This window comes from Lichenostomus cassidix, chromosome 28 (assembly GCF_008360975.1).
Source record: "Lichenostomus cassidix isolate B80296 chromosome 28, HeHo_3.0, whole genome shotgun sequence".
NCBI classification, from domain to species: Eukaryota; Metazoa; Chordata; class Aves; order Passeriformes; family Meliphagidae; genus Lichenostomus; species Lichenostomus cassidix.
In genome coordinates this window covers 5880489-5938065 of record NC_139508.1, presented here as the reverse complement: position 1 = coordinate 5938065, position 57577 = coordinate 5880489, and the positions used below count along the sequence as shown (strand labels likewise).

Below are 57577 nucleotides of genomic sequence, written 5' to 3'. Positions count from 1 at the left end.
GCCCCATCCCTGGGGCAGGTTGAAGAGGGCTTGGAGCAACCTGGTTTAGCGGAAGTTGTCCCTGTCCATCGCAGGGAGATAGAATGAGATGGCTTTAATGTCCCTTCCCACCCAAACCATTCTGTGATACCATGATTTCCAGGTGAGGGTAATGCACCTCTAAAATATAATCAGAGGCATCATGGACCAGCATGACTATCATCCCAAACTGTATCATATTGGCACAGTAGGAGACAAAAATCAGAGTGATGGTAGCGATGTGGTGGATAATCTGTTCCTTGAAGTCCTGGCATGAGAAGAGATTGTCAGTCTTACCTTGCCCTGTCAGCATCTGTTCCTGCATGCTGCTGCCTCACTACGACATGTCAAACACCTCCACAAAGCACCAGTGCTCCCCACTATACTGCAGCTCTCTGAGGTCCTACACAATCTCAAGAAGACAGCCTCATCCTTTATGCCCAATTTATGGAAAGCCAGACAAATACCTGTGAGATATGGGTGCAAATACGCTGGAACATAGATTTTTATAAGTTTTCTGTAAACCAATCTGCCCTTACAAAATTGCTCTCTTAATATCCCATATTTATTTCCAGATCCCTCCTCTGTGTATTGAAGAGCCTTTTGTAATGACAGTAGATTGCCATTGGTCTGGGGCAGGTAGCATATAATGGAGAGCTCTTCCATTGCCCATGCCTCTTCAATTGCCCATGCTGCAAAAGTCACCCATACATTTACAGGACCCTCATCAGGTCAGGCCAGGTCCCTCCCATCAGGAGGACACAGCTCCCTGGTGCAGGCAGCACCTGAGAGCTGGGAAAGGCTGTGATGCCATGTTCACCCAGTGCCTGTCCCTTGACCAGCTGTGGGGACCCTCGTGTCAGCCTCCAGCACTTCCCCAGACTAGCAGGCAGGAAGGCCGTGCCATGCATGAGCAGGGCCCAGTGCAAGGTGCAATGGTGGCATATGAGAGCTGAAGGGGCTCACGTGCACAAGGGTCTTCACAGCAGCACTTGCGCCTTCTCCTTTGCACCCCCGGGGAGGTGACAGCAGGATGGGGGGCACAGCCTCATGATGGTGGCTGACTGAGCCATCTGGTTGTGGTTGTGCTGCTGTCACTCACCTTCCTCTTCACATCGAAGGGCAGGGTGGCCACCAGAGAGCAGTAGAACAAGAGATCCAGGAGGTAGAACCAGCCCAATACGGGTGGTAGAGGCTGCAAGACAAGTGACAGGCAGTGACAGCCCTGCCTAGCCCTGGGTTCAGGAGAGGGGAAGAGTCTTCCTGGGCAAAGCCCCTTCATTCAACCTGTATATGGGACAGAAGTGTTTGTCATGCCTAAATTTTCCTGTTCCCTCTGACTAAACCATTTGCTGATGCACTGACAGGGCCAGTCCAAAGCCAGGATGAGCCCCAGCCTGTCTGCAAAGGGACTGGGAGCAGCTGGGGTCTCCCCTCTTCAGGGACTCAGACACCTCATCTCTATCCGTGCTTTGAGATGTAAGATGTCCTGACCACCTTTTGTAGCCACAGACAGCCACTTCCAAACATACTTGAGTGACAGAGAAACTCACTGAGACAAAGTGACTGCTCTGAGCAGAGCTCTTCATGGGCTGCCACATGGAGCACATGTGAGGAGCAGATGTCACACTGTTTGCCACATGAGTGATGTGAGGGTGAGAGACCAGAAGGGTGTTGAAATAAGACAGGTAGATACAAGGAATTGTAAGTATAAAACTTTTTGTCATTAGGTTGTTCTGTCTCCATGCTTGAAGGTTTTCAAAACTAAACTGGAAAAAACCTTAGGTAACCTGGTCTGGTCTCGCAATTAAGTGCTGCAAGCAGGAGGTTGGACAAGAATCTTCCTGGTCTTCCTTCCAGTATGAATTATCCCATGATTCCATGTATTTGCTGTTCACCTGTTGTGGAAATTTCAACCAGCACATGGTGTGGTCCCAAAACCAGGGCTTCTGTGCATAGAGAAGGCAGCAGTAAGAACACAAAACCTTTTAACATGTAAAGACCATGGGAAGAAATACTCCAAGAACTCAGTGTGCCCATGCTAGATCCAATCTGGTTTTGAGCTTTGGAGAAAGTGGTTGGCAAAATGCATTTGTCATTAGTGAATGTACAGGATATCATACGGAGAGTCATTGGAAAAGTGGGCAGCAGCCACAGTCAGGACAGAGTCTGATCTAGTCTGAGATGCAAGAGCTGTGTGCAGGCTTACACAAGGACCTAAGACAAGAACAGCAGGGTAACGTCACTGACACCTAGCCAGATCCACCCAGGGAAGAGGGAACTGTTCTGCTGAATCAGGATTAGGGGTGATTCTGCTCTGTACCCCTGAATTTGTCCTTCTTTGGCTTTGCACCCATAGTCATGACTACACATGGTCTTTGGATGGGCTCTTTAGAGTGGCCTGGGACTGTCAGCCTCATTTGCAATGAACAAAGAGCCCTTGAAAGGTGTCACTTCACCTTTCAAGGATTCTTTTCACTTCCACCTGTGAGCATGACCCTGCTCACATACTTATGTCAGACAGAAGACCCACTCCAGAGAAGAATGACGTGAAATAAAATGTAAATCTCCAACTAAAACAGAAAACAAGGAATTAAGACCTCCTCCAGAGCTGAAATAGCTCCCCAGGCTGTGCCCAGGATGTCCACAGGGGAACCTATGCTTATTTAGACAGATTTGCAGAATTTCAGCTCTGTTGGCACATAGAAGTATGAGCTGCAAAGCAACAGGGTACCCACTGCCCAGGCAGGTTCTGCTGTGGTCCATGCTTTGCCCCAGTTCCTTAGGCATTCCATCAGTGTTAAAGACAATGCAGTAAGACTACCAAGATACTTCTCCCTGTCTCCTTTTGTCGTGTGGGTGTTTGTAGATCACCTATCAAATGCTTATACACCCCAGACAGTGGAAGGCACCTAATGTTTCTCAGTGATGGTGCAGGAATACTGGGAAATTTATTACTTTCTTCAGAAATGCTGCAGTAGGAAGCAATGAACAAGCTTTCAGGTGGAGAATAGTTTTTTAAAAAACATAATAACAATATTCAAGTACTGAATAATTTATTTTTCAGAGGGAGAATGAGTAGATCTCTCACCTGGTGGGGCTCTTTATGCACATACAGCATTAAACCTCAAGGTGAGAATCCGAGAACTTGATCCTCTTCATCAAGACACTTGGTGGCTCCTCTCTCCCTCCTCACTCCATGTATTACTGAGATATGCAGGAAGATTTAATATAAGAGAGCAAACAACTTGGGGAAGAGAAAAGCTATGAAGATTTTGGTGCTTTCTTGTGTTTTTAAGTTTTACCACCCTCTTTCATGGCTTGTACTACCTCCTAACTGCACTACATGGATTTATTTGCTGCCCAACCATCGATGCTGACAATAATTTAAAATTTTAATTTTGTATCAAGATCATCTTGAAAAGAAGTTCAATGCATTTTACAAGTGGCTTTGGTATTCAAAATCCCTCTGAGATTTAAACATTTCTCCATCAAGGCCAGTGGACTCTGTTGAGGCAAACTTAACTTTTCAAAGGTAAAAATGGGAAGAAAGGAAGGAGGGAGGGAGCTGGCAGTGCTGCAGGGGGACTCTGTTGTGAGCGTGTGCAGTAGTGGGATCCAGCCTCATGGGACAGAGGGACTTGCAGCCACAACAGCTCCCCTGGGAGTGTGTTTGGGTAAGGATGGGGCAGAGGATAGTGATGATGTGCAGACCTGTTGGAGGTCTCCATCACCAAAAGCTGACTTACCTACCTGGCCTCACAGAACTTCTTCATCAGCCTGGGGTTGTCCTGGGCCTGCCAGTGCCAGAACCAGATCTCCACCTTTCTGACTGGCAGGTCACTTTGCTTGGCCAGTGAAACCAGCTCCTCCTGGAAAACAGAGCAGGGAGGAAGGACGGAGCCTTTTGTGGAGGCTGTTGTTCCCTGTGAGGAACTAAGAGCTGTGCTCCCAGGGGCTGCTTTGCCTGTCCACCTTTCCCCAAAGAACACCTCTCTTTGGAAAAAAGTTGTATCAACTCTATTTGCATTTGTGAACTCACAGATTATTTTGACCATTTTAAAACTCCAATTCAGAAACATCTAAACATAGGTTCAGAAGGAAGCACAGGTTCTCCCTGGTTAAGTTTTGCCAGCTGTACACAATGGGATGCAATGTCTGGCCATAAAAGTCTAAATAATTTTTTTTCCACCTCTGATACAATTTTCACTGATAATTGTTGTGGGAGATACTGCTGAGTCTGGCCAGATGCCTCCTGTGTGAGGCAGTGATTGGTCAGTGAGACATGTGGACACTGCATGGTGATTGAATGGGAAGGAGTGTGATGGACAAGCACGCTGCTAATCTGTACCTAGCCCTCCTAAATGGAGAGTATAAGAAGGCTTGCTGTCTTGCAAATACAGAGGTTTTCTGCACACCATCTAGGGGATCATATGCCTTTGTTCCTCAATGCACAAATTATCGGCTACAGATGGAAAGCCTGAAGATAAAAGAAGTTTCAGATTGTTAAGATAAAGAAACAGACACATGGTTCACTCTATAATATCAGCAAACTGTTCAGCTGTTGAAGTGGCACAGTCACAGGCTCAAAGTCATCAATTCCAACATCCTCATTTTCTGCATGACAAGAGTTAAAGTTTATAAACTCTGATTAAAATGAATGTAAAGATGAGCTCATAAGCATTTTCTAATCAATCTGACAGAGCTTCATACAGATTAAAGTAAATTATTTTTTTAAATCCGTGCACCAGTGTGAGTCATGATCCAGGCCCAGAGACTGGTGGTGAATGGAGCTAAATCTAAGTGGAGACTGGTGACCAATTGTTTTCCCCAGGGCTAAATCCAAGTGGAGACTGGTGACCAATTTTTTTCCCCAGGGCTCAGTTTTGGGGCCAGTCCCATTTAATATCTTCATCAACGATCTGGATGAGTGGATCAAGGACACCCTCAGTCAGTTCACAGATCACACCAAGCTGGGTGGGATGTTGATCTGCTGGAGGGCAGGAATACTCAGGACAGGCCAGATCAATGGGCCAAGGCCAATGGTGTGAGGTTCAACAAGGCAAATGGCCAGGCCCTGCCCTTGGGCCACAAGAACCACGTGGAACACTCCAGGTTTTGTGGCTGGAAAGCTGCCAGCAGAGAAGGGCCTGGGAATGCTGGTCAACAGTAGCTGAACATGAGCCCAGGTGCACCCAGGTAGCCAAGAAGGCCAGTGTCACCTGGCCTGTACCAGCCATAGTGTGGCCAGCAGGGCCAGGGCAGTGACCGTTCCCCCGTGCTGGGCACTGGTGAGGTATTTCAAATCCTGGGTTGAATTTTAGGCCCCTCATGACAAGAAAGACATTGAGGAGCTGGAACATGTCCAGCCAAAGAGAAGGGGCCACAGAGCTGGGGAAGGTTTGGAGCACAAATCTCATAAGGAGCAGCTGAGGAAGCTGTGAGGGCTCAGCCTGGAGAAAAGGAGGTTCAGGGGGGACCTTCTTGCTCTCTACAACTCCCTGACAGAAGGTAGAACAAGATGAAATGGCCTCAAGTTGTGCCAGGGGAGGTTTAGATTGGAAAAACATCAAGCCCTTGAACAACTGCCTACGATAGGGGTGGAGTCCCCACCCTTAAAGGGATTTAAAAGATGTGTAGATGTGGTACATGGGGACATAGTTACTGGTGGCCTTGGCAGTGCTGGGAGAAAGGTTGGACTTGATCTCAGAGAGCTTTTGCAACTGAAATGATTCCGTGATTCTGAAGGACTCGCAGTTCTGCCAAAAATAAGCAGCTTTAATAGACTCTACCCAAAGGGATGGTGGCTGCCTTCTTGCCAGAGCCAGCAGCTCTCACAGCAGCTGTTGCGTTTGACATACAGCAGGTCAGGAGGTGCTGGGATTGCAGCTGTTGAACATGTTGGAAGCTGCTGCAATATCTGCTAATCTCTTTCCCTGGAAGGGTGGTTAACAGTAACTGCCTTGCTTTTGGATCTGGTTTGCCTGGCCTGGGATAGAGACAATGTGTTGCTTGCCTGGGCTCTTGGGACAGTGAGATTCAGGGGACACTCACCTTCTTTGGGTTTCTGCCCTGTAGAATGTAGAAGCATTCCAGCGTAGCATTGGTCTGAACTTTGGGCCTCCGCTTGTCACGCACCCCCAATGCCCTGCCCAAGGGCAGAGCCACGGTTCTACAAGAGCAAAGAGTTCTGGCAGGAGAGGACCTGTGTGCCCACACTCGCAGCCAGGGTCAGCCTACAGGAAGATGCTGCCAGCGCCGTGTTCTATGCTGGATATACTGCCCCAGGGCTCCAGCATTGCCAGAGTGCTCGCACACCCAGCCCAAGGCACACCCCAAGGCTCCCAGTACTGCTCCAGCACACAAGGCTTGGTGCCTTTGTCAGGTCAATACTCTTTTGTCAGAAATACAATGACACCAAAGCAAAGATGAGGCTGTGCAGTGGAGACAACAGTAACAATGTCTAAATAAACAATAATTAATATTGCTGAGGCAACAGGACACAAAGCATGCCTCTGTGTTGAAGTGCATGCTGGTCCTCTTTAAGTGCTCCTGAGCAGTCCAGAGGATGCCACAAAACCAGCCTCTAAGTGTCTGAGTGTCCCATGGGTTCCATGCCCAGGGTACCTGACCACTGGCTGCAGCAGGAGCCAAGGACAGAACATGTGGGGATTTGCTGGTTCCTGCAAGAAACCCTAGCAAAGCTCTAGTGGGAGGCATTGCTTTCTAAATCATGCTGTTTCCTGGAAGCCAGGCAAGTGCAACTTGCCTTCCCTTCTTTGAGGGAAAACCTGATGACCCTGGAATTAACTCTGGCTCTTCTTACAGACTTTATCTGCTACCTCCTCTCACATGGCTGTGTACTGCAGGCAGGAGCCAGCACTCAGGGCAGATGGGTCAGTGCTCCCCCAGCTCCTCCAGGAGAAACTTTCTATTCCAGCTTAGGGCAGGTTTGCTGAGCACAGCTTTGCAGCTTCATGTCCTCCCCTCTTCCCCCTTGCAGTCGTGCTCTGCCTGGTGGGAAGCATCCCAGCAGTTCTGCCCACACCGGCACATGACCCTGCTTTAGCTGACCAGCTTCCAATTTCCCATGCATGAGGGCTAGTCTGTACCTCCCCATGCATCAGTCCTTGTTCCTGGGAAAGGGGCTTAAAACTCTGTCTGAATCCATCTCATGGGATGAGCAATGTGGATCTGCCTTGTTTCCACACACAAGTTCTGGGGAGATGTCAGCCGGTCCTCAGGCTCTCCTGGGGTGACGTGCCTGCAGCCAGGACACTGGTGTGTATCACCACCCCTGATGGAACTGGTGTTCTCTGGTGTCAGAAGGAGAAAGCAGGGCAGAGCTGGGCAAAGAGTGGTGTGAGCAAAGTGGTCCCACAGCAGCTGTAGGAGCTCTAGGGTAGGGACCTCACATAGAGCCTAGAGGACCATCCTCTAGGATCAGGCTGAACCCTGGCTCGGATGGGGGCTCCCAGCACTGACATACCCAATAAATCCCTGTGTTGCAAGCTCCCTTATCTGTGCCTCCAGAGGGGACCCTCCATGCACAGCTCAGGTGGGACTGAGTGATGGACTTGTCTTTTCACACCTACAGGTAAAGGAGAGTTGGAAGGCAGGGCAAAGAGCTGCCACACAAATACCATATGCAATGAAAAGCAGAGAGATTCATTATTCTTGGGGACAATCCCACATACACTTTGTAGAGGTCAGGAGGCAGGTAAGGATTATTCTGGAGCAGCCCTGAAAGACACTGGTGGCAACCAGAACAGGAGAAACCAGAGGTGCTGCACTCACCTTTCAAAGATACATCGGACAAAGATCAATAGCAGGGCACCAGGGATGCAGAGCAGGAGGTGCTGAGGCTGCGGGTAGTGTATGTCTGCAGACTCCTTCAAGACTTCCCAGGTAGCTCCAGGTGACAGCCAGTATTCATGGTGCCAGAACCCCTCTGACACCCCCATTCTCATCAAGACAGTGGGCACACAAACAGAGGCTGCCTACAGCAAGCAGGTATCAGCAAGGCATAAAGCTCACTGCTAAATCAGGATTCCTAACTCAAGAGATCATCACTCACTGTCTCTACTTCTTGCTCAATCCCATCAGTATGTCAAACTAGTTGAAATAGCATCACTTGTTTTGACCTGCTTGTGGGCTTGGAGGTGGGGTAAGATGTCCTAGTACAACAAAGTAATTTAGTGGGTGTCAAGGAGGTGGCTGATTTCAATTTTATTTTGCTTCACAGATGACTCAAGTCCCTACCTGGTGACTCTACCAGCAGGGGCATCTCTCTTGCCCCCTCTTTGTATCAGGCTTTTCCTTCTCAGGCTGCAAAGCCCTCATCTCTTAATCAGCTCTGACAGCTGGCAGAGGGTCTGGATGGAGGCCCCAGGGAAGACTGTCCACAGCCTTTAACATCTTTTGGCATCTTCAGGGCCCCAGCAATCTCAGCTTTGGTTCCTTCATCTTCGCCAGCAACATCCCATACCCTGTTTGCATTTTAAACTGTTAGATACTGAGCACAAAGCTGATGCACTACTCCCCAGAGCGGCTCTGGAGTGCTCACACGCAGCCCAGGACTTCAGGACACTTTTTCTCATGCACCACCTTGCTCTGCTCCACTCAGCATCACCTGTGTTCTTACAGTCTCAGTGCTGTGAACTGCACAGCCAATCTGCAACACCATCACGAGGAACCTTCATTATCAGCTGATTTTGCCATCTGCCTTTCCCTCCCCCTTTTTGGGCACCTGCAACAATACACAGCTACAAACAATCCTCGTTGTCTCCTCAGGTGGGTTTCCTCAGGATGGTGAGGGACCTTTCTTGAATGTCTTTGCAAAGCTAAGCAGTGTGCAGGTTCTCTCCATTACATGTACTTACCAATTCTTTGGGCTAACTCCAGCAGAGTGAGACATAAACCTCCCCACAGACCACCCCATGGGGACTCTTTCCTATTATGTTCATATCTGTTTCCAAATATTCCATCACATATTATACTTTCTACTGCTCTGACCAGTCTACATGTCAGACTACAGAGGGCTGTAACTCTCACATTCTCAATGGGAACCTTCTTAAATTTTTCTGATAAGAAGATGATTTGAAACAAAAAATGGCATTCCATGGTTGGTAGTTGAACTCCTCTAAGAACAAATTTCCTCCTGCCAGTGGGTTTGAAGGTTTGCTATTACTCAGTTAGTCTATGTGCTAGGTAATAACTTCCCACCCATTGGCTTGAAGTGGATCCTCTTGGAATATGGCCTCAGTGAGATGTCAGGTATCGGACCCTCTCCTCCTCAGCTGGGGAGCCATACAGGGTAGCTCATTGCATTTCTTGGCTCTAACCTGACCTATCCCAGTGTTCCTGCTGTCTGCCACCATCATCTCTGAGTCCAGCAGTCTTGACAGTTTTTCAGAGACTGGTATTGCCTTTCAAGTTGTTTCTCAGGGTATTTCTTGGCCTGCTTTATCACATGCTCACATTTGTCTGCCAAAGTTATAGGTCTTTCCCTTGTTTTGACATGACTTCAGCTTTTTGAACAAGGCCTTGCCCTTACCTGCAGGCATTGTGTCGGCTGTATCTGTGAGAATGAGAAAAGCAATTTCGTTTCCAAGTGCAGCCATCCAAGAAAACGTTCCCTTGCGCATACATTTCTGAATGAAAAAATGTGATGTATGCAGATCTTTGAAATTTACTGTGTGCAGGAGGAAGGAAACAACTGTGCCAAACTATTATTAAAACAAGATCCAAAATGTCACCAGGTGTCCATGTCTGCTGGAGTCAGCAGATTCATGTCAGCCATAGTTTTGTGTGCCAGCCTTGACTCACCCACTTCACAGCAACCTGGAAGCATGCTCTTTCATATGGCTCACCTGGAGCTGGATGCCTCTTCTCCCACGGTTGCTCACTAACATTATGTGGGGCACATATCGTGTGATGCACACCTCGTCTGTGCACAAGGTGGATAAAAGTATGGGGGAAAGAGGGTCAGACCCTGCTGTGGTACCCAGTGCTCCATCTGGAGATGGAAGCCTCCATTAGAGAGTAAGTCCTATGGGGAGAAGCTGAGGGAGCTCGCGGTGGGGGGTCAGCCTGGAGAAAAGGAGGCTCATGGTGATCTTCTCTCTCTCTGCAACTCCCTGACAGGAGTGTGCAACCAGGTGGGGGCTGGGCTCTGCTCCCAGGTAACAAGTGACAGGAACAGAGGAAATGGACTCAAGCCATGCCAGGGTAGGTATGGGTTGGACATCAAGAAGGATTTCTTCATGGAAAAGGCTGTTAAACATTGAAATGGGCTGTCCAGGGAGGTGGTGGAGTAACCATCCTTGGAGTTATTTAAGAAATTACTGGACTCAGTGCTCTGCTCTGGTTGACAAAGTGGTGATCAATCACAGGTTGTACTTGATGATCTCAGAAGTCTTCCCCAACCTAATGGATTTGATGGTTCTGTAATCTGCTCTGCTGGGTTTCTCAGCAGAAAGTGCCAGACTTGCTGCAGGTTTTCTACAACAGCTGCTCTGTGGAGGGAGCCGTGATGCCCCATGCACAAAGAGAGGAGATAATGGATACATTAAATTCTTAAACACTATCACTCTACCAGAAGCTTACCAGCCCTGGAGCAGACATAAAGAGAGAAGGTGGAGCAGTGCAGGCAGGAAGCTGAATGCTTCTTTAAGCCATAGCAAGTTGATGGCAAGAGAGCAAATTCGGCAGCTGATTTCTCTCAATGACTCATCACTGTCATGCTCAGTTCTTCAGCTAAAGGCCTCAGTAGTTCTCACTCAATCCAACAGGTCTCCTGTATCCTTGACATATCCTTTCACAAGAACCAGATTTGCCCCCTAAGGAGCTTATCTCAGTCTTCAGGGACACACCAAACCCCTGAGGATCAAATCCAGCAGGTATTAACATACACTAGCTCCACTGCACAGGTGCAGACTCTGCTCCTTGGAGGAGAGGTGGTGTGATTTTACAACAGGGATCTTCCCTAGCCTCCCAAAACCTCACAAAAAAAGAAGAACAGAGATTAATTTCTCTCCTCTTGTCCTTGCAAGGCCAAAGCGCCTCTCCAGTGCTGCCATCTTGGACTTGCCACTGTCCTGGCAGTACCAAGTAACCTGGCCTGCCCCCAGGTCTAGCATAGGGGTGTCCCAAATGGTCCCTTGTTCCAGGGCCAAACAGAGTATTACTGAGCAGGAGACAAACCCAGCAGCTGCAGATCTTTACTGGCATGGCTCAGTGTGGCTGTGTGTCTTGTGTATGCAACATCTTCCCCCTGGTAATGGCACCCACGTGGGTCTCCCTCATCACATGTCCACCTGTAAGGTGCAGCCAGCCAGGTTTACCTCCTGGTTGTTAAAGAAGTAGAAAAGAGACCAGATGATCAAACCTTTAAAAGTAATTTATAAAGAACATTTACATTCAGTAGTATAAAATGGTATATAACCATCCCTCCTGAGCACACCACCTGCAGAGAGGTGAGATTGTACACTCAGATCACAGCGTACAGAACATGTGCTTCCAACTTCCAATTATCACAGAATTACACAATATTCTGCGTTGGAAGGGACCCACAAAGATCACAACTCTTAAGTGAATGGCCCATAAAGGGATCAAACCCACAACCTCGGCATTATTAACACCATGCTCTCACCAACTGAGCTAAGGTTCCAGAGACAGACTATCTCCAGCAAATAAAGATTTAAATGACAATGCAGGAGCAGATGCTCTCCTCCCACAGCATGTTATTGCCCTGGACTCACGCATGCTGGAACCACTTTTTCCCTTCTGAAATTATCCAATTCCAGTTTAGAAATACAATTATCCAAATGTATTTTGACTGAAACCGAAGATGAGCACACACAAGCTCAGATCAAAGCTTCTCAGTCACATCTCAGGTCACATGAGTGGACTGATGAAAACCCTCTAGTCTTTCTATGCTGTCAGTTGCTTCATAATGTAAACATGTGCACCACCTCCTCAAATAAGGCTTTTCCTTGGTCCATGTCCCATCCCTGCCCAGTTAGCTCTAGGTACTTAAACAGAAGTGTCTGCACGGCCTCAGCAGTCCAAGTCCCTGCACTCATTACAGTGAATTTGTTAATACTTCAGTTTCATAGATTAAGTGACCTATGAAACAGAAATTCATGTAACACTAATTTAAACGTTTTAAGAGATTGCACAATCAAAAAACCTAAGACTACACATGATACAAGATATGGCAACTAAACAAACTGAATCAGTACTGCATCATGACTTCATGGACCACTGCATTATACTTGCTATTCTTGATACACCTAGGCAAAGGCCCTAGTGTTAGAAGGCCTTGCTAAAGCATTATTCCATAAGGTTCAGCAGATCATCTCTGGATCCTTTTTCTTCTGAGGGCAGGGGAAATGTATTCCCTTCTTGCCACAAATTGACTGTAAACATTTCCCACTGTGCCAGTCACACTAAGTGAACACACGAGCATTTTAATCACTGTTGTCTTCTAGACTATAGAAGAGGGAGTTCCTTCACCTCCCTTCTCCTGACTACTTCCTTCCAAGACAGGTTTAGAGGATTACCTGACAGTTGAGAAACAGCTGTCTGGATTTTCCAGCTCTTCCAACTATGATTTGGATGGGTATTCCTGCAGCCTAGGCTTTGGAGTTTTCCCCTTAAGGGCAATAAGTAGGGACTGAGATCCATACCATTACAAAACTGGTCACTCACACAAAAAGTACTTCCTTTGAGAAAAACATGCCTTATGCCTCTTATACCTTCCCAAAGCTTTAATTTCACTATGATCCGTTTTAATTTTTTAAGTGTGCACAGGGGATCTGTTTTCTCAGAAGAGGTATCCCAATGATAAGAATTGCCACTTGTCAGCCGTAATAATTACTGGCAACAGGCCAGGGCCTCCAGAGGCTTATCCAGGCTAAACGGATTCCTATCAAACAACATCAGGTGGGTAAAACTTGACACTGCTGGAGTTTATCCACCATTTTATTTTTAAAGTATTTTTCAAGATTAATACACTTGACAACAATTATGGTACAGTGTAATACAAGTCAAACCACTTTGATCCCTTGCTATCTGTTTTGCGGCTACAATCTATAGTAAGCTTTTACTGAAGGAAGACAAAAAACTTCCTTCAAATATCACTGACTAGAAATGCTTCTGTTTATGAGAAGCAGATATTCAGCTATAATACTGCAATTGCATTCCATTTTATCTACACAGTGAGCAAAACTGTTTCTACAGATGGTGGCCTGGGTTCCGTGGAGGCCAGACCAGCAGCACGTGCACAGCAGCTATCTTTCCTTGGCGTGGCCGTTGGCAAGGTGGGCTCTGTTGTTCAGGGGCTCAGACCCATTCCTCTGGATGTAACCATTGCTTGTGACGTTGCTGAAATACGTTATACCATTTTTCTCCTTTTTCCTAATTTTATCTCTTTCTTCATCCTTGTCACTTTCTTCTGTGTCACTTCTCATGTCCTTTTCCATCTACAAAAACAGGTAAGTGAGAAGCCAGACAAACACAGCAGCTGCATAAGCAGCAGTGCTGGCTGAGCCACAGGCTGACCATGCACCTGCTGCCTCAGCCACTCACCCTCAGCACAGTCCTGCTCTGTCCCCTCAGCTTTCACACTACCCTTGGGAACAGATTCTCCCTGCCTCTTTGATTTCAGTCTCAGTAGTATCCCATCTGTGATCCTGATAAACATCAGGAATTACAGGCTGAGAAACAGAACAAAACCACAAATGCCCATGACTGAGGACAACTGTGCAAGCCTAGATCCACATTGCTGCCCTGGTCATCAGCATGTGGGAGAAGGATGAGGTAGGCAGTTAATCAAGCTCTTTTACACTTTCCAAAAGGGACAAGGAGCTAACTTCTGGCCACACATAGCCTAGGTGGCTGCAGGCTAACAACACTTCTTGGGACAGCCTGGAAACAGATGCTTTCAAACAAATCAAAGGCTCAACACAAAGCCACTCCACTCCAACTACACTCTGTTTTGGTCAGGCTTTTTCTCTTGCTGTTTATTGACTGAGACACCTGTAATTCACTTCTGTAAGTATTTAATTCATTGCCTTAAAAGGAAGGCAAAAAAGAAATAATGGGATGACAGTTTAGAAAAAGAAGCTCAGCACTTCCTGGCTTCTCAGGCTGTCTCTACTCTGCCATACAAGATGCCAAAACTGGGAACAAATTCACAGTGTCACAATCCTTGTTGGACAGAGGGGAAGCTGCAAACCTCTTCCTTGGTCTGAGCTTTAGAAATTGCACAGGGTTATATCAGGTGCTGCCCAGAGACTTAGTCTCTATTTACAGCTGTCCATTCTTCTTGAGATCTCTCAGATCATACTGAGAACTGTCTTTGAGCTCATGCTTTTCCAGAGATCACTACAACCAGATGCAGACATCTGCAGCGGATTTGTAAGAATGTAAACTTGCACTGAATTCAATCTGCCTCCAAGGGCAATATGGGTGAGAGATGCTATCTGCTGTGAACAACCTGCACCTTGGATCAGTCTGGAACTGACAGTTCAGGAAATACACAGGAGTCTGGAGCTGCAGCATAAGGACAAATTGTAGTCAATATTTCTAAGTTTATCCATTTATAGCCAGAGAATGTGACTGAGGCCTTAAATCTGGCAAGATTCCCAAAGGAACTATAAAACTGCTCCCTCTACAAGGGAATGAAACTTGTACTTCAGGATGTAGGCTGAGTTCTAATTACTGGGGATTAGGGTACATCATGTGAGAAGGTGGTAAAGATTATCCTGTAGCCATAGAAGAAAACCTTGGAGACCAAAAAGGCCCATAAGAAGAACATGAAATTATTGTAGCAAGAGTTTTATGGCTCTCAAAAAAGAGAGAATGTCCTGTATTCTTGCTGATACTGCTTTGGACTACTAAATATTGTCATTGAAACAGATCTGTTTAGGACAATTTTTTTTTTTCTTCTCACTGCTCAATACAGAAAATATTCAAACATATTTTTACCTCAAATCTGGCAGTACGATTTTTAGATAAAATAGGAAAAATTCTGGATATGCTTCAGGATTTTCCTCCCTGATGGTTCTTTTCTTTCCAATAAGACTATTTATTACCTCATCATTTTACACTACAGTAACTGCAGTGGTAATTCAGCCCCACAGAAAAACTAGAAAAACAATAAAAGGCTGTCTTCAGTTGCATCTTCATTTCCTGCCCTGTTTCCTTTAATTTGCAAGTAATTTGCTCTATGTTACCTTAAGGGAAGGCAGATAAAGAAAATAGGGACAAAATGGATAAACAGGAGCCTTTAATGCTTGCTATAGTTCCTGTAAGACAGAATTCCTCAGCTGGATACTAATAAAACAAATCATCCTGGGCTCTAAGGTCAGCTCCCACGAGGTGCTGACTGGTCACCTTTGGACAGTATCCTTGGCATGTGGTCAGAGATGGCTTTGATTTTGGGAAGAATTTCATGCTGAGCAGCAGTTTGGTCTCACAGCAAATACTACAGGCCAGAAAGAGTGGGATGTGGGATGCATTTCACTTCAGTTTATACAGCTGCAGCTCAGATATTCATGTCTGGTTGCTCTGTGCCTGTTGAGCAGCACTGCCACGTGCAGTATGGAAGGGATCGGTGCAGTATGGAAGGGATCATGATTTGGGCAGGCCTGTTGCCCTCCACTGCTGCAAGAAGAGCCCAGGCAGCTGGTTTAGACAGAAATACCAACTGTGTAGAAATCTATAGCACTGTAACACAATTGTAATTAAAAATCCTGTACAATAAGGGAAGCACTTTTGCACTGGTCTCACCAATCATGACCATTATCCCTTCCTTGATTTCTTAGTCATATTACAAATGCAAATCACACTGCACCAAGTGTTTACTCAGATGCCACTGGATTTGTTCACAGACATTTCTCCTAGAGTCCAATCCCCATTTTCATTGAATACAAGCATCAGAAGTGCACCCAATATTGTAGTGACTCGCAAAAATTTTTTGGGTCAACTTTCCCTAATATTACTGAGTTTCCTTCCACCTCACTGTTGGTAATGCACATATATAATTTCACTAGAACAATAAGGAATCCATGCCAAATGGACCCCTATGTTCTCAAGCAGTCTAGGTGGATCCTCCCACCCTGTGTGATGTAAAGGATACTACAAACTGATGCATACCGTGCCCTGGAGGATGAACTTGTAGACCATGTGAATAATTAGGCAGGACCAGAAGATATGGAGCAACTGCAGAATTATCAGGAGAACATTCACAAAGTAGTATCCAAAGAAGGGCTGGAATATCTCCATGGAGTAATAGTAGGTGTTATAAAGCACTCTGCAAAACAGAGGGAATTGCAGTGGAGAGAAAGCATTAGGTGTTAGTTGGGCCCCAATTAAGCCCTAGAAATTTGTAGAGAACATTTCAGATCAGCCACTTCCATCTTTACCTATCACATGTGAGTCAACTATCAGTTCCCCACCCAAAGTACATAGGATAGAGCCACCGGCCCAGGGTTCCTCCTCTGCAGCACCCTTCAGGGCTTCAAGACTGCTCTATAAATTCCAAGGCAGAGCACCCTTATTTACCCCAAGGCAGGAGCACCCAGCTAACTGTCCTGCCTCTCAGAAGGCAGTTTTTCCATGTCCCCTGACTGCAGCAGACTCACGTGTAGGGGTAAATGATCAGGCGGCTGATCAGGAACACAGCTGAGAAGATCATAAAGAGGCTGTCACAAGTTTTTTTCCACTTCATGTAATTGAATATTTTAGTCGGCTGGAAGGAGAAAGAACAGTAAAACAGCAGCCAAGACAGCATCTGCACACACTCCAGGGGGCTAATGAGACAGGTATAACACAACCTGCATGCAGCTCATCACAGTTCTGCCCAGCTCTCAGCTGGGCACCCCCAGCTGGGTCAGTAGAGCAACACAAGGGATTTGTGGAACACCCCAGTGCTTGGCCCGTATTGTGTTAGATCACAATATGTGACTGAAGAGCACTGCTTCTAATTAGGCTCTGCCTGGCTCACCTCTAGGAAGCAATCAGAGGCATCATGAATCACCATCACCAGTGTCCCAATGCGGATGTAGTTGGCACAGTATGAAAAACTGATCAGGAAGATGGTTGCAGCATGATGGACTATCTGTTCCTTGAAATCCTGATGACAAAGAGAAGAGCAAAGAATAAAATACATAATGCACCTCCTGCCCTGGTCCAAGCATGGTTTGCGCAGGTAGCAATGATATCTCTCTACCCAGTGACTAAAAAACCTCCAACTACAAAGTCTTACCTACATAGTTCTTTTGCCAAACACATTCTAGAAATGTAGGCAACCAAAAGACATAGGAATGAAGAGTTTATGGTGTAAAATGAGGATCTCACAGCAAAGAACATTCTCTCTCTTCACCAGCCACAGTCTGATGCTGCGCCCTATCTGTTGGGATAGCAGCACCAAAAACACATGCAGTTTTGCTAGCAGAGAACCACCTCTTCTTCCTGTCTCTGTGATCAGTGCAGCCTAGAAGAGTTGCAGAAGAGCAATTCTTATGTTTGGATTTTAAGTTGGGATTGAAAACTCTGCTGTACTTTGCACCTTTCTGTGTCAGGGTTGGTGTTCTCCACTTCTCAAAGGAGAGAAAGCCAGTGCCTGGGAATGAAAATTCCTGTGAATGAGCAAGGAGAGAGTCCCACAAAACCTTGACTAGCACTATACACAAGCTCTTAGAGATCACTCTCCTGAGTGTTCAGGTTGTGCCCTGTTTGTACTTGATTCTCCCCTGAGACTGCCACTCACCTTTCTCTTCACATCAAAGGGCAAGGTGAAGACCAGTGACCAGTAGAAGGAGAGCTCCAGCATGTAGTACCAGAACAGGGAGGGTTGAAGAGGCTGTGAGAGAGGAAGAGAGACAGGGAAATATCCATGAGATACATTAGTGCAAGAGCTTTGAGAGAAAACTCCTTTCAAGGTAAAAGATTTAGACAACTGTAGTAGGTTGACATGGACTGGATGCCAGGCAGTCACCAAAGCCACTCTCTCACTCCCCTGCAGAGCTGAACAGAGGGGAGAAAATATAACAAAGGGTTCATGAGTTGAGATAAGGACCGGGAGAGATTGCTCATCAAATACAGTCATGGGCAAAACAGACTCTAATTAGAGATATGAATTAAGTTCCTTGCAAACAAAATCAGAGCATAATCACGAGAAGCAAAATAAACCCTTAAAAGCACCTTTCCCCCTGCCTCTCCCTCCTTCCCAGCTCTACCTCCTACCCCGGCAGTGCAAGGAATGGGGGTTATGGTCAGTTCATCACCCATGGCTGCTCCTGCTGCTCAGGGAGAGGAATTGGTCCCCTGCTGCACCGTGGGGCCCCTCCCATGGACAACAGTTCTCCAGGAACTTCTCCAACATTTGAGTCCATCCCATGGAAAACGTGAGTCCTTCCCAAACTGCTGCAGCATGGGTCCCTCTTCCATGGGGTGCAGTCCTTCAAGGACAGGCTGCTCCAGCCTGGGAGCAGGGCCCCTGTCTCCACAAGGTCTTCCACAGGGTCACAGCCTTCTCTCAGGCATTCCCCTGCTCTGGCGCAGGGCTCCTCCATGGGTTGAGTGTTGATCTCTGCATCCCTGTGGATCTTCAGAGGCTGCAGGGGCACAATTGCCTCACCATGGTCTTCACCACTGGCTGCAGAGGAATCTCAGCTCTGGTGCCTGGAGCAGCTCCTGCCCCTCCTTCTCCACTGCCCTTGGTGTCTGCATGTTGTTCCTCTCACATGTTCTCACCCCACTCTTCTATGGCTGCAAATACAGCTGTGCAGTAACTTTTTCTTTTTTTTCCTTCTTCTTGAATCTGTTATCACAGAAGTGTTACCACTATTTCTAACTGGCCCAGCCTTGGCCAGCGGCATGTCCATCCTTGGAGTCGCCAGGGATTGGCTCTGCCGGACATGGACGAAGCTTCTGGCAGCTTCTCACAGAAGCTACTCTTGTAGCCTCCCGCTACCAAAACCAGCCCATGAAAACCCAATACAACAACCAAATCAACAAATTTGGCTCCTGCAGCTACAGGGGGAAATACTTCAACTGAACAACATGCTTGCTTACTAAATGTCATCTGTGCCAAGATGAAATCAAACAACAGGGGAAATTCCACTTTACCACACCATGTCAAACATTTAGGGAACCACTGTGAAAATTCTGAATATTTTTAGGATTTCTTCAGCATGGTTCAGATTCCTGAGCAGACAGTACAGAGCTATAAAAACTACATAAACCAATTCACTATGGTGGAAAAGGAGCAGCTGACTAAATCATTCCCTTTTTAGGCTTGAAGATGCTTCAGATACCCTGCACTCTATCACAGATTTTCCAGTTTAATCAAACTAATGGGGGGGGCATGGAAATTCAAGACCAGAAGGAAAAGTAATCCACATTCTTCTGGGTAAATTATCTGGGTTTTTACAGCTGGGAAACCAAAACCTTAGACCCACTCGGCAAGATCTTGTTATGGAACAGGCAATTTTTGCTATTGTGGCACTATATGGCCTCCTTAAACCTGAATCTATTTGATAATTACTATGACTAAAGGAGCTTTGCAACCATTTCCAAAAGAACATGGAGTATTGTGCTCCCAAATACCAACTGGTTATTTATGGCTTTCATAAATTTTAGTTTTCCTTTGTAGCACCAGTGATTGGCCACAAGAGGAAGCACAGCTGGATGCCCTGAGGCTTCCAGGGAGAATATGTACATCTCCCTAGCTGGTATGTGCTGGTCACACTCCAGGTTACCCAAACAGGAGCTCTGGATCAGAAGCTATCTATTTTTTCCCCCTAAGATCAGACTACTTGGGAGAACTGATGTTTCTTTTGTCATTGTCTGTAGCACAAGTCATAGTCTGTTTAGTAGAAACTGTAATTAATACATTTGTTGTTCCTGCTAATACACAAGTTTGTCCTTGACTTGCTCTTTGTCAGTGGGACATGACTGGCTCTGGTTTTGGTCTTTCCTATTTGTTGGAAATAATGGAATATTTTCTAAATGTTGGAAAATGGGTGTGTGTTTGGTTTACATGGAAAGGTTTTGGTAGCAGGAGTGACTTCTGTGAGATGCCAGAAGCTGCCCCCTGTCCAACAGAGGCAGTTCCAGACACCTCCAAGACAGACCTGCCACTGGCCCCATGAGCGACAGTGGCAGTGCCTTGAAGACAATATAATTAAGAATGGAATAAACTGCTGCACGAGAGTGGTGCGGAGAGAGGAGTGAGAATATGAGATACAACTCTGCAGACCCTCAGGTCAGTGCAGGAGGAGCTCCAGGTGCCAGAGCAGACATTCCCCAGAAGCCCATGGAGGTCCACAGGGAACAGAAACCCACCTGCAGTCCCTGGAGGACCCTGACCAGAGCAGGGGGATGTGCCCTTGGGAAGCTCTGACCCTGTGGAAAGGCTATGTTGGGGCAAGCTCCTGGCAGCACCTGTGGACCTGTTGTGGACCCACAATGGAGCAGTCTGTTCCTAAGGGACGGTACCCTGTGGAAAGGAGCCACAGCAGAGACGCTCATGGAGAGCTGTCTCCCATCGGACAGCCCTGCTAGTGTAGCAGGGGAAGAGCAGGAGGAAAGAGCAGCAGAGACAAGATGTGATGAACTGACCACAACCCCCATTCCACATTCCACTGCACCATTGCATGGGAGGAGGTGGAGAATGTGGTAGTACTTTAGCTCAGGAAGAAGGGAGGGGTGAAGGAAGGTGTTTTTAAGATTTGGGTTTATTTCTTAATATACTACTCTTACTTGATTAATAGTAAATTAAATTAATTTTTCCACAAGTCAAGCCTGTTTTGCCTGTGACGATCACTGGGGAATGCTCTCTCCCTGTACTCATTTTGACCCATGAGCCTTTTGCTATATTTTCTCCTGCCCTTCCATTTGAGGAGCAGGGAGAAAAATGGGCTTGGTGGGCACACTGTGACCAGCCAGGGTCAGTCTGTCACAGTGTGCCATTATGGACACTTGTTTTTGACAAGACACATCCTGCAAGTGTACAGAGCAAAGACAGAGGGACCTGGGTGATACTTTCAGTCTTGCATTCCTATTCAAGGCCCACTTGTTTGCATGGTTTAATTTTTACACAGAACTACAGATTTGTCCCTAAAATTCTGGCCTTTGACCAATATTGGATTGTTCAGAGAATTGGCTTGAAAGGCACTACCTCACTCTTCAGTCATTTGTCCTGTTACATTTCCTGTGGCTCATGCTGTTAGAATTGGGCATTGCTTTTCCCTTCATGGCTTTGCAACCTCCACATACAGTCAAGGGGTCATGCTCTAGCTTTGACTGTCAGACAAAACCCCCTGGAACATAAGTCTTCACTTTCTCTTAGGAGTGACAAAGTGCTCTCCCAACTCATCTTCTCTTGTGTTTACAAAGGTGTTCTCCCTAGATGAGGGTCTGGCTTTGAATTCTTAGGTCTTCTGAGTCTTAATTTAATTCTGTGTCCTCTTTTCGTCACAAATATAATCTGTTTTTCAAAAAATATGGAAACACAATACAAGAATTGTAACAGCAATTTTCCCTTTTGTGTGACTTACCTGTTGTGGATATCCTGTCCAGCACTCTCTATGGTCCCAAAGCCAAGGCTTCTGCAACAAAAATGCAACATGAATGAGAGAATATCAGAGGAGTTCTTTTCTTATCAATTATCTAATTCCTTTAGTTTGTTACTACTATAGACTTTGCTGTGTTTCATTACAGGCAGAGTTGGTCACACTGTCTGGAATCCAACTGCCAAGAGACTTCCACTTCAAGCACTTGCATCTGCTTGTGACATAACCAAATCGTGGCCATTTGCCTGAAATCTCACACACTCTTTAGCCATTCCAAATAAAATAACTCAGAGAAGACTACTCCCAACTTTTTGCAGTCTTATACAAGTTTGAGGTGGTGGTGGTGTCTTGAGCATTTAAAAACAATCTTACTACTATTTCATTAAGAATATCTGTGATTTAGGCAGTAACACTTAAATGTAGTAAAGGCTGAAAACTGGTCTATCAGGTATGTGGTTTTTCCTCTAACAGCAAAGGTTATGCTGCAGTTTGTTAAGTAATGAACGTCTGAAAAGATCCCACTCCGTTCAACAGAAAATTGGTAGTTTAGAACTTGGCAGTTTAGAAACTTTCATAGAAACATGGCAACTAAGGTCCCCAAGAGCTCTCCCTGCATGGAGCATGCTCTGGCCTGTGCTGTGCCCAGACTGGATCAGAGCTCACAGAGCACAGCACCTGTGAGGGTAACTTTCTCTAAGTCCTACAGGGCTCCAGGTATCAGAGCTGAGGCAAGAAGGCAGCATTTTCTTCTCACTGAGCACTGCTGGTGTGTGGGCAATACAGAGGGGAATCAGGAAGGTTTTAGGTGCAGTGGTAATTAGGAGCAGACAGTCCCTGCTGACTGGGAGTGGGGTTGGGAGTAGAATTTACAGCAAATACATGTGCAGAACCAGGAGAGATGTGTGATATAGAACCAGAAAGGACAAAACAAAAACTGTGAAACAACTACGGCATACTGTTTACCTAAGCTAGAAAGGAACTCCAGATCCCTGAATTTCATCATTCCTCTACTCTCAGCAAATACAGCTGATTTCTGGTGGCCTACTGGGAGACAACTTTCCTTTGCTACAGGCTGTTTCACTGACTCATGGGCAGATGTTTTTGCTATCAGTCTAAAACCACTAATACAGAATTTAAACATTTGCTGGTTTTCTAAAGAAAGAAGGGCGTTTCACAAAAACAAATGCCACTCGGGTTACAAAGTAAACATGAAAGTCAGGAAATCTCACATATATATATGCCCTGTGATGTTAGTTCTTTGTCCTTCTTTATAATGCAGTCATTTTAGTACAATTTAGGTACCAGAATAACATGGTATTTGCTACAGGATCTAGAGGTACTATCTGTAGGATGCATGTCTTTCTTTTTTGTGAAAATTGTAAGATGTGCGTTGAATAAAGACAAGAGTCACAAAAAGTGAAAATTATATTTCATCCATATAATGGACAGATAATGGACAGAAGAATATGATTTTGCCCCTTGTTGCCACAGGGCTTTTGTACAATGTTGAGCAGGTCATCCATACCAAATTTCAATAGCTGGTCTCAAGGAACAGCCTTCCATTTTGATGTACAGATCCACAAAACATTGCAGCTGAGATTCAGATACTTTCATTCCTCATTCCTTTCATTCTTCATCCTATAATCCTCATACTCTCGAGTACCTTAACTTGAAACCTGACTTGAAAGTCTGTGTAAATTTGAAAGTCCTTCACTTGTTACAGTAATGACAGGTTACAAGAGAGTTTGTGCCTGCTGTCTCGGGATGTACACATTTTCCATCACTTAACCCATCATACCATATCAGAAGACTTTTGCAAAGCTCACCTAGGGAGCCAGATGCAGCAAAAGAGTCAGGGGAACCTTTAAAACACAGGCAGAGGATGGCCACTGCCCCCAGTCCCAGCTCAGTGATCACAGCTCAGGGACTAGAGCACACCCATGGCTTCTGTTACTGCTTCTGCCTGGTGAAGGCAGTTCAATTTGTATCAAGAGAACTCATTATTTAGCAAACTGGAGAAAAGGTAGAAGCATGAGCCTGAACCAATCACACCCTGGGTAAGGAAAAACAAATTACCAGATAAAACTATTAAATTGCAGTCCATGCTCCAAAGGAAGCCTGAATTCTTTACCTTAAAGAGGGATTGGATACAACACACAAAGCCTTGCAGCTTCCAGCTTAGATAAGTGTTCTATCTGCTACCCTGCAGAAATGTACTTTTACACAATCCCAGCTGTCTTTGGCTTTGCCAGGAGAAGAGGAAACATCTTGGTTCTGAGCTGGAGTTCTTAAAATAAGCATGGTCCAATATGTCTGTGGTCTCCTAAGTGTGCTATGCAGGGAGTACACACTGATGTGGATGGAAAATCTCTAGAAGAAGGTCTGAAAAGACATGTTTGACAACAAACTCTGCCATTCTTGCAGGCATTGGCTGGGTGGAACAACATGTGACTGCTTATGTACTCACATCGTACAGGACAGCAAGTCCGGTGAAGAAAGAAATGATGTAAAATGTAAATCTCCAGCTACAAAAAACCAAAACAAAGTGTGTTAAAATCCCACTCATTAACCCCTGAGCTGCAAGTCTGTGTATCCTCACACACATTCAAAGAACAACACTATTAAAGCAAGGACACATGTTAATACGTTCAAGGTTTGCCCAGAATAGGAGCAGTTCTTTGCATGTTACCAGCACATTTCGCAGACTTCACAAAGAGCAATTCCTCTGCTGTAGAGATAGCAGAAAACATGAGAATCTTGCTGACTAAAATCACTCAGAAAATAATTCCAAACCTTCCCAGTGGTAGCAGATGCATTTGTAAAAGTTAAACAATGCCAATGTCTCTCCTAGGCCTTTGGAGATCAGGCATGCCAAATTTATTTTCATGTACAGTAACTAATTACTGTCATGTTTGGCTCAGTCAGGAGCCAGTAACGATTTACCAACATTAAATCCACACAAAAGTACATACAAACTGTTTGGCCAGTTCAGTGGGCAGAGGCAGGTCACCTGAATATACACACACATGGTAAGGAATGAGGGGAATTTCATCTCAAGACAATAAACAAGTTATTAATAAACAAACCACAGGAAATATTCAAAGGACTAAAACTGTCTAAACCAGTCCTTTAATTTTCAAAAATCTCCATAACAATTCAGACGTAACTGCATTTTGAGAGACTCCACACGTCAATGAAACCCCCAAGAATTCCAAGACAAAAAATAACTCTACAGAGCTGCTACATCACATCAGAGAGACATTCTGCCCACAGACTGCACATCGTGACAGCGGTGGGTGGAAGGACACCAGCCTTAGTGGGCTGACGAAGAAAAGGATTTACTGTTTCCTTTTTACTGTTACTATTTATTACAAGTCATCAGAGTGCAGGGAGAGCGGACAATTCATTTGGATGGAGGCTGAATAAGCATCGTTGCTTTACAGCTCATTATTCACTGTTTCTGTAAATATTTGTAACTATCTGGAGTATTATAAATAAATAATATACATCCTTTTCTTCTTTTTGAATTAGGGTTTTTAGACAGGGGTTTTGAAATAGAGGGGGAGTGTTAAATGGAGCTCAAGCTGATGAGCTCAAAGGTCATGCCTACCTTCCAGACACATACTTTTAGACAGATGAATAGTACTCCAGGTATTTAGTGATTTATTTTGTCTTTGTGGCTTTCCTGGGAGAACCCACTTCCTTACACAAATAGCAGAGCAGCCCCGCATAAATAAGGCATTCCAACCAAGCTGTGGAGAATCCTCCTTTCCTGTGGAAAGCTGAGCCAGAACTGATATTCAGATCTGTCTGACCTGAGATTTACTTTGAGCCTCCACATAACAGGGAGGATTTCTTGGAAACAGCTGTTTCCAAGGCAATTTTTGTTCTTTGCTCACAAGTTTCCACCCCTGTGGAAGGGTGCTGGTTTGTGACTTTCAGGATGCTGAAGACAAACAACAGCAGAATCCAAGCCAGCCTGCTGCCTGTGGCTTTGAAAGCAACGGTGTGCAAAATAGCTGCAGAAAAGGTGCAGCAGAGGGCATCTCCTTGCAGAGAGGCGAAGGGAAACCATGGGAAAGGCAACAGAAAGGATGGCTTTTTAGTAGGTACTGAAACAGCAGCAAATCAGTAAGATGCAAACAGTAGAAGAGTTTTTTGGGTACAAATGTGTGTTAGAGCAAAATCCCAGTCTGACAAAGTCAGAAAAAGTCAGAAACAAGGGCCCAATAAGGAATAAAGTACGGCAATAAAAGGAGACTTTGAGAGTGCAAATAAGGGGGAAAAGCAAGAAATGTTTCTGTAACAGAGAAGCAGCAGAGAGTTACAGAAGAGCCAAGAGGGTCAGGGAAGACCCAAGATGCTCTATGCATAGGGGTGGAAGGAGACAGGGAACTGGGATCTCTGTGGATGGAGGGCAGAGGGAGGCAGTGAGCTGTCTGTGGAGCTCAGCTCTGGAGAAAAACTACCATTCATGGCTTGTGCTCCTGCTCACCAAGCCTCGCTGAACTTTTTGGACAGGCTGGGCCGGTCCATGTTCCTCCGGCGCCGGAACCACTTCTCCACCTTCCTCACTGGCAGGTCACATTGCTTGGCTAAACTGAGCAGTTCACCCTGGAAAACAGGTGAGGCAGCAAGTTCAGATCCAAATTCAAAGGTCCGACAGGGCAATATCTCATCTGACCCACCACAGAGCCCAGCTGGAGCTCCTGGCAAGCCCAAGTTTATTTAGGCAAAGGCATCTTTCTGAAAGCTGTCCATTCCTAGCGCAGAGATCTCGGACAGTAGAAAATTTTTCCATTCCCCTCTAATCAATTGGTTATTAATGCTAATGTTGAAATGTGTCATTTTTTATGTGAACTTCCCCAGTTTCAAACTCGTCCTGTCTCCTCACATGAGTTTGTTGTCAAATCACTTCCTCACCCTGTCTTCAGGGACCAAATCCCTTAAATCTGTCACTCCAAGAAAGATCACTGCAGCTTAAATAATATTTTAAAGTTCTGCACTGAATCTTATCACACCTCACAGTATTCTGATGCAGTATCATGATGGACGTCATGAACAGAGGAAATATTATTTTCCTACCGGATATTCTCCTGTTGTGGTAAACCTGTTAGGGGTAATTCTTCAATAGATTACTCACAGAAATCCTGCAATTACCTTCCTTCTTGTCCTTAGGCTGTTAAGAGTTTGGCATGTGACATGAAAAAAGTTTGTCATGCTTTATATTCCTACTTAGAAGTGTCATCACGGATAGCCTTACTTTTTAAGTAATGCAATAGTTTTTCATGGAATGCATTTACCTTAAAGGTATCATGTGAGAGTGATCTACATAGTGTGAGCATGCTGTACAAAAATAAGTCCATTACCAATTTGCAGATATGCTGCTTTCAGATACGCTGTCTTTGGACCTCTGTTCCAGTGGTGGAGACAACTGGAGATGCTAATTTATATCCTCCAACACCTCCATCATGTGGAATTCCTCCCAAGAAAAGGCTGCCAAGAACTGCAAAATCTCATCCTGTATTAGACAAACAAAAGCTGCCTCTAGCAGCCATTTGAGAGCTCATGGGAGAGGAAGGAATCCAGCAGATTGGCTGAGGTGTACCCGGTGAGTGGACAGAGCCAGGCAGCAGCTCCTGCCTGCTCACACTGCTGTCAGAGTCTCATGGTGAGGATCTGTTCTGGTGTCACAGATCCGCTGGGAGAAAAGCACCTCTTCAGTGTAATGGGGGTGCAGGGAGAGCTGTGGGAAAAACCTGGTGGAAAAGCCTGGTCTTGAGTTAGATCTCTGCCACAGAAGCAGTTTTACTGAGAAATGTTTGGATTTTGGGGACAGAAAGGCAAGTGGAAGATCAGGGACCACCACACTGGCAAGTGTCCCTAAGAACACTCCTTTCCACTGCAACAGAGATGGGCTGGCTGCACTACCCAGATCAATGCCTACGTTTTGATTTTAGCCTCTCTTTCTTTACTTCTAGCCTGGTACTGAATGTCCTGGACCTCCTCATGCCCCACTGCAGCACCAACCATGTTGCAACCATGCTGCAAGCCTTGCCGAAGCAATGTGTTTGGAGTGGGCTTGTCTCTTGGGACTGGAACACATGGTGAGCCCCCTGCTCACCCATCCTTGGTAAGAATTCACAACTATTGCTTCAAGACCAAGAGAAAGCCTACAAAAACAAGCTGAAAGAAAATCAGATTCCTTTCCCAACCACAGGGTTCACATGCAGGGACTTCACTGACCAGGTTAAATTCTAGTATCGCCTGACAATTCACAATACTGCCAGTGGCTTTTCCCATCAGCAGCAGCCATTATAACTCTAGATCATCTTGCCAATTTCTTGAAAATCACTCTTCTTATATCTCAGGGGAAAACTACCCACCAGTTGTGTTTGCAGGTTTCTGATGCTCCTCACAATCTCTGTGATGATGACCAAGACTCTGGCTTCTTGCAAGGCCAATTTCAAATTCATGGATTGTACAGCAACAGAATGACCCAGTCCAGGACTAGGAGATCAAGCAAGACACATTCAACTGAGCCGCAGGGACTTGCAATGTGGGAGTCAGCTCAAGGCAGCTGATGTGAGAAATTTTTTATAGGATTTGCTAGCATATGAAAAGAAGCCATCACAGAATGGCTGGGGTTGGAAGGGACCATGGAGGTCACTTCGTTCAATGGGCCCTGCTCAAATAGAACTACCCAGAGCCAGGTGTCAAGGACCATAACCAGCGAGCTTTCAGTTTTCCCAAGGATAGAAATTATACAACCTCTCTGGACACCCTCAGCACCCTCACAGCAAGAAATTGTCACTAATGTTCAGGCAGAGCCCCCTGTGTTACAGTTTGTGCTGTGTATCAGGTAAGCACTGGAGGGAACAGGAGTTGTCACTATTTCCTTTGTGAGCACAGTTTCCTCCCAGGAGTTCAGAAGCAAAACTGAGAGCTGATGGCACTGCAGGAGGACCCTCATGGCTGGCTGCTCCCAGGTAACCAGGGCTGCAGTGCTTCCTACTGCTTTCTTGAGCTTCTAAATATGAGTGGCATTGCTAAACTTCAGGATTCCAAATAGGATTTTCTTTGGCTAAAGACACTGAATCTACAGGATAGCAAAGGAAGAAGGGACTCACCCCCTCAGGGTTCTTGCTGTGCATACAATAGAATGTTTCCAGCACAGGGTTGGGCTGAGCCTTTGGTCTCTGCTTGTCCCTCACTCCCAGTTTGACACTGAGGGGCAGGGCTATGGCTCTGCAAAAGAAAAAATAAAGCGTCAGCCAAAAATAGAACAGTGATTTATGATTCTGCAGCACTATTAAAACGTGATGCAGTACATAACAGCTGCCTCCCACATGTGAATCTAAACACAAATATCATGTTGAGCAGGCAAAATCACAAACTTACAGTAGAAAATGTTAGACTTGTACCCTACTGCTCTGAGCTCTGTGCTGTGACATTCAAAATTACATGAGGTTGGCAACTTCTGCTTTGTCAACTGCTGAATCACCAATCATAGATCTCTGGCTTGCTTGCAGAGGGATGTACTGATGGGGAGTACCACACTGGTGGTAAGGCCTGTTCCCTGTTTGATCTAGAACATGGAACATACATGGCATCCACCTGAACTAAGGCATTGGCTCAGGATGAAGAGGGAGGCTCTGCTAGAGGTCTAGCATTAATGGAGAAGAAATGTCCTGCTGAAACAGCAGGCCCACTTGGTCTTTCCTGGAGCAACTTACCTCCATATTTCCTAATATAAATCAAACACAGTTGCAAAATAAGGACATGACTACTAGAAACCTTCTCACAAGGACTGGACATTTGCACTAGCTGTGCATCTTCAGTCTTTCACAGTGAAATAAAGCAAAAAAGATCTGCCTAAATAGAAAAAAGTTATCCAAGGAAAACTGCTCAGAGAATTCCTGTGCTCAACAATTCAACTCCTCCACTACCACCACTCTACTTCAGCAGCAGCAAACATCTGCCTTGAAGGTGTGAAGCGAGATCCTGCATAAGTGGGGCACCAAAAGGAAACTTGTCAAACAACTTTTTTTTTTAAAAGACCCAAATCAACTGCATTTTACTTGAATTTCTGGAGAATTTGCTGCTCTTATTAATTGCTCCCTTTTACACACTGTCACTGGGGAAGTGTCTCTGTGTTACTGTCTGCAAACTGGTGCTGAGGATGGTTTGAGCTGACAACACCGAGCAGAGGCAGTGAGTGCTGAGCCACACACCTGCCCTGTTTGGTCACTCCTGCTGTGTCCTCTGATCCATTCTCCCTAATGATTTGGACACAGAACAAGATTGTTTTTTCCTTCACTTTGCTCAAAAAAGCTGCGAAAGCTATTTCACTATGTAGATGTTTAAAGGTGTTCCACTTCAAAATAGTATGGGATGTGATTATCTGGTGTGGCTGCCTGTGGTCTCTGCTAGTCATACAGGTTATATTCCAAATGCACATCTGTTTAGGGACCATTTCAGGTCTAGCATGCTTCAGAAGGGTCTTTTAGTAGTTTTCTTTTCAAGAACACATTTCTTAATTTAATTAACAAGTATTAAAAGAATTTTTATAAAAATATCCCCTACCTAAGAAATGCTGTAACTTCTGATATATCACAGAATGGGTACACATTTTGCTCACTCATATAACAGCTCATTCCCACTTCTCTTTTGCACAGCCAATCCACCTGCCTGTGTATCAATTGTTCTTTGTCATCATCTCTGGGAAATTCTTTTGGCATCACTGGCTATAGGAACGTTCAAAGATGTACCAAGACCAATGAAAATTATGTTTCTACCATAAGAGAAGGGCCAGGGCTAAGTGTGCTTGCTAGCAACAAGACACATAGTTATCACAAAAACATGGGTAAGCATTGACTAGTTTCAGTGAAATTTAGCAGCATCCTGGCACTGTTGCTGGATGGCACAGGATTACAACCATCACTGGGAATTCTGGATTTTGGCTCTGACTCCTTTCAAGAAATGTTTTAATTGCATCTAATGATATTTTTAGTATCAAGTGATTGGCTTAATAACACTGGATACTGGACCAGCAGGTCCTGTTCTAAGAACAATGACACAGTATTTCAATAATATCCGTAACTCCACTGAAACTGGGAAAACATCTACCTTAAGCTCTGTACTAGGTCTTGGTTCTTGTATTAAGCTGTCCCTCGAAGTGGGCCTGATCTTTCTTTCAAAGTTCAGGCATCAGTACTAGCACCTCCGAAGGGGAAGATGTAATCAATTCTATTGTTGAAAACAATCTTATTGCGACATCTTATCGCAACATCTTATCAGGCCCTATTGGGAACTGAAAGGTCTGAAATTTTCCAGACACATTAAAGTAAAGAGAATGTTTCTGTCAGGTGTCAATGCAGCTTACCAACAAATTTATTTTACTAAAAAAACATTTAAAGTATCCTGACAAATTTCACCATCTTGTTTAATCCCTAACTTCTCTACATTTCCTGCTGATTTCTTATGGTCATGGCATAAAATCTCACTAAAACTGAAATAAACCAGTTGCAGTGGATGAAGACAGGGTGTAACCAAAGTTAAAATTACTTTGTTGTTGAGGTTTTGTATTTACCCATGATTTATGGAACCAACCCTACTTTTATGAACATCATTGGGAAATCAAGGCCTGAAATTCCTCCTAAGGGATGTTTGCACGTGTTGGCTGTATGCTCTGACTCAATTCTCAGTTAGATCCTGTTCCAAGCACAACCCTAAGAGGATGATGCTTGTACTGATTTCAACATCACAGACATGTCATCTCAGCAGCAGGGATGGTCTCATCCATGGCACTTTATCAGCTCTCTCCACAACAAAAGGGAAAAATCTGGGGACTAAAACTGCACCCCTCTTTAAGTTAGACACAGTCAGAGAGATGATTCTCATCACTAGCCTACTTCTCCATCAGTGAGCATCTCTCACTCCATGGTTTACATGGCAAAAGTCTTACCAAGACATTTTATTCAGTAATCACAGAACAAATTGTCTTGCACAAAACTTGCTGAAATTGAAACTATATGGATTTATCATGAAGGGGCTTAAACTGCTACTCCCCCACCTTTTAAAAGTGGGCTACACTTCTGCAGAGGCTTTCAGAGTTAATGTGAGATACAAGAAATAATTTAACTTTGCGGGTGTATTTATTTATTTATTTATTTATAAGGGTCCCACTTTGCAAATACCTTCAAGTGCTAAGAAATGCAGAACCAGTGACAGCAGCTAGCAGAACTTCTATTCTTTGAACAGCACAATATCTTTTAGCCTCCTGCTTTCCTTTGGCAGAGTGCTCCTCTGGCTGTGCTCCTGGAGTAGTCTCTGCCTTCTCCTGCTTGCAGGAGAACGTTTCATATCAGTTGAACTGACTGTTCTGTTTCATACACGGTCTCAAGTCTCCACACTGCTGTCCAAACTGAGTCGGATCCATTTTCAATTAAATACTGCAATGTGTCCCTCATCTTTATACCAAGCCCCGCCTGTAAGACCTTAACAAGATACTGTTTCCAGATCCTTCCTGATTCTTGATTAAAAACAAATGTCTGTGCAAAATAAACTTTAGAAAGGTACATTTCCAAATAAAATACTCAAAATTTGTGTCCTTTCTTCTGGTTCTGAGTTCAAGAATCTGTTTGCGGCAGATCAAGAACATCAATTTCTTTAAATGTACAACATATGGCCCACATACTGCCATCACCCTCCCACAAAGAGACCTAATATTTCTGACTAAAATCCTCTTCTAGTGAAATCTGGGAGCTATGTGGATTCAAACTCACTGACACTTCCTCTCAATTGCCCAACATCCAAAAATCCCTGGACAAGTCCAGAAATTAGACAAATCAAAAACTGTATGTAAATTCCATTTTTCAATGGCTTTACTATCCCTCAAAGCACTTTAGTTGCCACATTTTACTAACCATGCAGGCAAGAAACACTTTGCAATATTCCTTCAGAATCACAGCACTCCAAGAACTTGATTTTTATAGAAATGGTCTTAAAGATCACGTAACTAGAAGAGAAGCCAACATCCTTGCAGGACTATGTCCAGGGAAAAGTTCTAAGGTATACAGGTGTTTAAAATCAAGCCCCGAGTTACGGGTGCAGGACACATCTCCTACTCACAAGGGCAATCTGGAAACGTTAAAGGAACAGGGGAGGTTCCCAAGTTCTAAGTCCTCTCTTTTCTCAGGATATCATTAATTGCTTCCCCCAGCTCCTGCCTCAGTACTGTGCCATAGCCCAGCACTCCAGCAGTAATGGGCTTTCTCCTCTCCAGCACTGAATCCACCTTTTCCCACCTTCCTAACAAAAAACCAGCTCACAAGGGAGTTGCTTCATGACCTGTGAGCTGTTTCTTCTCCCGCAGGGCTGCACCCAGCACCTCCTCAGCTCTCCCAGGCCACACCCAGACACCGCAGAGCCTCTTCCCACAGCCACCACCTAATCCCCAGCATAGCTGGCTCTTAGAAGGATGTTGCTGTCTCAGTTTTCCCCAGTTCAGCCAGCCAGTGCAAAGGAGAGGAAAATCCATCCTTGAGGAAGCAGGTTCTTTCACAAGTTTAATTCCCAAACAAAGGATGAAACAATTGTTTCAGCACAGTGGCTGATGTAGCTGCTGGATAAGAAATTGCAGAAAATCCTCCAGACTTCCCCGCCTCTAATTATTTACCTTAAATTCTGACAGTTGAATCACATGAACACATTATAACATCTCTGAAATCCCAAAGCAGGCACCACCAGGAACTATCTAGAGAGAGAAACACTTGGCACCAGATGCACAGTTGCAAGTAATAGCTGGTGGTGGCTGAGGGTAGAATTAATTACCAGAGGCCAAGCTACAGCCACCAAATCCAAACTTGTCTGCTAGTTACAGCCACTCATTTTGATCTGCAGACTGGGTGTACAAAGATATACAGTCAGAGTTATCTACAAAGAAAATGAGAAATAACACACATATAATTTCCTTCTGTAATTCTCAAACTAGATGTAAATTATTTTAAATGGGGCTAGTGCCACTGTACAGGTAAGTCAATGGAGAAACTGAGGGCTGGATTCACACTGCACTTTCCCAGGGGAAGCTTTCTTCTCCAGGATGAACTGGATGTGAAACAGTAATGATTCAGAAGGAGAAAAAGTCATGCTAAAATAAATGACTGCAGAGTTAGGACAAACAAGAATATAACTCAGAACACTGGCTTGTAATTTGCATAGGTAAAATAGTGCTTTGATTATAGGTTTCCTGGACCTGTAAATTGGGCTTGTGATGTTATCTTTTTCAAGGGCGTGACATGCAGCTTTTATTTAATGAAGTTTGTGAATCAAAACAGCTTTGAAATTAATGAGTAGGACCAAGCCTGCAGAAACACTCCCAACTGAGGCAGTGCTTGGATGGGAAAGAAAAAAATATTTTTACCTGGCCATTGGCATCTAAAAGCAGATGGAAAAGATATTTAGATTGACTGGGAGTGGTGTGGCAGGAGGAAGGCAGATAAAGGGACAGTCACAGAAGCACAGAATCGATGCTGAAAGAGGCCTCTGGACATCACCCAGCCCAACTCTGCTGCTCGAGCAGGGCCAGCTCCAGCAGGCTGAGCGGGCTATGTCCAGCTGTGTGTCATGTATTTCTGCAGATGCAGACTCCCTCCGCCTCTGGGGAAACTGTTCCAATGTTCAACCACTCTCACAGTAAAAAAGGGAATTTTTGTCTGTGCAGATGGAGCATCACTTTGTGATGTTTCTGTTTGTGCCCATTGCCTCATGTCCTGTCATGAGCCACCACAGGGAAGAGTTTGGCTCTTCATTCCTCCTGGCCATGTCTTGCATTGGGGAGCCATACAATGAATGGCTAAGTGCCAGTCAGTGCAGGACATGGGCCCAATTTCCAGCTCCACACCACAAACGCATCCATCTCATTGTCCAGCAGTGCCTACCTGAAGGAGTACGGAATCCAGCCCGGTCTTGAGCATCAGCAAGGAAGAAATGTGAGTCACTTGTGTTTTAATGGCCACCTAGAGCACCTTGGTTTCCACATGAGTAGAGGTAACCAAGACACCTATGTCCCCAGGAAAGTGAAGTATAGGAACCATGGAATTTATGGAATGCACACCAAGTATATTGTTTACAAAGAAAATATTTGAATTCCAATTTTGCATCACCCTAAAATGCTTATTTCAATAATTATTCACACATTTGGTTTTAATAAAACACTCCAAATTACAGACAGAATTTTTACATAAGAACGTTCTTACAGGAGAGCTTTGAATCATTTATATTTCTATAAGCTTTTCCAAGCTATCCTTGTGTCACAGTGAATCTGCAGAAGAAACAGCTTTCTAGTCTACAGAAAGGTCCATTTCCATTTTGTTGTACAGCCACTTTTCAAAAGAATGATAAAATGTTTTCCAAATTGTCATTTTCCTCCTCTTTCTGAACTTAAAACCATTGTAGATTTCAAAAGATTACCTCTTCAGAGAGCTGCTAAGAATACTGGGTCTTGAATGCACTGAAAACCGCTTTAAAGTGTATTCAAAATCACAAAAGGGGACTTGCTATGCAGTCTTGACAATGGTTAATGCTGTAGTAAATCTCAGTTTTCCACCAGCAAATCATGTTGTGTCACCAACCACATTAACTACTGACCAATCTGCATAAAGCAATGGCACCAGTTCAGGACTTTAATGAAACTCAGTCAACAATCCCCGCAGGATTTCTTGCTGTACAATTGTCATAATGCCCAAATTTTCTGTCCTGAAGTGTAATATATAAAACACTCAAATGATTCCAGCCAAAAAGATCCTTGAGTCAGAGTAACTTCTTGTGCCAGTCCTGGAAAATATCACATAATTTGCAAAAAGCAGCCCCAAAAGCAGGTCTGGTAGCAGAAGAGGAGCAGAAATCCTGGCAGCCCAGCACTGAAGGGTCTGTAACAACTTAAAGTCAGAGGAAGCAGCTACAAATGTCTCTCCATGGCAGTGGGGGGCAGTGGCACTGCCGAGCCCGAGTAGTGGCCAGTGCTACACACACCCCTGTGCGAGGCAGGGCTGATGCTGAGGACACAGGGCTCAGCTCAATCTGATGCATCTTATTCAGGCTTGCCTGTCAGGTATGATACTCGAGATTCCCATCACCCAAGATAAAGGAGACTTAACTGCATGATGGAGCCTAAACATGATTTCTGCCGTGCTCAACCCTGAAATGGCAAGTAGTGTGAAACACACACAAGCCAGCATGTCTGCCTTCAATAACACACATATAAACGTCATCTAGACTGACCTGTTTTATGTGCAGGAAGTCACAATGCATGCAATTAGACCTCAAGGGTAGGGTTTGTGCTCTACACTCAACACACTTCTTTAGCCAGTACACAGGGCTGAAAAAGAGGAGCTGGAAAATGTATCTATCTCAGCAGACTTTGTGACATAGAGCCTCTGTGGACCTCTTCAGTCATGCACTGGCACAGACAATAAAGCCAGCTTTTGGACCCAAACTGCTCCCATCATACCTAAGAGACCCCAAACAGTACCAAATAACTTACCTTTCAAAGGCACATCGAATGACTACCAAGATTAAAGCAAAAGGGATACTGAGCAGGAGATCACGAGGCTGAGGGTAATGAGTGTCTTCAGATTCTTGCATGTCCTCCCAGGTGATTCCTGGGGGCAGCCAGAACTCGTGCTGCCACAGCCACTCATACAGAGAACGAGCCATCCTGGAAGGAAGAGAGACCAGAATAAAGTGAGGACAGCCCTGCACACAAGAAAACCTGTCAGCACAAGCTGGTGAAGCCAAGGAAGGATTACACCCTTGCTGAGGTTGCATCTGGCTGTGGGACGCAGAACAGCTGTGGGACGCAGCACTGCCCAAGAAAGTGTTAACCTGCTCACAGATTCTTATCATATGCTTGGTGAATGCTGACTCCTGGCACAGACCCAAAAAAGGATTAAAATTGAGAGAAGCGCCTCAGAATTCAACAGAACAGTAGTGCCAAACTTCTCAGGTTCACAGGTTCATCTCTACAGCTTGGTATTATGGGGTTGCGGCAAGTCTGCTCCACTGCTGGCTGCCTGCTCTATTTTCCTATGCATAGATATATATTATTTTTCAGTTTTTGATCTTTTGTATTTATTTGTATTTACAAATTGGAATTCCATTATCTCTGCGTGCATGTGCATATGCATTATAATTGATATTATTCTGAAACTTCACTTTATAAAAGAAAAAAAAAAAATCAAACTTTTGCTTTGAATTATTAAGGAAAATACTTCCAGGTAAGAATTTTTATGCTAGGTGCTAATTATGTGCTAATTTTAAAGACCATGCTTGAATGTGGATCTGCTTGCACAATCAGTGAATTTCGCAGCAAAAAGGACAGTAGGATGTTGCTATGAAGCATTCAACACACACATACTGTTGCTAGATAACTCTACCCCATACACAAATATGAGCTGCACCACCCTCCAATACAGGTTGCTCATTCTTAGCTGGTAAAAACAAACATCCCAGACACAAGCTCTGAAGTCAAACAGATTCTGTGGAGGCACAGAAAAAGAAAATGGGAATGAGATGCCCATGAGATCGTCAGAAGACTGCACAGGAAATGCCACCTTAGGAAACCAAGGGGAAAAGCATATAATTTAAGTGTCTGGCCCAAGTATTATAAAGCTTCTCTTCAAGTGAAGTCCCAAGACCTGACCCATTTTCTGCAAGAACTGCCTAACAAATCAAAAATTATTCAGTCATTTTATTTTGAAGATATCTTTAATCCAGATGCAGTTTCTCTGTTAGATAAACTCATTCCAGAATTTTGCAGTGTGAGGGATATTTTCTGAATCACAACCATGGAGTCAGAGAACGGATTGGGTTAGACAGGACCTTGACTCTCACTGCACCCCCTGCCATGGGCAGGGACACCTTCCATTACCCCAGGGTGCTCCAAGCCCTGTCCAACCTGGCCTTGGACACTTCCAGGGATCCAGGGGCAGCCACAGCTTCTCTGGGCAACCTGTGCCAGGGCCTTGCCACACTCACAGGGAAGAATTCCTTCCCAATACCTAATCTAAATCTACTGTCTTTCAGTTTGAAGCCATTCCTCCATGTCCTGTCACCCTTGTAAAAAGGTTATCTCCATCTTTCTTGTAGGCTCCCTTCAGGCACTGGAACGAAGCGTAACATCTCTTCTTGATTTGGACTTTACTATTCATCTTAATGTGTCTTTTGATCTGACTACAACAGGAAAGAAGAGGATGATATTTCTTCAAATCTGACTCCTTTCTCCTGACACACGCACTGCCAATATGGTTTGAGGACAAAGTTGGTAACAAATATATGTATGATTAATAGCAAGTGAATGCATATTTACTGATCACTCATAGAAAAATACATATCACATATAAAATTTACATATCATCTATAGAAAGCAGGAAAACATTTCCCTTTTTCCCCAAAGAAAAAGGAGAACCATCTTACGCAAAACGCATACTTCTCCTCCACTGTGCACTGCCTGATTTCAGCTTTTCATACCAAAACCCACAACATAAAAATACCTCCTAAAAATCAAGACCCTGATATACCGAAGCACTGTAACCAAATAAGTATGGCTTCACTAGCACTGAAAAGAACATCCAGGCCTTTTGCCAGAGTTCAGTTTGACAATAATCAACAGTATTTTCCTTCTGGTGTATTTTCTGGGCCTCTGGAAACTGCGGTTTTGATCCCACATCCAGGTTGCTTTCCATTCCTACTTCTAGCTCTCCTCACAGACAATGCGTGGACAAAAATCACTGGCACACAAAATGAAGATAAACAGGGTTTAGAGACTCCTCAAACCCTGTTTTAAGAGTCTGACAAGCAGTGTGCAACAGTGTTTTAATTGCTTGCCAAATCTCAGGTCTCTATAGCTCTCTGGGGCCTAAAATACAACCCACCTGCCCCCACCAAGGCTGTTTGGAGGTGGGAACATCTGCCACCAACCACCTGTTCCCTGTTCCTCTGGCAGGGTTGTAGGATCCTTCAGTGCCAGTTCCCTTCCTTCACTTTTGGTGCTCCAGCAAAAACACCTGAAGCCAGGACTATGGAGGTTGGTGGCAGGGTTCACTGGTGACAGGGCTAGCTGAAGCACACATGCATACATGCCCAAAAAAGCTTTTCAGACTACTCAATAAACAGGCTGCTCACCAGTACACCCACTTGGGTGAGACAGCCCTGTGCCCATGGGACAGGGTGGATGTGCCAAGCCCCAAGCTTCGGTGAACCATTTTTTCAGGATATGCCCAAACTCCCTGTAGACTGTGTGAACCCAGGTTTGTCCATAAAAGTATACATTTTTAGAGCAGAAAGTGTCTGTGTAGAAGCAAATCGTACTAGTATGGGCTTAGCCTATGATGAATTCAACACCCTGTCACCATGAGGCACAGTGACACCACACCAAAACAGCTTGTACACTTCAGACAGTAGTGGATACCAGCTTAGAAGAGCCAGATAACCTAAATGAGGTACCTGAATTACAAAGAACTTTACAGGCATTGAACATACCACTTCAAAAGTGTTGGTAAAGTTTCTTAGCCATTAAAAATCTCAGCTTGAGTCAGGAAAAGCATTAGGAATACGTAGGAGAACTCCAGGGAGAAATTACACTTCCTCCCTGCTTCAGCCCTTCACCAAAAAAAAAAAAAAAAATCTCTTCAGTGGGTTCTCCTGCTGTGCAGACAGAAGGCATGCTGGGGAAGGCTGCCGTCACAGCCAGCTTTGCAGCTACACAGTCCCACATTCTCCCTCCAGAACTGTATATATCTGGCAACAACACAAAACCACACTTGGTAGAGAACAGCAGCTGAACTCCACTGGGGACTCTCTGTGAGAGAATACGAAATAGATTGTCCAGTTTGCTTAGGGGGAATATATAGATTCAAAGTGCTAAGGAAGCAAACAACTACTATCTAATCTACTCTCATGTGCAAAATATAGATAGTTAGGATCACCCTCATGGAATATTTCTTCATCTTTGCAGCTGTCTTTACACATTGCAAAAATACAGAACAGGGTACGACATGAAACAACATATATACCTTTTGCAATTTATACAGGTTAAATTCTCAAGTCAAGGCTGCTGGAAAGCTGAAGACAAAGGTGTGTCTAAAAGGCCATTTGAACATCCACAGAAAAGAGTAAGTAGGACCATTTCTTTCTCAGAAGTTCTTTACACCTCACACAGCATCTATCCTCCACTGTAGCTTTGCAATACGCAGAACCAAGCCCTTCAGCTCTGAATACAGGTCTAACAGAGAAGACAACCCCTCACAAGCAAGTTCAGCAAGAACAGAGATAAAAAACAACAGTGGGAAACATTGGACAGATCAAAAGAAGGACTTCACAAACAGCCAACAAAATAGTAAATGCTGAAAGAACAGCTTTAAGTTTCTTGCAGAAGGTACATGAAACGATGAAATCAAAACCAGAGAAGTATCACAGCTATGCCACGGGGAGAGGGAGGGCAAAGCTTTGATGCTCCCCGAGCCCATAGTACACCACGAGAAGACCGGAAAAGTAGAATCCACAGAGCTTCTTTGAAGTGACACAGCCAGGTCTTGAAGCAATTGGATTCTGCAGCCCAGTAACCCCATCCACTGTATTTACTTTGTTAAATCTTGCCTTTTCTGGTGTTGCTTGGGGTTTTTTTGTTTTCATAAACATGGTGGTTTTATCTGAATCCTCAGCATTATGAAGGTCTCTGCTGTTGGGCTTGCTGAGCTGCTCCAATGAGAGCAAGAATTGCTGCATCTGCAGTGCCTGCAGCAGAGCAGCACGGCAAGGCTCCCCACCCTGAGCCACAGAACACCACGGTACTTAACCCCTCAGGGCCAGGTTTATACTGGTTTCGCTTTCGAAGTAGAACTTGAGAAGAAGCAGGGCATCCAGCTAAAGAGGTTCCTCCCTGTCTCACAGGTGAGATGGCTGAGCAGGTTTACCCAGAAAATGTTAACTGTTGCTTACATCTTTAGAGAGTTACCCTGCTGCTTCACTTACAGACTCAATTCCCAAGCGAAACATTAATATATAGGTACACAAATATCCACGTAAATTTACATGTGTGAATATAGCACATAAGGGTGGAGACGAAACAGAGAGAACCAGCTTACACATCTTGGAAAGAACTGGCTACAAAGGCCTTCAAGTGCTCAATTACAGCACTTGAAGTCCATTGTCTGCAGCTGGATTATATAGGTTTGTGGGTGAACAATGCCACAGCTACAAACATCCCTGCGGTGGCTCTGGGCCAAGCCATTTAGGTCAGCCAAGTCTTACTAGCTTAAGTGCAGCACCTTGTTAATGACCTGGCTGCCAGACCAGTGCAGGGATTCCTGCAGCAGCCAGGTATTCCTGGCACAGCCAGTTTTCCCAGGATGTAATTAGCCACCAGCAGCACAGTACTGCCGCAGGGGAAATTACTAGTTAATGGGGAAGCATCCACCACCACAAGGATGCAGTTACACTGCTTCTCAAGTCAAGTTGCTTATTTTTCCATGGAGTTAAGTCTAAATACAACTTTAAAAGCCTCTTCATTCTTGATATGCTGGAGACCAAAACGGAGAGGCCTTTCTCACTTCTTGAGAAAGTAGGGTCAAGAAACAAAGTCCTCCATATAAAGGTTCCTGTTATTTCAAACTGGAAGGAGCTGTTGTGCTCCTGTCCTACTCTGGTCCATACTGCCTAAATTTGAGTTTCCATTGCCCATTATGCATTTGAACCTTTTGCTCATTTTCCTAAGAAATCAATTAGTGAAGAACTCCATGGGTAAATTCTCTCCTGATAACTTTTCTAGTTTCTTATTTGATACTTCCCATAATCCTGATGTCTTCAACTAAAACTACTTGTCAGAGCTACCCAAAGAAGTTACTAGCTCAGACATGGAACCTACTGCTTCTCTTTTAGGCAGAAATAAATAATTTTAACAAATAAAGCTCTGACTAACATGGCACAGGCTATCTTTTGAACATCCATATTATATTTAATCTTTTAATCTCCATCTCCAAGGTTTTTTTCTTTTTTTTTTAAACCTTCACACTAATGATCACAATACTGGGATTATAGTTGCTAGGATAATTTTTGCCTTTTTTTTTTTTCATTTGGTATCTTTTATACATTTCATCTGATATATATCAAGTATCATCACTAAAGATCTGGTAAAATTTATACATAAAAAAATCTTTGCTTCAAGATTCTTAATTATATGTAGCATTATTTTCAGCCTGCTGAGACAGAGATTAGTTACAGTCTCCTCCCTGAAGGAAATACATTAACATTAAGCTTTTCAAATTTCACTTCAGCTTTGATGTGTTCATTTCCATTTCCTCATCTCTGTAAGCCATGCTGGCGTCATACCTGCTTTCAGATATCACCTGATTAATAACAACATTTCCCTTGCCCAAGCTTCCTTTTTAAAACTATTTTTCCCTTATTTCTTTGCCATTTTAAGGCTTTTCTTATAATGCAAATTTAACCATGGATGAACAGTGTCCAAGGGACTCAGCTGAAATTTATCAATTAAGAAAAATGCTTAAGAAGGTCCTCCCATGGTAATGAAAAAATATTTAAACCTTTCCATGTAGTTCCAGTCCATGAACTACATATTGACCTTAACTCTCCTAGCATGCCTCCTCACCCTGTCTATAAAACCCATCACCCTCTACACGTCCATTTCTTTGAACTTCTTTTGCAGATTTTTACAAGCCTGCTTGCTCTGGCAGAATCTCCAATCACATGGACAGATTTTGGTATTAATCTCTTTTTACCTACAGCTAATTCTGCTTTTTTTCGCCAGCTCCCCAGCCTTGTCATCTCTTTCTCTTGTGTCTCTACAAGCCCTTTTCCTTAGAACTACAGCTTCTGACAGAACCTTCATTTGTTTCTGCATGAAATAACATCTTTCAACTCTGACTGGTACTGAGAGAAATTAAACCACAATCTCCTTACCTTTGTAATCACCCCCACCATGTTCTCCAGGCTCACCCCCCTCACCCAGACTTTATTCTCCATATCCTCTTCTTTGGAAGCTAGTTGAAATTTGAAATTATTTGTGCAGCCCTGTTTCTCCACCAATCACCCTCAACTTCCTAGCTCTCAGATGTTCTCCTCACTTAAACCTACCAGCTGACATTTCCTACCAAATTATATCATGTCTTCTGTTCACACAAGAATAAATTAATTTTGCAAGTCATGTTCTGCTGTGTTCAAAGGCAACAATTTTCATGTATACCGTCTTTTGTGAGAGCTCTGTTCCAGTAAAACCATAAAATTCCCAAACAAACATTTGAAACTGCAAATAAAAGTTCCACAACCGACAAACTTGCTTACCTAGATCTACAGAGAACATCTTCCTCACCCAGCATAAATTACATACTAACTCCCATACCTTGTGCTCCACTTGCCAGCTCCTTCCGTGCTGGGCTGCTCTGCCTGCGAGTGCCTGGCTCCCAAGCAGACTGCCGGCTATGACCAACAGCACAGGTTTCAGCTGAAGTCACTCACCACGTCAGAATGCAAATCAGACAGCTCTTCTCATTTGATCATCCCTCACTGAGGGGGGTGAGTACAACTCCCTGGTTTTGCTCAATGAAAAACAAGCATTGGTTTATTCAGTTAAAAACAAGGCCAGAAAAGGCCCCAAATACCTCTAGCTTCATCACTTTTTTGGTCAGAAGGTGCTAGGAGCAATGAGCCCAAACTTTTCTTAGCCTCCCTCTTGCTACCAATGTGCTTTCAGAAACCATTCTGGGCACCCTTCACATCCCTCAACCCAGCTAAGCTTTAGTTCTCCTATTTGCATCCTTCCATGCCCAGGCAACACTTCTATATTCCTCTTGGCCATTCATACAACTTCCACCTTTCTGATACTTCTTTCTTGTGTTTAAGCTCAAACAACAGTTCCATGCTCATGCCTGCTTGCCTCCTACCATTTTTGTTTGTCTTCTTGCATATTGGGATGGACAACACATGCTTGGACCTGGCTCTCCTGGAAGATCAGCCCCTTTACCTGCCAGAAGAGTCTCCCATGAGATCCTGCCAAGTAGATCCCTGAAGAAGCCAAAATCTTCTCTCCTGAAACTTAACAAAAACCCAAGAAGGTATATTCAAATTTTGAAATACCACAGCTGTTTCTGCTTATTCTTCATCCAAGAACCTGGGGATACTTCCCTACTAATGCTGAAAAAAACCTGGACTGAACTGCAGCACTCATCAAACTGATCTGAAAAATAAAGGGCTGTATTAAGTTATCAGGGTAAAACAACAGAGAAAAAAGCTGAAGACCTTTGCTGTCTGGCTGGTACTTATTCTGTGGCTGAATTATTAAATGAAGTAACATTCTTGTGTTACTTCCAGGGCAGAGTGAGGTAACGTAAACCTTGTTCTTCTGACACTTGGGAACAGTGTTCTGCTACTGAACGCTAACTGTACAAACAAAAAAAAAAAATTCAGCGGAAAACCACTGGAGACTGCATGCTAATTGTTTGGGTATGACCAAGAACAGCATGTTCCAACATCACTGTGCAGAAAGCTACAGACCATACTACAGCTTAGTAAGAAGATCAGACACCACTGGTGTCTAAGTAAAGCAGCTGAGGCACTCAAAGCACCAGCTACAAAATCTCCAGAAAACATGAAGACACACAGTACCAGACCTATGCGTGTTTCTCAAGAGTGCAAATGCAAAATGTAAGAAAGAGGCACCTATAAACCCCAAATGAGCTATTCATCAATTCCTTTGCATTTTTTCCTTAATTTTTTTCACCTAACACCTACTATTTCCTCCAGTCTCACTGTAGAAACAGCAGTCACTGTCTGACATCACTTGACAAAATTGAGGAAGAAAATCAAGTTATTGGCCTCAGGCCACAACGACCTAAGAATTCAGGTTGGAAGATCACTCAAAGAATCAAGAGCGAGATTACTTCTCCTAGAACTGCTCACCTGTTCTTACTCTAAATTCATCAGTACTCAAAGAACTCAGACTCAAAAAAATTGTCAGGCAGTCTTAATGAGATTGTGTCCTTCAATCTGAGTTAGGAGACAGTAAAAACTGCCAAAAAGCCTCTAAACAGAAATGGTATTTCTATGCAAAGATTTATCAACAAGTTACCACAACAATAGAAGCCTTTTTCACAGATTTTGGAAGGAGAAAGGCACAAAAAGGCATCACACACTTTGAGAATACACACTGAATAAGGCTCAAAGTTTTGAGCCTTGGCAGCAGTAACTTTGTGAGAAATGTTTCCACAGGCAAGTTCTGGCTTTACAACCCAGTTTATGTGCATGGATGTTCAGATGCTAGAGGAGCAGAAAATACTTGCCCAGATCATTCATGGCAATATACATACTCCTGACATTTTTTCTACTGCCAACTGAAATCACTTCAACTGATTATCATTACCCCTGTTACTCAATAATCACATATCAGGCCTCAAAAAGTTTAATTCTAACTTAAAAACTGAGAATAATCAAAAGCAGGTAGTAGCTTTGAGCTTCCAAGCCATACTGGAGTCATATTAAAATACCAACACAGCTATAAAGCCTCTTTCTTACAAGCTCATGGGACAGTGCAATGCTTCTCCAATGCATTACCTGACTCTCCAGCCCTTTTGAAGCATAAACATTCCTAAACAGTTGTACTGTTGTGGTCTGGTGGCCCTCTCCTAACCTGTCCTCTAAGAAATCACCCTTGGCAAGCCCTTCTGGTCCCTTCCAGGATAGTTCCTCCTTTTCTGTCCTTCCACCTTCAGCCACACACTTGGTTCCACAGTTTGTAGCAGCCCTCAGAAGCTCTTCATCCCTAGTTTCACCTACAGTTCCTACTTCCCTGCAGTCCAAAGCTTCACCATTGCTCTTAATTCATATAGTCAAGGCCTACAGCGAATCAAGCACTCATTCCTCTCTCTCTCCCAACCAGGCCATTTCCTCAAAGACAAATTTTCAAATTCATCACACCAGAACCTGTGAGCATCCACCTCAGTGAAGCACTGAACTCCTGAACAGCTGATCTTGGGTCAAAATGAGAGAACCTGCTGTGTTAAATAAAGTGGCCTAAGGGACAGATGTGTGTGACCTCTGCCACAGACCTTGCACAGATGAAACAGCAAAGTGGAATTGGACGGTCTTGAATGCCAACCTAGATTAGAAAAGTGCTCACCTATCACTTGGGTTAATCTGTTGCATGAAGTTGAGGGAGGCATCCTGTATTACAACGCAGTACACCTACACATGCAGTGAATGACTTTTCACACAACCCTCTCTCTCCTCCCTTATGAAGGAAACACATAGGCTTTAATTACTTTCTATGAGCTGGCTTTAAATTTCAGTATCAACAGTTCCATCAGTTTCCCAGGTATTTGCTCCTGCAAACTCCTCAGCCTGTTCCAAAGATTAAAAAATAAATTAATTATTAATTAGTCTAAAATTAGGATTCTTTTCTATTATACTCCTACCTGTAAAACTAAAATGCATTTTCATGATTTTTCATTTCTAAACATAAAACTTAAAACCTTATCTGAGAACATCTACATTCCCAACATTACTGCAAAAGCAAAATATATTGAAAATACTGAGAAAGAGATAGCAACTGATAGAAAGACTTCCTTTTCTCCAAGATTAAAAGCATTGAGAGTCACTTTTCACAAGTGTTACTGCTTAATGAGTAATGCAATCTAGCATATTCTGATGTTCATTTAAAAACACATGTGAATATGAATTATTCTTCATTAGCACAGATAACTTAAAAGCTCTGTGATAGGGGCAGCTTATAAAGCAAAATGTAAAACTCCAATTGTTTCCAAAGGCATTGTTCTCTTTTCTTCACCGGAGTAGCACCAAACATGAAGAGAACCTGCCTCCAATGGAGCTTTACCTATTACATAAACAAACTGCTATAGGACGGTGTATTCCTTGCCAGGACTCGAAGGCTGCAACCACACTGTGCTATTTATCCAGCAATTCTGGCATTATGGGATGGCTTAATATGCAATTCGACCCTTTTAATGAGCAATCACGCTGGACACAGACGTGGCTTATTTGGATTGCTTAGCTCTGGTGGTCCTCTTGGTGTTCTGAATAACACAGTCGCTCCTTAAGCTGGACTCCTCCTCCTGCTCTGCTGCTGAGGAACCCTGTGTTTGCTGCAGGCAGAGCAGATCTGAGAGAAAACTCTGACACCACATTTGTTTCTCACTGGGCCAATTCCTCTGCAGAACAGAGACTAACTTACCTCAATGCAGCCAGCTGTTCTGCCCCACCTGAGCTGACACCATCCTGCCTGCAGCAGCAGTGGAGGGGGAAGACCCCAGACCTGAGCACAGGCCAGTGCCAGCCTCAGCCAGTTGGATCACCCAGCACATCATCAGCATCTCCAGCTCCCGCAGCACATCCCTGATTCATGCTGGCTGAGCTCAGAGTTTATTTTTAAAATACAGACACTGAGAACCACTTTCTCCATGCTTCAATTCACCATAAGTAACTTTACAAAAAAAGTCACACAGGAATGATTATTTGGGGAATTCTGCTTTCATGTTTTTCATTCAGTATCCTCTCTAAACACAAAAATTCCTCTGATCTTTTTTTTGAAAACATTAAACACAAACTCTGACAATTCGTTTTTCAAACCCTGCAAAAGGATCTTTCACATATGTATGAAGACAGACAGATGAACAACAGGGAAGCCATTGCCCCAAAAGCTCTTATAGTACCTCAGGGGTAAAAGTAACACAGCTTATTACAAACAATCTGAACACAGCCTGTAGTTTACTTCTTTCCCAACTTCTTTTTCCTTATCTGTTTTGATTCAAAGCCTCGGCACCTGTTGGGTTGGAAGGCATATGCTGTACCTGTGGCTACCAGTGAAGCAACCTCACACAGAAAAGTATGTGAAGAATTTGTCTATTTTTGGAACTGACTTTTAAAACAAAGAAACTAGTTGTTATCAAAATCAGTTTCAGTAAAAGCTGAATCAATCTTGAAGTTTATGGATATTGCAGTCCTCTTTGAACATATTTCCTATTTTTCCAAATAAAAGCTGCTCCTGAATTAATTAAAACTAAAGCATATTGGAAAAGGAGTGGGGAACATGCACTGGGTTCTTGACATTGCTGTTTAATTCTGGACAAACATGCTGAGGTGTACTCATCAATAATGATGAAAACACTACAAAAATTAACCCCAACAGAACAGCCTTAAATGGACTTTCAATACTGGGAAAATTATGACATTTGTTTTCTTTTTACTTAATAAGAACCTGCCATAGAGTGTTAGTAGAATTAAACATGAAACTTTCAATGCAGGTATACTGAAGGTGAATACATGCATATGGCAGAGACCCACAATAAATGCAAACCTTTATTTGAATGAGGAGGCTGGCCAAGGGCATGGAACACAGACTTGCAGACACCTAGTTAAGGTGGAAAACACTCCACAGCTAGGTCAGTGTGCAAGACCAGGAGCACTGAGCCAGGCCCAAGGAGAGGAGCTCTGCCTACCTCTGTGGTGGCCAGGATGCATCCAGTGGAGAACAATACTTTGCACCCTCATCCCTTCATGGCAGCTTCACAGCAGGCCCCAGTGTGCGCTGGGCAACAGCTCCTGGACCTAGATCTGGATCCAGAGCCAGAACCTGAGCCTCCACTGGGCAGGCCAGGGCTGTCCACACTGCTGGGCAGGGGGCAGTCTCCCAGCTCCTGGCAGTTTCCTGCACACCTCCTGTCAGGTGTACTCCAGGTCTAGAGACTCCATAAGCTGCAGCTTTTACAACAGTGTGGCACTGCAATGAAACGGTGCTATAAATTCTACACCTGTGACATATTCCATTGAAGTGTTCAATTACTCAATTAATATTAACAAGAATAGGGATAATTTACTTATTTCTTACAAGTAAAATTACAATTTTACTTGTAAGAAATAATTGCAAGATTTTGGCTTTCAAAGAGCAAGCTATTTGGCTTTCAAAGAGCAAGCTATTTTTAAGACTTTTGACTTCCCTTTTTCATTTACATGAAAGTGTGGCTTTTCTCCTACAGGGTAGAAACCTGGAACAGACATTAGAAATACAAACAGGATATAAAACATAGAGCACAATAAGCAATTCTGACTCCAGAAATCTCATGACTCTTTTGTTCTTATCAACAGGCTCTAAATTCACAGCTAAAGTGGAGTCAGTTCAAAACTGCATGCCCCTCAGTTCCACTGCACTTCCATTGGATTTTAATGTGTAGTTGTTATGTCCTAGTAATGTCTGGGTACATCCAAAGAGTTAAAATTTATTAAACAAATGTGATTTTTCAGATAATGCTGTGAGATAATGACTCAATTTTCAGCATTTCAGAGAACAAGTACATGTTACTTACACCCCACAGAACAGAAAATCAAGATGGACTATTTGTTCTGACTTGTGCATGTTAGTCCTTTGAGATTCTATAATCTTCTTTCTTCTAGGTTTGCTTTTACCTAAACAAAGCCAAAGACTGGAGGACCACAGTGGGAAAAGAAACAGATGTGTGTTTTCTTTAAGATTGTATCAGTGGGTGGAGAGATCCACTACAATCCTTAAAATGAAACTGCTACTCCTTCCAGCGCGAAGACTCCCCTGCTGAGGCAGGTTCCTTACAACTGAGAGCCAGTGTAAAACAACAGAGTCACCAAAGACTGGACCATGCCTCCACCCGTTCCTGGCCAGCTCTCCCATTTCACTGGCGCCACACACCCATGCTCTATACAGGAATTTGTGAGCCTTCACAGACAATCAGCCTGAGAAAGAGATTTTAAAAGTAGGTTTAAACCAAATTTTTTTCATTTTTACTTGAGGGTGATTTTACACCATGCCAGTTCCTCAGTGCAATTCACCTCCTGGCTTCAAAATAATTTCTGCAGTCTTAATGCAAGTTATGAGAGGAAATGACAAGTGGCCTGGGCCTGGCTGGCAAAGGTGACTCTTCTCTCTACAGAAACACAGCTCAAGCTGATGAAACTGTACCTCCACTGAGCTACAAATGCCCATCTGCTACATCATACCTGGAAATATCTAGATTCATGTCATCAAGTCCTTACTGGCCTCTGAAAAAGGAACCTAAAAAAAAAGCAAACAAAAAAAACCAAAAAAAACCAAAACAGAAAAATAAGCCTAAGTATAGATGCAGCCCCAAGCAATTTCTGTGAGTACATACATAACAAACTTGCAAGGACCCTCTGCATCATACCACACCAAACACCATGCCTGTATTTCTCCCCTGTTTCTCTCAGGAGAGAGTAGCGAGCTTATAGAACTATCCCCTACTCATCTTAAACCTGAAAAAGTAGTGTACAATAACATTCTAGCCACATTTTACCCTCTTGCAGGGAAAATGGCTATGAATTAGGATCTGAAGATTCCCTGAGGGATCTTTCATTTACATCTGCTGCTTCCAAAGTATGGACAAATCATCACAGCCTCGGCAGGGGGCAACCCAGCCACTACAGAATGGCTGTGAGGTTCCTCAATCTGCTGCAAGCACTGGCCACAAACTAGTTCTGTGCACAGTGCTCTCCAGAAAGAGAAGTCCTATGGACTTCTACCTTGGAACTGCCTTGGAAGAAAATGAGACAAAGCTCAGGCATATGCCCAGATGGCTGGAGCCCTGTCACCTGTAGCTGTATTGATGGAACACTCCTTCACCATAATCAGTACTCACAAGTGACTATTCTCAGAATTAGCAGGTTTGCAGTTTGATTTTTGTGTATTGAGACCACATAAGCTGCTTCCTAGAATAATACTAAAGTAAGTGATCTACAGAGGATTTCACTTCCTTCCCTGTCCTGTATTGTTCTCTGCCATAAACATGTCAGAAAAGAAAAATTTGGATAAATCTATGAAGCTGAAAGCAATTTTCCCCCCAAAATCTCTGCAGTGAAGAGTCTAGAATATTATAAATTTTCTTCTTATATATCTCAAAGAACAGAAAGCAATCGGACTTTTCTGACACCTCTTTGCTTCTTGAGGCCTCTTGGGCTCATGAATATCGTCAAAGATCCCCATCAGCTGCCTTTCAGAAAAATTCTGAATTGCAGAAATGCCTGATATAGTTATTTTTGTTTTAACTGGACACGGCCAGGTTTATAAAAGATTGGCTGTTGTCAAGATATTGACTTTCCAGAGCCCATGCTCTCCTTTAGATCAGACATCATTTAAGTTCTGCACTCAAAAGGATATCAGAAACTGTAAGCAGTGTTCAAAAACCCAATAAAAATGCCCTCCACCAATCTAGTGACCTAATGAAGTGAAGAAAAGAAGCTCCACCATGAGGAGAAGTTTTAAAAAGAAGCCTTCTTTAGCTCTATTTCTGCCCAAAAAGCATATACCAGGTAACTGAACGTTGAAGCCTGTGATGATGCCTGCACAAGTACACAGCCTTGGGGCTTCAGAGTTGAGACAGGTCAGTGCCCCCAAACAGGCACAGGAGCCAAGAGCAGATCGTTCAGACATCCTCAGTCATCAAGCACCACCAGTCTCTCTTTTGGCAATGCAGGGTCTCCCCAGACACTATTCAACAACATGGGAAGAGGATACCAACACAAAAGAGTTTTTATTTTGATTGGAGCTGAAATACAGGATTAGTTCCTTAACCACATGTAGGGCTGGCAGCAGAAATCTAATATTTGCCACCTATCAACAGAGAAGACAAGTCCCTCATAGCTACTGGTGTGACAGACAGCAAAAACAAATCAATTTCTGTGGATTTTGGTAGACTATAACAAAAGGACAGGGCAATAATATTTTTTTATTGCAGGTATTTGTTCTCCCTCCTGCCTGGAAGCAGTTGTCAAGCTTTAATGTCACTACTCTCTGTTTTATCTCCTTAACATAACTCTGACATGAGATGGGAATTAGATTAAGAAAATTAATATTGTAGATGAATTTCAACAGATTTTAACAGCAAATAACCCAGATCAGGTATTCTTCCCTCAGCAGCTTTGATTCTCAGTAAAAAGCACTTTTGGTTTAACATAAGATGCACTTTTCATTTTTAGCAGCTTCTTTGCTGCTCTGAAAACAAACATCTCACAAAGTCTGTTATCTTCTAGTGTACAAGCCCCAGGTTAACAAAAGCTTTGTCTTTTTTTTTCTTTTTAAAGAGAAATAAAAAAAAATTCCTCTGCATTTTCAAATCTCATGGCTATCTTGATAAACCTGAGCTTGTAGACACATCAATTAGAAGCCGAGTCTCACATTTCACCTGAGTTCTCATTGCTGGCTGAAGGAGAGATTGTTTCCTCTGGAGGACAAACTTCACCACATGTGTCACCTCACACTCACCTTCCATCTGACTTTGGCAAAACTTCTCTCACAAAACTCCACATTACGCTTGCAAAAAAGGTAATTACCTTTAGATGATGATAAACTGATGTAGATAAAAGTACATTTTCCAATCTGATGAGCTGAAATTCAGCTGTTGGACTGCAAATTAACACCGGTCTGCTCCAGAAACACTCACCTCATACCCTGACACCTGACTTGACTCCTATCCCACTGCAATTAGTTCATAAAACCTACCGGCTGGTCTGGCTTTAAACGATTCCCGAAGTGCAATTTGCAGTCAAGTATCTGATCTGAGGTTTTCAGCAACTCCAACCTAAAATTAAGATTGGTTGGTTCGTTTGTTTTTTGCCGTTATCCTGCTTGAATTTTGATCATTACACAAATATTTCCAAAAACAATTGAAATCACAAACGAAATCTCTCAGCCTACTGCCCAGCTTTGCCGTCTTTTTCTCTGTGAACAGTTTTCATTGCCAGCAAGAAAACCTTCCCTCAATTCCGTCGTTTTTCTTGAGAAGGGGTAAAAGGGACAGCCCCGCCCTCGGCCCGCGCTGAGAGGAGCCCGCGCCCCGCCGCCGCGCTCCCGGCCCCACCGCCCCCGGCCGAGCCCCGCGGCTCCCGCCGCCCCGCGCCCGCCGCCCGCTCACCTCCGGCCTCCCGACACCCGCCAGCGGCCCCTGCGCGCCCGGGCGGAGCGAGGCGGCGGCGGCGGCGGCGGGCCCGGGCAGTGCCCCGCTCCCCCCCGGCCGGGGCCCGGCTCCGCCCTGCCCTGCCCTGCCCTGCCCTGCCCGCCAGGGCCGCGGCTGCGGGTAACCTCGCGGGGAGGTCTCGGCGCGGGGCTTCCAGAGCTCCTACAGCAAATTGCAGCTCCTCTTTACCCGGAAAAACAGTGGTTAAAGAACTACATAGTATTTCAGTCAAAACAAGGAGAAGGTGCTCGTTCTGTGGACCACGGCTTTGGAATCGGCGCAATACCAGCTGCGAAAAGGCCAGAAAAAAACACTCTTGAGATGATCTATTCTGTCCTGTGTTACGCAGGCCAAAAAAAATTCCACCCCGTCATTCTTGCTCTCGAGCCTTGGGAGCATAGATCCTGTTTGCTGTTCCTGTGCTATAATGCATTCTTGGAGCACTTAAGGCTGTTCCCTTGCCTCATTGAAATGCTGTCCATCAGCTCTTTCTTGCCAGACTTCTAAAGCTGTAGTCAGCATGGTTATGATGATCATGGTTATAAATACCTTTGCAGACAGAAATGTGAACAATATTAAAGCAAATACAGTGACTTAACAGTTTTCTCAATCCTCCTCTGCATCCACCTGCTCCATTCCCACCAAGTAGTGCACAATCCAGCTCCTGGCAAAGGGATGGCTTGTAAACAGTCTCTGTTAGAGTAGCCAGGTTGCCACAGTGTATCAGGGAATATATTTCTACAAAGTACTGGAGCCTTGGAGTTACAATCCTGCCAGGAAACTCTGGCCCTGTCCTAGCCTAAGGGGATCCCAGTGCTCCTACAAGCAGGTGGTTGTCCAGTATCTCCTTGTGTGGCATCTCTGAAACCAACTTAAAACAATGCTTTATCTACAATGCCTATACTTATAACACCAGCATTTCTGGATCTGACCCGAAGCCAATTGACGTCAGTGAAAATTTCCACTGACTTCCAAAGGATTGGGATTGGGCTTTCCATGAGCAAAAGTCTGCTTATTTCAGTGTGTGCAATAGGTGAAACAAAATCATGTAAGACCCCTGGAGCAAAGGAAGGTGCTCAGGTGTTGTTTGCTTTTTATTTCCCCTGGGTTTGCTGTGACTCTCTCAGTTACAGAAGCATAACCTAAGTCCTCCCACTTAAGAGGACCCATTTCTGTGTCCTCACCAGAGGCTCCCCAGCACACAGACCCGCAGCAACACCACAACCCAGCACAAATCTGCCAGGCTCCACAGAGCAAAGCAGCTCAGAACACAGAGCCTTGGTGAGAAGTCCTAACCCTGCATGCCTCAGCAGCCCATAATCATAAATCATAGTAAGTTTAGAATTATGAGTGCTGAATACTGCCACTCAATCCCTCTACCCTGAAGCCATAAAAGATACCAGTCTTTTTGGGATCTGTTCTTTGAGACATCCAAAGGGGTCTGAAGGACAAAGATGGGCACACATTCTCTTAACTATCAGGTTTCACAATAACTTCATGAAACAATTAGGATATGAGGTACTTAAAAATCACTTATCATTTTTGAATATGGGCTGCTGAACTCCTGGTGGGTTATTTGTATAACAATATATTTATGAGTATACACAGGTTTATAAAAATGTAATCATTTATCCAGAAGGTGCCCACTGTGAACAGGATTATATTGTGTTCAGAGGTCAAATAAATCCTCTAGTTATAGTCCATGAGAGTGTTACCCTCTAAAACCCTGTTCAGTGAGTCTAAATGAAGATCTGAGCAAGCCTGATGGCCATTTTGTCTGTGAGCTCTCGGATGTGATGGTGGGCACAGGAAAAGCTAAAGGGTGGCCTTTGCCAGTGGGAACAGAACCCTCGAGTGTGAAAATGGAGTCACTCCCATTCAGCAGGACTTGATGTAACCAAAATTTGTTCAGCCCGGAGAAGAGAAGACTCTAGGGAAACCTCAGAGCCCCTTTTAGTGCCTTAAAGGGCTCCAAGAGAGCTTGGGAGGGACTTTGGACAAGGGCCTGGAGGGACAGGACAAGGGGGAATGGCATCCTCCTGCAAGAGGGCAGGGTTAGATGGGATTTTGGGGAGAAATTCTTCCCTGTGAGGGTGGGGAGGCCCTGGCACAAGTCACCCAGAGAAGCTGTGGCTGCCCCTGGATCCCTGGAAGTGTCCAAGGCTAGGTTGGATGGGGCTTGGAGCAACCTGGGATAGTGGAATGTGTCCCTGCACATGGCAGGGGTTGGAATGAGGTGGCCTTTAATGTCCCTCCCAATCCAAGCCATTCTGTGATTCTATGAAACTCCAAATGCAATTGAGCTCTGGTAAACCCAGAGCTGGATGTGCCCAGAGCTGGCAGGGGTGAGCGAATGCTCGTGCCTACTGCAGCACATGATGTTGGGCAGAGCTGCTGGGCACTGCAGCCGTACTGGTCCATCTGCACGTTAACAATTCTCACCTTGTGTGGATTCTTGCATTTAAGTCACTCTTGAGTTGTGACTCTCATGGCACTTCATCCTACTGTCTTATTCATGCAACTCTCAATCCTTAGGAGGATCCCAAAGCCATTATATTTCAAGATTTCAGCATTTTCATGGGATTAGTTCATCTGCTCTTGAAATAGATCCTGTTTATGAAGAAAGGGGAGGCTGGTCTTCAGCAGATATTGCAATTCTTCAGGTCTTAAGAGAGGATGCTATGAGAGAGTGTCTAACTGGAACTGTACAGGTAGTTCATGGAAGAACATGCAATTATTTACACCTGAAATTTGACAAGATGCTGTTGCTAACTATCCTTTTGAACATGCCTTTCCGATTATCCCTTTGTCAGAGCAGAGTAAGTTGGGAATTTGGAAGGACTCATCAGTAGCAAACAAATTCAGAAACTGACTTTCTTGTAGATCATGGTGAGGCAATGAGGGTGTCAGGGGGCAGATACTATGCCTGACACATCACGTGTTTCTCAAGAGGAGCCCAACCATAGTTAACCGCATCAAACCTCCTTTCTAGAAATGCTCTTGTTCTGAATCAGTGACATTACTCATGCCAACACTCCTAACCCTAACAGTCTGAGGAGTCTTAAAGTCTTCCTGTCATCAGCTAAGACAGATCATTTAAATAAATCCTCATTGTCTTCACAGAAAGCAGGCATCTCTTTTCCAAGTCTGCTGTCAATTCCTTCCATAGAGGCTATGAATTCCAGCTTCACCTAGGCACCTCCACATTGCTTGCTCATTGCATTGGATGTGGCAGAGTTTTGGCACAGGTTGTGGCCAATGGGGTACTGGGTGTTAGATGACTAAGGCAGAAGGAGTCCAGCAGCATCTGCAGTTCAACAACATGTAATGCAATAATGTGATGGACTGCACGTGTCAGTGGTGCAGAGCCTTGGTCTCTGAACGCCATCGGAGCCTGTACGTTACAGCAGCAAGAGCTTAGTTTTACTTACAAGACTTTTATAAATGACATGCACTCCTAGCGAATGTGCTCAGAGTGCTTTGAACAGGTCTCTGCCATCTTAGTTACTCTGAAAGGCAGAATAGCTTCTTAATCCCTTAAATAGGGATTTAAATAATATCTTGATTAGGAAAAATTGAAAAACTTTTAAGTCTTTTTCCATCCACCAATGGCTATTCCTGTAAAAGCAATATCTTCTATGAATTTTCTGGAATAACAGCTCCTCCATGAGGTTCAACACCATCTCGAGACATTCCTTTACTGTTGATCACCCTATTCACTAGGAAGATAATGTGCAGTTCCTTTGTATGGATATTTTGGTTTATGTACTTTCCTTTTTCCCACTTAGATCATCCCCAACTCTGTGCTATTCAGTTTCTTAATTTGTTTCAAGCCTGATGCAGAATATTTTTTTGGGGATATTGGGTTCCCCTTATCTGTCTCTCAGCAGCTGTTTGCTACCTGGACTGCCCTAAATCCTGCAATGACAGGTGGTGCCCATTGACATGGCTCCACTTCCTCTCTTTCCCACTGCCACCCCCACCCCAATATTCTCACACTGGTGTCTGCCCTTACTGTGACATTTGGTTTCTGAACTCTAATGTTCAGGATCACAGAAGGACCTCAGATGCTCTGTGCAGACAGCACATCCGAGTGCTTATTGCAGTTCACTTACCTGCTCCTCCTGCTGGCGTCTGCTGCACTGCCTTACTCGCACATTTTTCCTGCCATATATCAGCCTGAATTGGTTGTGCTTGGGTATCCTTACAACCTTGGGTATGCAGAGAAGGTGGCTTATAGCCTGGTGCTGAAGTTCAGTATCTTGAGAGAAAGGTACAACTTCACGAGTGTAGTAGAAAGAAGAGAGATGCAGACACCATGGACACTCTCAGATGCCATGTAAGCCCCTCCCCCTGGCTCTCTGGGGAGGCACATGGGAATAGCTTCGTTCCTATTTTAAGTACAGACCAAAGTATCCAAGAGCCAGTTGTCCTCTCTGTGCAGCCTGGCAGGATTTGGGTTACAAGCCTCAAAGACCTGCTATTGAGTGTGCTGCTCCAGGGGATTACAGACAGGAAAGCTGTCCCAGGATCCCTGTCCTTCTTGAAAGGACTTCTAAAGTATATGACCTGTGGCTAATATTAGACACTGCAACTTCAGCAAGCAATCCAGTGCCCTTTCTGTACTGCTTGGCTCTGCCCTTGCCTGCTGTGATCTCATACTACAGCACCATTTTCAGGGTGAATGTCTGGACCTCAGGGCTCACGTCACTGGACACTTAAGGGTCCCTTGCTGTTATTCTTGTTGAAGAGAGTGATGTGCCCCAAGCAAGTCTGCTAGAGTGTCAGAACATCCTCCCCTTCCTTTGCACAACCAGTGCAGCAAACCTCAGGATGATATACTGAGTAGCTGATTTTATTAGAAACAAAACTGATTTCATTCTCATTCATTCGCTTTTGAATTTCATTCACAGGTTCTCTGACACTCCTACTGAAGTACTGAGATGGATG

General features: G+C 44.3%; 1 protein-coding gene across 5 annotated transcripts; it reads right to left on the bottom strand.

Moving 5' to 3' along the window:
- Positions 1-11404: 11404 nt before the first annotated feature.
- On the bottom strand, positions 11405-56961 carry CERS4 (ceramide synthase 4). 5 transcript variants are annotated; one of them, XM_085040215.1, is made up of 12 exons: positions 52586-52662; positions 52174-52252; positions 36151-36324; positions 28736-28853; positions 26101-26219; positions 24073-24130; positions 21591-21641; positions 17798-17890; positions 17033-17161; positions 16671-16777; positions 16183-16339; positions 11405-13505 (listed from the first exon to the last, which is right to left on the bottom strand). In XM_085040215.1, exons 3-12 carry the CDS (start codon positions 36321-36323, stop codon positions 13314-13316), a joined length of 1197 nt encoding a protein of 398 aa, XP_084896341.1. In that variant the 5' UTR covers position 36324; positions 52174-52252; positions 52586-52662; the 3' UTR covers positions 11405-13313. The 5 variants fall into 5 exon arrangements, with proteins under 5 accessions (XP_084896341.1, XP_084896340.1, XP_084896344.1 ...); XM_085040214.1 differs by lacking the exons at positions 52174-52252; positions 52586-52662 and adding an exon at positions 56743-56961; XM_085040218.1 differs by lacking the exon at positions 52174-52252 and having other exon boundaries at positions 52586-52774.
- Between the last annotated feature and the right edge of the window lie 616 nt (positions 56962-57577).

Bases quoted from the DNA above. Each gene is read 5' to 3' on its own strand.
- CERS4 (XM_085040214.1), bottom strand. From the start codon at position 36,323: ATGGCTCGTTCTCTGTATGAGTGGCTGTGGCAGCACGAGTTCTGGCTG. The intron at 28,854-36,150 runs GTAAGTTATTTG...TTTCTTTTGCAG, and splicing joins ATTCGATGTGCCTTTGAAAG to AGCCATAGCCCTGCCCCTCA. The intron at 24,131-26,100 runs GTGAGCAGGAGC...GGTTTTTTGTAG, and splicing joins AAAAAGTTCAGCGAGGCTTG to CTGGAGATTTACATTTTACA.